General features: G+C 42.4%; 5 protein-coding genes across 7 annotated transcripts; 3 read left to right on the forward strand and 2 right to left on the reverse strand.

Moving 5' to 3' along the window:
• Positions 1-14261: 14261 nt before the first annotated feature.
• Positions 14262-17933, forward strand: baalcb (BAALC binder of MAP3K1 and KLF4 b; the record flags this gene model as incomplete). 2 transcript variants are annotated; one of them, XM_079290478.1, is made up of 5 exons in its annotated part: positions 14262-14399; positions 15220-15400; positions 16051-16253; positions 17367-17566; positions 17769-17933. In XM_079290478.1, the coding sequence occupies exons 3-5, from the start codon at positions 16073-16075 to the stop codon at positions 17931-17933; spliced, it is 546 nt and encodes a 181-aa protein (XP_079146604.1). In that variant the 5' UTR covers positions 14262-14399; positions 15220-15400; positions 16051-16072. The 2 variants fall into 2 exon arrangements, with proteins under 2 accessions (XP_079146604.1, XP_079146605.1); XM_079290479.1 differs by having other exon boundaries at positions 17373-17566.
• Positions 17934-18846: 913 nt separating this feature from the next.
• On the reverse strand, positions 18847-21152 carry nme6 (NME/NM23 nucleoside diphosphate kinase 6). Its single transcript, XM_079290480.1, has 6 exons — positions 20964-21152; positions 20751-20848; positions 20001-20103; positions 19844-19883; positions 19163-19323; positions 18847-19009 (listed from the first exon to the last, which is right to left on the reverse strand). Exons 2-6 carry the CDS (start codon positions 20841-20843, stop codon positions 18864-18866), a joined length of 543 nt encoding a protein of 180 aa, XP_079146606.1. The 5' UTR covers positions 20844-20848; positions 20964-21152; the 3' UTR covers positions 18847-18863.
• A 10207-nt stretch (positions 21153-31359) lies between these two features.
• On the forward strand, positions 31360-36142 carry eif2b4 (eukaryotic translation initiation factor 2B, subunit 4 delta). Its single transcript, XM_079291434.1, has 13 exons — positions 31360-31400; positions 31867-31904; positions 32008-32188; positions 32277-32471; positions 32561-32643; positions 33621-33712; positions 33804-33918; positions 34167-34243; positions 34370-34472; positions 34582-34709; positions 34886-35063; positions 35188-35368; positions 35504-36142. The coding sequence occupies exons 1-13, from the start codon at positions 31379-31381 to the stop codon at positions 35701-35703; spliced, it is 1593 nt and encodes a 530-aa protein (XP_079147560.1). The 5' UTR covers positions 31360-31378; the 3' UTR covers positions 35704-36142.
• Positions 36143-36323: 181 nt separating this feature from the next.
• Positions 36324-38694, reverse strand: atraid (all-trans retinoic acid-induced differentiation factor). Its single transcript, XM_079290876.1, has 7 exons — positions 38588-38694; positions 38312-38445; positions 37965-38033; positions 37765-37836; positions 37550-37671; positions 37365-37465; positions 36324-37259 (listed from the first exon to the last, which is right to left on the reverse strand). Exons 1-7 carry the CDS (start codon positions 38684-38686, stop codon positions 37155-37157), a joined length of 702 nt encoding a protein of 233 aa, XP_079147002.1. The 5' UTR covers positions 38687-38694; the 3' UTR covers positions 36324-37154.
• Positions 38695-39408: 714 nt separating this feature from the next.
• Positions 39409-60653, forward strand: snx17 (sorting nexin 17). Of its 2 annotated transcripts, XM_079290986.1 has the most exons (17): positions 39409-39510; positions 39622-39707; positions 39961-40201; positions 43315-43389; positions 45027-45144; positions 46771-46835; positions 47667-47777; positions 48639-48729; positions 51099-51186; positions 53516-53585; positions 54147-54239; positions 54471-54674; positions 57561-57689; positions 57815-57892; positions 58163-58237; positions 58336-58377; positions 58517-60653. In XM_079290986.1, the coding sequence occupies exons 3-17, from the start codon at positions 40142-40144 to the stop codon at positions 58634-58636; spliced, it is 1419 nt and encodes a 472-aa protein (XP_079147112.1). In that variant the 5' UTR covers positions 39409-39510; positions 39622-39707; positions 39961-40141; the 3' UTR covers positions 58637-60653. The 2 variants fall into 2 exon arrangements, with proteins under 2 accessions (XP_079147112.1, XP_079147113.1); XM_079290987.1 differs by having other exon boundaries at positions 39437-39707.
• The last annotated feature ends 295 nt before the right edge of the window (positions 60654-60948 follow it).

Here is a 60948-nt window from a genome sequence, read left to right on the forward strand (position 1 = left end):
TATGCACAGTCAAGTGCTTTCATTCCAGGTTTCAAGAGCAAGCGTGGCCTTTTCTTCCTGCCCAGTGCTTTAGGTATCATTCCAAAGTGTCTACAGTATGAAGCCGGCGGGGCATCCATCCGTTTAAATATAAGACTCTGGGCAGCAGCTTGTTCGCTATAGCGTTGCTCTGTCCCAATCCATCCACCAGCAAGCTCACTAAATAACTTGTTATATCTTGTTTGTTTAATACGTACAAAAAGCAACGTGTAACAAATGCAATTCGGTACCTTCAAGCAGGTATAAGACAACCAGCTGAGAAATAGTTCCTTTAACCATGAGCATGATCTAACTTCTCTAACTTCTCCCCTGCTCCTGTTCACATGTTACTTGCGGTTTTGCTGTAAGGCACTTTACTGTATATGCTCTGCGTGTGTGTGTGTGTGTGTGTGTGTGTGTGTGTGTGTGTGTGTGTGTGTGTGTGTGTGTGTGTGTGTGTGTGTGTGTGTGTGTGTGTGTGTGTGTGTGTGTGTGGTTGTGTGTGTGCAGTGCTCGAAGTGGAACAAGTCGTGCCAGTATTCCCTTTACTCAGTGGCGGGCCGTGCATTTTATATCTGGGCCTTCAGCAATAAATTCAAACTCCAAAATAGAGGAAAAGTTTATATTTTACTATTTATACTGAAAGATAATCAAAGAGACATTTCTCTCTTCTTTTTTTTTAAGCGCTCCGTCATAAAGGGAAATACCCAAGTGACCTTTCTACAATCTGTGTTTTTCACCAAAGGGAAATGGGATGGCAGTAAAACCTGTAATCCCTTCAAAAGGTCAACGACATATCTCGGAGCAGAGTAGTGCGTATACTTTCCTCAACATCTACTTTTATCTTTCTTAAGGAGAATGACTTATACTGGAATACAGACCCCTTTCTATCCCACATACATTACACACTGTAATGCTCGCCCACGAATGTACAGTAGCCCAGAACGGACAAACCATACACTGGCTCTAGATAGGGACATGTGTGTTTTTGGGTCGGCCGTTTTAGTTCTCCTACACGCTTGGTGCACGGGAGAAATTTCTGTTTTCAGAAATGTTTCACACTGTACCTTTAAGAGAATATCACAGACTCTGTAAAAACGTTATTATGCAATGTGTATTTACTACACAGCCATTTGCTTGCAAGAAATCCAAATTGAAAAAATTGTGTGAAGATATCTTAAGACTTAATCCAAAGAGTTGTGTGTAGTGTTAGTAGTTTATCAACTTTACTGTTAAAAATGTATCCGCTTCGATTGAAGATGGACCTTCCTTGAGATCCATCTTGATGAAAATGACAAAGAAACAGTGCAACAAGTCTGGGACATAATTCAGCCCGATTAGAATCAATAGTTGTGAGGCGTTAAAGTGAATTATCTTCAAAGTCGTCGAAAGCAGCCTCATTAAACCATAACAGGAACATGTCTCCGACATCAGACGATATCTGCTGATCTTAAAGGAGGAAATAAAACATTCATCACACTCTGGAGAAATTAGCATGCTTTAAACTTTCCTTCATAAGTGTCCCACATATGCCTGTTCTCTCAGTTAGCAATATTTCTGCCCCGTTGTATAATTCTGTAATTAGCTGCAAGTTATTCTCTGGCAATATGATGAGATGATGGTTGTCGAATTGCAGCTTCTTTCTCAAGTCGATGCATATTAGGTAGGTTGTGCATAGAAAACACTCTGTGATTAAATGCAATTATATCACAAAACTCAAGGGTGCACTTTGTATCAGCCGTGGCTGTCAAGTGTGTCTATTTCTAGTGTACGTGCAGTGCTGAATCCATACAGACATGATACACTCTTATATTATAAAAGCAGTGTAAATGCTTCCTTTAAGTTACTAATACGAGGCAAACATGGCACACAATTGAGGATCATCAAATGAGGTTGTGTTTGTAGAATTTAAATAATATGCTTACTGTAGACAGAGAGGGATTACAATATGTACATACTGCCTTTTTAAACCTGTTCAATCTAACCAGTGAGTGGACTGCAGAGGGTCCAAAGAAAAACGTCTGCATATACATATTCTATATATATATATATATATATATATATATATATATGTATTACTCCAAGAAATTTCAGAGGGAAACACTTTCTACCCCTCTTTATTTGTCCAACAGCTAGTTACTAGTTTTGGCTTTTTGGTTTGTGAAAAGAAAATGAAAAGCTCGGGAAAAGCCCCAAGTAGTGAATGTACATTTGTGTAGAAGTTAGTTGTCCTCACCCATTAATCATGTCACGTCCTCTCAGATTTATCTTCTGACCCTTTGGAAGGGCCCAACCCCTAAGCTGGGAACCACTGTAGGCCCACTATACTAAGTAACTCTATAAGTCGTCAAAGCGAGACCCTTCTAGACCAGCCACAGCAGTGAAATGCTGCTTACACATTGTTGCATCATTTTAGCATTTTAACGAGTGAACTTTAACAGGCATCAAGGTCTTTTGCAATCAGCCGCTCTTGTTCTCAAGTCTCAGCCACTCTTCGCACAGGCCATGCCGAAAAGCAAGAACTGTCGAAAAAAAAAAGGTGCAGAACAGCTGCTCTATCTCAAGCACAGGAGTGTGCATATCCCTACATTTGCATTGATAAATGCCAAGAAACTATCTCCAAAGATAGTTTATAGATATGAGGTGGCTGAGACTGAGGCCAAGTTAGCTGATTGCAATAGATCCGGATTGAATACGTTTGTTGAATTACCTCATGTCACCCTCTCCTTTATCATATTCACTCTCCCACGTCCTTTCCCTCGACTCTCTCTAATATGCTCTGGTGCTGAAATCTAAACACAATTGAGCATTGCTCCCCATTATAGTTATAGGCTTGCTGCGTGGAAGTGTTATTATGCTTTTGTTTCAAGCTAAGGGAAAGCTTAATTTCGAATACAAATATGCGTATCATGAATATTAGATAAGAGATGTAAAATAGGCTGAAGGTAAAAAATAGATCAGCAATACTTGTATGCTGTCTTAAATAGCATAACACAGCAATTACTGTACCTTAAAAGGAATAGTTTGACACTTTGTGAAATATGCTTATTTGCTTTCTTGCCCAGTTGGATGAGAAGATGCACACCACCCTCGTGTGCAGTACAAATGAAGGGGAAACAGTTAGCCTGGCCCTGTCTGAAGGTACTGTAACAAAATCCAACCACCAGCACCTCTAAAACTTATTTATTATATTATTTGTTTTATCCGTACAAAAACGTAAGTTTCGGCTGCTTTCCTGGCAGCCCCACCGACACTTATTGTTTTTTGTAGGCTAAGATACGCTCGGCTAAATGGCTGCTAGCTGTAGCCTCATTCTGAGCAGACAGTGATGAAATCTCATCCAACTCTCTGCAAGAAAGCGAATAAGCATGTTTTCCAAAATGTCAAACAATTTTTACTATACTTTACCCAGATGTCCCCACATAACATTTACCCTCTTCATAGCAAACCTTTGCTGGCCATCGTTGATACATTTTAGTTGTTTTTTTTATGATACTTTAACAAGCTTTGGCTGAGATCAGGTGGATATACAGAACTGAAGGCATGAGGCAAGTAATGGTGCACCGAGGACCCCTTTAATCTTCGTGATTGATCAGTTTTTTTATGCCTCTGCGCCGGTGACAGCTGTGGCCAGAGGGAATTTCTTCAAATTTGGCACAAAACATCCACTTGCACTCAAGGGTGAACTGATTAAAGGTCACTGTCATGTGTTTATTTTGGCCATAACTCAATAATCCATATGCTAATTATGACAGTTTCACACAAATATCTCATAGGATAAAATGATAAAGTGATGACATTTTGGATGTAAACAGTATGTAACGGTATAGTATGCAGTATCTTCACTTAATTTGCTTCAGATCGGAGATGTGTGTGAAGTAGAGTGTGAATGCGAGGCCTTGTGGTCTGTCACCAGACTTGTGTGCAAACAAGAACAACGAGACTGACCTGACACACTTCACATCTCACTGTGCCACAGTTGCTTGAACTGTGTTTCAGTGTCTCTTGAGGATTTTGACAAAGCAGCATCTTCATTTTAACTCAAAGTGTCCGATAGCAGCACGGAACGTGAAGATCAACAGGATGAAAGAAACATGAACGTAAAAGAGGACATTGAACTCAGACTGAGACCGTAGGAAGAATCTGGTCACCGTGTTTCAACGACTGAGTGTAAATAAATGTCTGACATTTGAGTTGGCAAAATGAAATGATGGTGATGTTCCTGTAAACTGAGCCAGAGAGGTTAAAGCAGAGTATGCATTCATTAAAACAGGGAATAATTGAATTGTTTATATCCACAGGCTGTTCATTTCTCCCTTGTGGGAGTCTGTTGCTCTGATAAGCTCTATTATTAGATTGATGTTATTCTCAGTGTAAACAGTAAGGGTTGAGCAACAGAACATACAATTAGCTCATGCCACTTTTTGGAAATGTCAGAGGTTGTGTTGTATTGCAGTTTTGTGTCCTTCTCATCAGCCGTTTGCCCCAGTTAAGAAGACGTTACTGCAGTTTTAACATTTGACTGAGTTTGAGAGGCAAACAAACTTGTTGTTTCTTGTTATTGTGCAATCAGTGCCAAACACAGATCATTTATTCGTGAAGGCTAATTGGTTCTAAGCCCTCCTTGAAAAACCAACACAGGAAACTGAAAATGGAAAAAAGAATCACCACAAAAACAATGTGTTCTCTCAGTTTAGAACTTTTCAGCACATTTTAGTGTGAGAAGTTACACACACTATTTATATGCTGACCAGAGTAGTGGAAAACTTAAAAACCCCTTCAACTTAACTCTCGTATCTTTGTGGTCCCACTTTCTTACAATGTGCCTGATCGCTGCTGGCCATAGTGTGAATCATGCATGCATGTCGTGTGCTGAATGATGGGACTATAATACAACGGTCTTTCACTGGAGCTGCTGATATGAAATGGTTTCTGGTGCTGTATGTTCTACATGTTCAGCCACCTTTAGGGATAAAACCAGAAGTGATGCATGTTTTTGAATTTTAGGAATTATGATGGGCTGATGTGTCTTGTCTCATTGGTCACTTTATTCAATTCAGTTTGTGAGAAAGTCGACCGTAACAACATGAGACACTGTTGCCACCAAGTGGTCTGAAAAAATACTGTCCAAGATTTGTGCTCAAGATTTGCGAGAGGTGTCAACACAAAAAAACAAATGTGGAGGAGATGGGATAAGCCTGCCAGCTGAAATATCTCTTGTAGATATTTTATGTTGGTCGGGTGAAGGGACATTTTCAAGAACAGGATGATCGAATACAAGGACGGTGTTGTGAGGATGTGTCAGGACTGGTGATATAAAACAAAATCAGAAAAAGGTTCTAATCCCAAACTCCAAAGGTTAACACAAGGTCCGACTTTCCTCCGTGTAAATCTGTTGCATACTGTTAGAGCAGAGAGGAGTAACAATATGCTCTCGAACAGCAGAAAACAAAACTCTTCCATCAGAAGTCAGCAGCTCTCAGCATACTGTAGTACAATTACATTGATAGATCTGAAATGGTGCACTTCTAGCATCTGCTTGCAAAGCGTCACAGTGCAATAAAGCTGGTAAATATTATGGGCAAAGATGAAATACATCTTGAAGCACGAGCTTTTGAGCGTTCAACCTAGAGATGCTTTTTAAACTTTCATGTTACTTAATTCGTCATCAATATTATTCATTGCTTGAGAGAACTACTTGAGTCATTGTTCAGTGATTTTAATACATTCAATTTACAGATTGCTATTGTGCACACAGTTGAATTAGGGCTGTAACTTGTAAGTGACAATATAGTTATTACAAATGTATCTGCCAATATGTTTTTGACAAATCATTTGTTTTATAAAATGTCAGAAAAAAAGTTAAAAACGTACATCCCAGTAATGTCTTATTTCCTCCGTCCAAAACCCAAAGATATTCAGTTTAACGTCACATAGGACAAAGAAAAGCAGAACATCTCCACATTTGAGAAGCTAGAACCAGTCCATTTTAGTTTTTTTTTGACAGATGAATTACTTTGAATTACCTATTTGATAATCAAAATAGCTGCTGGTTATCTTTTTTCTGTTGATCGACGACTTGCTTCAGCTCTAAAATGATTATCATTCATGTAAGAAGCCTCCTCACGGGAGACTTTCGTCAGGGAGCCCTGAGCCACCCGATGACCCCTCACTGAAGTGTTTCCATGGTTTTAGACGTGTGATGGACAGCTGAGTTCGGGGTGAGGTGTGAAGGTCGTCCTCACTGTTCCTCCCCCCCCCCCCACCCCTTTGTTTTCCACGCTCACACTAATCACAGCCTCAGCCTTGACAGATCATCCATCTTTCTCATCCCATGCTGCATGTCGTTCTCCCTCCTCCGCGGCTTCCTCGGCCCTCGGAGAAGAGGTCGTGATCTCACCAGACAAATGGAAACTGCGTCGTGGATCTCTGGTAATTAGCAGCTGAACTTGTGGCTGTTTTTGAGGGACACGTCAGCTTCATTTATCATTTCCTGCATTCGGAGCAGACCTAACCTGTCTTATCAGGCAATCCATAAAAAAGAGTAACAGGTCTGTGTAGTCCCGGTGCATTCAAATTAATCTCCCGTATTATCATGGTTATTATTATTAAAATTGCCATTGGATGCTGTCGCTCATTGAAAATATTGACCGAACACTGGAGATAACCAATTTGAAGTTGGGATGGAGTTTTAATTAAAGCCTATACTCCTTCAGAGCGAGACCTGTTAAAGAAAAACTCTTGTTCTCATCAAAAGACGGTAAAGGCTCCTCGCTATTTGTGACTGAGTATAATTAAAGGTACCTCTCTCATCAACAGACTGCTGGGTCAAATTCAACATCTGCTTTACTGACTCACCTAATATCTCACCCAGAGAGGTTCTTGTGATTGGTCAATAAACCTCCGACTACAAAACAGGCCTGAACGCTTCAGTTGCCAAAATCTTGTCCCGTTGCTACTGATTTTGTACATGTGAATACAGAATCTGTTTACAGAGATTAGTTAAACAGCATCAGCATGTTAGCATTGTCACTGTGAGCGTGTTAGCATGCTGGTGTTAGCATTTCGCTGAAAGCACTGCTGTGAAGCCTCACAGAGCTCCTAGCTTGACTGTCGATTATCTTTCTTGTTTCGTGTTCATGCGTGTTGTCGCTTCTGATCTTTCACTGTCAGGGTTATTCCAACTGTAGTTTAATTACGTCTCAGTTTAATGTCTTTAAATTGATGGTGAGGTTGTAAAGAGCTGTTTATATTCAGTCTATATTCCCTCTTGAATTATCTTGAACAAAATAATAATGTGATTATGCTCCACTTGGGGCACCAGCCATCACGGCTGACTATCACCACCTGCAATTAGCCATTTTTTAAGACTCGAGGCAGTGGTAGTTGACATTGATCTGATGTGTGAAACTTGATTTTGTCAGCAGGGGCAAACTGCTCTGCAGAGAGAGACATGAATCAGCAGTAGCGGCTGCCAAAATGACTGACAAAGTCACTCAATAACACTGCGATAGCAGCTGAAGGTTGACACTTGCAGTATTTCACATCAGATAAATGTCGAGTGTGAACAGCCGAGGAGAATGCCGGCTCAATCAGATGGCTGACGTCACACTTTGGCATCAGGAATAACTGTTGTCACTTTGTTTTTTGATTCATTCAGACCAAAGTAGTGCCCAGAATAGTCAAGACGAGTCCTTTGTTCTCAATGTTTCCATCCTCACACACAGGAAGATGCTGCAATCAACAGTGAAGGAGACTCTCAGATTTGCTGAATAATAAAGTGGAACGCCTTTCAAATCAGACACGGGTGCTTTTAAAAGTTAAAATATGTCACGGTTCATATGGCGGTAATTGCCATTTGAGGCTATTATTCTCACACTAATACACTCATTTGTATTTATTTACATAGTTAGATATCACCAAAACAGTTCAACATATATGCAGCATCAATGTCCCCTGTCACAATACATTCTTTCACTTTCTGCTCTCAGCCACGCACAGTGACGCGTCACTTTTTAATACCTTTACAGTTCACCTCAGCAGTGATGATATGCTGTACAGTCAGAGACATAAGAGCAGGGGACCCGTTCATCTGCCTGCACTTTAAATCATTTTTGACAGTTTCATGATTAGAGGGACATCGGGTCAGACACACTTTCCTGACAAACGTGTCTCCGGCCTCTCCCTCCCTCACAAGCTTATTTCACTCCGATCATTTTGTGCAACAAAACATGCATTTTAGGCCTGTTGTAAATGGATTAAACAATGCAAGACAATAACAAACGCAGGCTTTTGTAGCATATGCCCTTAACCGTAATAGATTGTACTATTAGCTACCCTTATTTTCAGAATTCGTTTCACTTGTAGGCCTTACCTGTCCTGTCGGTTTCAGTTGTGAGGGGCATACATCAGGCTATAAGCTGTGGATGTTCCCTGTTCCCATTACAGTGAATCAGCAGTGTATGAAACAATGCTATCTGCTGCACGGCCTGCACTTTCTTATTGTTACACACACTTCTGCCCCTGTCATGTGGGTTCATTTTGGTATGTATTGATTCTGTATGAGAGAGGGAGCTGTTGTATGGCACTCGCATCTCAGGAGAGAAAGCAGAACGTTTAAATAGATCTCTGACTCAAAAAACTCTGTAATGAAAAATATCTGAAAATCAGCGAGTGTTGCCACCACAGGGATTTAAATAAACAATATCCTAAAATGACTCGGCACACACAAGTGTCCCTGTGGTCCCCTGACACAGCAAGAAATCATCACTGTAACCTAGCGACACCACTTACAGTGTAATTAGAGTTAGAGGGCAGAGTTGGATGGTAATCCCCTTTGGTGCATCGTGGTTGAGGTGTTGTGTCTGTTTCATTTCATGAATAAACATTTTGTGCATCCCCAGTCAATGACACCCGAATATGGAGGGTTTAATTCAGCTCTTATTTAAATGCTTTTTGTCAGGTTTTTGAGTTTTACTCCCCAAACAAATGCTGTTTGTTCCTTATTCTATCATAGTAATGTACATCACTGAACAGATGACCTTTTAAAAACAATTTGAAAAGTCTATTCCCTTTATAGATATTTGTTTTATGACCAGTGACATGTCTTTTTTAATGATTCAATTTTCATATACACGCTTTTTAAGCATATGTCTTCAACTTGCATTCCCTCATGCTGTTAGAAGATCCAAAGCTCATTTGATAACTTTCTGATAAAAATGTCAAAAATGAATCTAAATTCATTCAGTGTACATTATGTGTGTTAATTAAGTGTTTGCCCTATAGTATTCCCATTAAATATAGTCAATGCTATATATATATGCTAACATGCTGATGTTTAGTTGTAAATATTTACATTTTTAGTTTGAATACTCATGCTCCGCTCTCTAAGCCCTCACTAATGCCTTTTCTGGAATACTCCTTGTCTTTGATAGGATTAGAGTTGTGTGTTTAGCACCACAAAACGAATGAAGCACAAAAGTGCAAAGGTTGCATTTATGGGCCAGCCTTCACCAGAATTTAAGAGGGGGAAATGTCAATTGAGGCTAAAGATCGATTTTAGCACTTCCCCAGATAATTTAAATGGAAGTAAGGGAAATTATATAAATCAAACATGACTTTTAATGGACTACAAGTTCTGATACAGACTTGGAACGAGACTTTGCGTTGTCAGTGTAGATTTGTTTTGCAGCCTCTGCTTGTAATTCAAAGAGATAAAAGACTTTCGTCAAGGTGTGATGAAATATATTCATTTATAAATTCTAAAATGAAGGCCATTTAACAGGAATGAAGATTTGTACATACTTAATGATGCTGTGCTATGCGTTTTCTTATACCAGCTTTCATTTCCATTCAGTCCAGAAGACATCCCACGTTTTGAAAAATATATATACCTGCAAGAACATTTGCTAATCATTTCTGTGAATTTTAACATCAAAGCTATTTCAAAGGGGTTATTTAAATCAGCTATCTGCAAGAACAATATAATGTAAAAACAAAGAATGTTCATGTTAACTGAACAGCTGCGTATTTCTGAGCCGCTTTTCTTGTTCCCCAAAAGCTTAATAAACTTGGGAGCAATAAACCTATCCACATGGCATTGCAAGTTTTGCCTTGCAAATTCTGTTATGAGCCCCGCTTGTGTATTTTGGGGCAGTAGTGGTGCCTCTCCTCTGCAGCACTTTGCACTAATGAAAAGGTGTCGAGTTAGCTCAGATCGTGATGGATTGAAAGAACACAACCTCTTGATGGATCTCTGGCACGGCTCTGCATAAGGAGAGACCGCCTCCTCCAGTCGGGGGAGAAGAGGCAGCTCTGCCAAAAAAAAAACTGTCCCAGAGAAGTGATTGATGCCGCTGCACCACAACCTCCTGGCAAAGCTCAATCTGGATAAGCCGCGCGTTGCTGGAAACTCCAATATCAACAATTTGCTGATGGAGTCTGGCCAAGTGAACGTGATAATATCTCAGTATCCTTTACCGAGTGTTTTCTTGTTTTCCAAGGTGCATGCAAGTCTGCAGATTTACATTTTTCTTTAGAATTATATTGTTTTTGTCATTTTTTTGTGGTTTTAATTAATAATTGGGAAAAATGTCAGAACAGATTTAATGACTTCACATCACATATGGTATAACTGCAACAATCATACTATCTGACAATTAAGAAATTCATAGCAAAACAACTTTTTCCCTCTCTAAGGCCAAAGCATCCTGATTAGTTTTCCGCCGCTGTTGCCCACTGGCTGTCTCTCTGAAATCCCAGTGAACGTTTGGATTTGGCTGCCTCACTTTCTGCACATTGGCTCATTCACGCCGCCTCCTGACACAACTTGCCAGAAAAGAGTTTTTCTCTCTCCCACAAAACTTTGCAAATCAGTAGAGAGTGCATATTATTTGCTATCAACCTTGACCAGCTGTCCAAAATTAAGCAGTGGGAGAAGAAAGCTGTGGCCAACTGGAAAACAGAGTTTGGTTTTTACACTTGTGCGGATACATTTTTTTCTAAATATTGTTTTAATTTGTGAGCTTAGATGTGCTGGTATATTGTTACCGTCTCAATGTTTTCATGTACCTCTTACATGAAAACAATTTGGTGTATTGCCTAAAATGTTGAACTATTTCTGAATTTAAAGTTATTGGTCTTGCCTGTAAGAAACACTTTTAACAAAGCTTTGAAAGTAAAAGGTTTAAATGCTATGTCATTGAATGATTATCATTCGGAGACATGCAAGACTTCTTTCTTGACTTGAATTTGCACCAACATTTGTTTTTTTAAATAACCTCTCCTAAATGTATCACAGACTGAAAAGAAGGACCGTGGCATGCATTAAACAATACGTACAGCACATTTTCAATAGAATTGGGTGTCGTGCATCCCTGTTTGCAGCTGAGAGTTCACCCATGATTCACTGCATGTAGCATTTGGCAGCGCGCCACATTAATCGCTCGGGTATAATGGGAAGACAGGCTTATTGACCAGTAGTCCAATAGGACAGAGGGGCAGGACACACAAATCAAAGCTGTCCAGCCTCATATTGACCAGACTGTCCACAGCAAGCGAGATTCATTTGCTGGGTGATGGAGGGAAGGAGACGGGGGCTGAGCGCATGCAGGAAGTCACAGGGATTTGATTCAGCTCAGACCTGCACGAAATAATGCTTGAATATGTATTTTAAGGGCAATACTCCAATTGGTATAGTTTAATCCTGTCAGATAATCCGCCACAGTGAAGCAGAAGCCAGTGTCTGGATAGAAGAGGCGTCTGTGGAGGTTCAGTGGTGCAGCATGAGTGATGAAGGTGTCTTGTGTTGATCTGGTGATGTACTCTTCTGTCTTTCTTGTCACGCTCCACAGCTGTTTGTCCGGTAATGAAGAAAAATGTAATGTAGACGGCGGAGAGTTTACAGACTGATAAAAGCATCAGGAGACCTTCCCAAGAGTTGTTAATCATACTAGTGCACCTGTATTTGAAGTGTTTTGGGCATCAGGTCTGAATTGATCTTCGGTTGGAGCTCCATTCTTCCTCTGTTTTATTTGTAATATGCTTTATTGACAGCTGATACATCATAAATTAATTAATTTCATTCTCAGGAGCAGATCGCTCTTTTAGAGCAGCTGTATTTTTCAAAGGCTGTCACTTCAGTAAAGCAGGACGAGAAGTTGTGTTTACTGTCGCTGCAGTTCATTGTGGGAATCAAAGATCCAAAGCAGAGAGCTGAGATGAATGCGCACTTTGCTGCCAAGTGAGACGTTTCACAAGCAATCTATGAAATGCAGTTGGAGACAAAGAATCAGCCATGTGGTGAACTGTAGACATTTAAAATTAGTACTGTAACACCTGTACTTTTTCTACTATGACAAGTCGAAGTGTTTGCTGAGAAGAAGGCCTGTTTGTGAGTGACTATAGTTCTGTATCTTACACATCATACTTACTTTAAACGATCCAAAGCTAATCAAAGCTAATCAAATCAGATACTGAGGAGCCTTTACGAGCAGGTACTTTTTTCCCATGACGTGGGACTGATTCTCTTTCCTACATGCACATGAAACTTCTCCTTGAAAAGCCTGGATTCAAGAGCACACCCTATTACATCTGAGCTGTATAGATATACCAGCTCTGATCAATGTTTGTTTGACAAAACAACGTTAAATCTGTGTTTCCTATGGAGACAGGAGTGCAGATTTCCATTCACTTTATTTTTGCATCCAGCAGTTCTTGTGGTAAATCTGGAATTGTGGTTGGATTTACATATATACCTACCAGACAACCACCAGAAACAAATATTTACCATATTAACCCTTTAACGCAGTCTTTTCAGTACAGGAGTGGGCCGTGACTGCCCCCTTGTGGGCAGAGTAGTGAACATCTTATTGATGTGTTGCCTGGAAGATTGAAATATTACACATGGAAAAATGTGTTTGTATTTTTAGGTAAGCTCCTGAAGCACTAACACTGTTAACACTAACACTAACGCTAACACTTTAAGTAGACCGATACATTATTGGCTTCTTGCTAATGGTGAGGGCAAAGAGGCAACTCAATTAATGTTTAAGAAGCAGAAAATCCAAGTACCACAGATAACCACAAGATTATTATAAAGTTTACCTAAAAGCAAATAGCCTAAACTTTAAAATGATAGACTACTGAGTGATCACTGAGGTAATAATTAATAATAACCTTTATTTATCTTTAAAAACAGAGTAACTGTGCATCATTTCCTCTAAAATCTAATCTGAAATTAGACAAATTGTCTCATGAATGTGATTTGAAGGGCTTTCATTTTGAAATGCTACATCAGCATGTCCTGGTTGTCTCTGAGTGACACCTTGAGGTGGTCTGCTATTTATGGAAGCCCATTTGCGCAGGGAAACTTTTAAAAAGTCAGGGTTTTTTGTTGTTTTTTTCTGGCGGGAGAAAAGTAAAAAATAAATCAATAAATGCACCAACACTTTTGCTGCATCTATCTGTAACCACATTACAGCCACATTTAAAGTGTAGTCTTCCAATCCATATGTCAAATGTATTAGCGCTGCTTCTACGACTGTTGTGTTAAAGTATCTCATACTTTATACTTTCTATCTCTGAATTTCGTCCGAAAAATTCATAATTCTAAATTCAGTTGTTTTTTGCTTATTTACTTTTTTTTCGGCAGCAAAAAAGAAAAAAAAAACTATGATATATATTTTTTTGTTACTTTGTTTTTCTTGCTGTGGAAATGGGCTTCCATAGCTATTAACCTGTTGTGAAATGATTTTGTAACTATGCATCATTTCCTCTAAAATCGAACCTGAAATTAGACAAATTGTCTCATGAATATATGATTTGAAGTTAGTTTACGAATGAGATTTTGAAGGGCTTTCATTTTGAAATGCTACTTCAGAATGTCCTGGTTCTCTCTGAGAGAAAGGGTCAGCCCAAAAGCTAAGGCAATATGTGACAACAGAAAGCCAAACGGTGAGGCCAAACAAGAGCGCGATAAAACTAAGATAAAAGATAAAACAATACACAATAACATAAATATCTCAACAAAATAAATACATACAATACAGAGAAAAGCAAATAAAAGCAATACAACAATACAAGTCCAGATAAAAGGACAGTAAAAAGCCATCACATAAAAGTCTAAAAGGGATTTTAATAAGTGATTTATTAAAAGTCCTTCTTATCTTCTCGACAAGAGGCTGAATCACGTACCGTCTCTTGGTAAACCCTCCTTTTCTGTGCGTAAGGGGGATTCACGGAAGAGCGGATCGTGCGGACGGACGGACGGACGCAAAGCCGACCGGAGCACTTTAATTGATTGACAACATGTTACGCTTCTGGCAGCAGACGACACGGAGGAGCAACCGGGGCGAGAAGAAACCAGGGAGCCTCCATCACCAGTAAGCCCGAGTCATATTTCACTGTGCGCCGTTTCTTTCCTCTGCGTCAGTCGATTCAAACCGCATCGTTCGCGTTTCTGTCGCGCATATTCGGCACATTGCAGCGTTGTTGTTTTTGTTTTCATCTCACGCCATCGTTGCTTGTTTTCTTTGTAACGGTGACAGAGCTGTATTGCTCGAGAGGCTCATATGGTATTCATTAGTTGCGCCTTTACTATGGCTGTTACCTCATTCCCTTATCTGAGCCTATCGGGGGGATAATTCAATAAGGAGCCTTCACCAGGTGACACAGTGATTTATAGGAGGCCTGTATGTGGACAGCGTATTCAGTGTCAGCGCATCAATAACATTCAGGCTTAAATAGCATCTAATTAAAGTGCAACTCGTTTAACTGGGGCTCAGTAAAGCCGAATACTATTGATCAGTCATGAAACTGTGGTGAGGCTGTAGATCTGGTTGGTCTGTAATTGTTTTACAATACTTATTGATTTGCAGTGGTATCCACAAAAGAACAGGTTATAGATAAATAGATAGTTCTACAGCTTCAGTAGTGGACATGTAATACAATAAACTAGGACACCGATTACAGCAGAACAATACAGCATGTAGGCTACACATCAAGGCCATACACAAAAGTGTTGCTGACTCATCTCCAGGGGACAGTCATTCAGTTATCTTTGTGTATTTGGCAGAACAGAGCTTTAATTATAGAGGGCCAGAGTTGTCAAATGCATTGACTGTGGAACATTTTATAAAAACACGCACCCGAATGCATTTCCCCCACTTCTATAGTCTCCCTCCCTGTCTTCGTTTCTCACAGGTGACTTGCTGGTTTTCATGAGCGTTTGATTAGGAAGATGGTGCTTTCAGGTGCAGGTGGAGAACTGTAAACGAGTTTGAGGGACAAAAGGGACCACTCAACCTACTCTTTGACGGATAGAAGTCACTGGAGCCTGATCTTGAGAGGATGCCAGGTTTTCCCCACAGCTGTGTGCTGTGCTGTAAGTATTCTGTCTTTGTTTGTGTTGTTTGTGTTAGAAATTGTCTGGTCAAATGTACAGAATTGGAACATAGCAGTATTTATTTTAAGCCTGCAACTAATGATTATTTTCATCATTGATTGTTTATCTATTATAAAAGAAGAGAAACTAAATTTCCCAAAGCCCAAGGCGAGATCTTTAGAATGTTTCTTAGAGACCCCAGCTGTGAAACATGGCTAAATACAATGGATATGTATTAACTTCTGTCTCTGTGATTGGTGTGGACGCAGCACTCCAGCTTCCAAACCAAGAATGAGTGTATTTTGTTCTCAAGAGATCTAACTGACCCCAAACATAAGTATCGTCATAACACACTGTGCATTTTTTTCGGTTGTTTTTCCTGAACTAGTGTGTTTGCACATGCATATCCCGTATGACATATAACATGTGAAGTATTTCAATGTCGGCGAAAAACATAGGACAAGTGATTTATGTCGTTCTAATTCATTTATATCACTCAGCGTGTTACGTTAGGTTAGAATGAATAGTTACCATGAATCTTTCTGTCTAGTGGGACAACGTTTGAGTCCACTCAGTCAGTATTTCAGCTTCCAATCGTTAAATTAGAATCAAGTGTAAATCTGTTTTTCCTTTTTTTTTTCCGATCTGAGGAAAAGTCCCCGAGGCAGAGCTATGGGCTGTGGGGGGAGCAGGACGGATGCTCTGGAGCCTCGATACCTGGAGGGCTGGACCAAAGAGACGGAGTCGACGTGGCTGACCAGCACGGACACTGATATCCCCCTGTCGTCCATCCAGAGCATCCCTTCTGATAACTCAGAGGCCGGCTTCGCTTCGGAGAAAACAATCAGCCCCGGTATGAAGAATGAATTACGGCTGAGTGGACGGATGAATGAATACTTAATTGGTTTCCTGACAGGAACGGGCAGCAATTTAACTGCTGAACAAATAAATAATGCATTTATGGTTGTATGAATTAGTACTTAATTAGGCTCCCACCACAGAGCACGGTGTATTTGCAAATTCAATCTTATATTTCCGTTGATATGAAACCCTGCATGTGGAACACAGTTTCCCTTTTGACGTCAAACACTTCAAACAAGAAGCACGGAAAATGTAATTGAAGTTGAAAAAACGGTTGTGGTGAGCCTCATGCGTAGATAATAGTTATGTACGACACAAGGATGCGTGGCAGACCAAACATTTGGAATTTGTTCTTTTAGGGTTCAGTTAGTCATCACTTATAGCCTAGAAACAGATGGATCTGACTGTAATTCTGCTGCTCTTCTGTGCTCCTAATTGCGCGCGTGTTTTCCTTTGAAGCCAAGGGGAAATCAATGTGTAAATGGACATAATAGGCAAACATCAAAAGCCACTGTGCTGAGACGGGGCTTGGCTCTCATGGCAACAGATACAGCGGTTAGCGAAAGCAGAGAGGAGCCTTGATGTGATTGTGAAGACAAATCCTGTCTTCCACTCTGCAGAGATATAACACAGATCCGGAATTGGCCAAATGAATCTGAAAAAAATGGCAGTTTCAGCATTTGAGTTGTTATTTCCAGATTATGTGAATCATCGCCCAAATAGTTCACCGAATATCGTCAACATAATTCATATTGTATCCTCTCATGTGCTGTCTGGTTTTTAGGTCATTCATGAGAATTGTTGTACAATACGGTGTCTAGATAACTCCATGTAACGTTTTCAACATTTCATCTGTTTTTCTGCTCAAATCATTTATTCTGATTGGGTTGATTAGAATGTTGTCTGGATGTCCCTACCTTTGTTTACAGCTGCTTTATATAAAAAATACATTTTAAAACCATCTCAGCTCAAACATCTATGAGCTTCATTCACCTCTAAGTGATGGAGCCTTGCTTAAAAACACTTTCAGGAAGTCCATGCTGAAGGTTCGTTGCACCTTTAATATCCAGGATATTGACAAAGCTGAGGTTTTGTTTTGTTCCAGTTCCAGATTTCTTTGAGGACGGCCTCCCTCTCCCGGCTCAGGCTTACCTCACGGTGTGTTCGGCCGTGTCTGAAGTCAGTCTGAACGACGTGAAGCCCAGCAGCCCCCCTGCAATACTGGGCTCTCCGCCCAGTGAGGCGGTGTCGCCGTCATCAGGCACCACGGTGCAGCGCAGGAGTGTTCTACACACTGAAGAGATTGTGAGACTCCTGTTGTTGCACATTCAGTAATTAGTAGTGGGAGACCTGTTGTAGCTCTGAGATGTGGCGGATCAAATCATTCGTTTTTATGTTCTGCTCATATGTTAGTTAGAGCTGAAACTATTTGTGAAATAAATTGTCGATTGTCAGAAAAGTAAACAGCAACTGTTTTCCCTTCCCTTCTTTCATTCCTCCTCATCAGACGAAATGGCAGGACAATCGGATGTCGACCAAGCAAGTGACCATCACGGTGACGCAGAGCATCCATCAGGTGGACAAGAACGGGAAGGTGAAGAAGTCCCTCACCACCTACGAGGTTATGAAACCCGTGGAAAGCCTCAAACAGGCGGCCGCACACAACACTTGAGTGCAGGAGAGACTGCAGGAAGACGACTGTGAAACAAGGGAACTGACAAAAGCACAAGGGACTCTACACGTTTGATCGTCATATTGAAAACATGGCTCATTCTCTAAAAACTAAAAAACAATGTATCTAGTTCTTAATACAGTCAAATGTACTTCTATGGTGCCTGTTGCAACAATGTCTTGCTGTACTGTAGAACATACTAAAACTGTGGATTAGTCAGAGAAAATACAAAACCTGCCATTTGACAGTGCATACAGCATCAGACCAAAAACAAATGAAGAATTCGTAGTTCATCACAGAAGACATGAAATCACTTCTTAGCACGTTTCAAATTTCTCAAGTGACCTAGAATCTAAAAAGCCTTCTCATTGCTATTTCACGATGCTTTTGAGGATTAAATATGTAAACGTGTAAAGCTATTATTACAGTATTATTTCACATGAGTGAAAATTCACACGCTACGCGTATAGTTCTGTTCTTTGACACGGAGACATAACATGTAGTTGCTGCTGTGCTACAATCTAAATGGCTCAGGAAACTGAAATTGATCGTGACGATTGCACTATTTACAGTGAAGCCTGGAACAGGGTTTGTGAAGACAATGTAAAGCTACGTCTTTCTACGTCGTGTCGTTTTGTACAATACGGTGTTGCATTTTCTGATATGGTCGTTCGTGTTTTCTAATGACAATAAAATTGAACAAAAACACGTATGGTCCTTGTAAATGACTTCATATGTTTTACTGACATAAACATGGGATGAACAAATTGGCACAAATAACAAGCACTTTCTGGGATCATCAGACATTCGACATATCTGTACAGCATGTCGAATTGTGGCATCGTCTCTGGGAGCTTGCGTGTGTGTCCGATAGTTTCCGAGCGGTCCTCTGGGGATCAGAGACTGTAGACGGCAGGTCTGGGGTCAGCTTTACGTTGGAAGTGTGTGAATCTGTTTTTTAAGGTCGTAATGTATCCGTCCCGATCGAAACGACGGCTCCTCCTTCTCCATCCACTCCTCCGCGCAGAAGTTCGGGTAGAAAAAACGTATTTCTCTTTGTGCCGACTCAACAGAATCTGGAGGGGGGAAAAAAAAAAAGGGAAATTTGAAAACCTGTGAACCTGTATGTGACGGGACAGCCCATCTGATAAAGCACGGCTGTAGAACATGCTGTAAACGTGTCACATACTCACATTATGTAGACACGCGACACTCAACATACTTCCTACCTGAGCCGTGAGTTGTGTTTCGTGTGTCCGTGAGTCCAAACTGAGCCCTGATGGTAGCGGGCGAGGTGTATCTGGCTCGGAACACTTTGGTCGGTCCCATCAGTGCTCTCCAGTGATGGATGGCGTCCTCTCTGGCTAAAACGTAAGCACGCATAGGACCACTGCGGCGGGGAGAAGAACAAAGTCATTGCAAAACCATACACTGCTCTGTGTGGCTGTTACAGACCCCCATGAATACACAGCAGTTTATCGGTTTTAGCTGAACAATCCTCGACTGGCTGACACGCTGAGCATGTCTCCAGTAACTCTGAATGCATCCGGAGAAAAGGCTGTTGTGGAAACTACCGATTGACTGCTGCGAGGACACGAAAATGACAACGTGCTTACGAGCCCCTTTTTGCAATCCAGAGATCCGTGTGAGCGGGCTACGCGGTTATTTCCAGACAAAATTGCTCGAGGGGCTGTTGTCTGCTGATAATTGAAACTCCTGTTGTGAAGTTTCAGAAAATGATTCATTGGTGTCTTGCTGAGCGTGAAATTGGAGCACCGTCAGTCACTTGACGTCACCCCTGCGGGTTGTGTGGTACGAGTATATTTCTCACATCAGACAGAACACATTTGTCCGAAGCAATTCATTCATTCGTCAAGGTTTGGGAAACGTACAAGTATATGGTAGCTTACCTTGACATGAATTCAACCAGTCTTTGGTAGAAGAATTGCCCTGAGAAGCAAATAAAAGAGAGTTAAAAAAAAGAGCTTTTACCCTTTTTCATATCATGTGTGGAATCACTTTGTTCTTTTAAATACATTATTACAGAAACGAGTTGTCTCCACACACCTGAATGTTCAGCATAAAATCTCTCAGAGTCCTGTCTCCTCCACACAACATCTTTAGATCTGACAATCACAAAATTGTTGTCCAGGATTCTCTGGTGAAGAGCCTGAAAGAAAAAAGAAAAGTTGTTTTGCTGCACTGCAGCTAATGATCACTAAACTATACAAAATATGTTTGGATTAAAACTACATGCAGGGTACTGTGTGCAGATTCCTTCCAAAATACAAAAGGTAATTGTCCTCTCTATTAAGATGACAACAGGCTTTAAAAAGGGACCTTTCACTGATGGAATATTTGAATATTAGACCCAGCTTTCTTTCTTCTTCACGGTTTAGATTGAAGTTAGAGTACAGCTGGTTTACACCATGTCAATGAACAGGCCAAGCTAAAATAATGCATGAATAAAAAGAGAAAGACACTTGGTTTAGCAATCTAAAAATCTAAAAAGAGTCTGAACTTAAAACTATTCACTTTATTTCAGTTTGTGAAGTCAAATTGTGGAATTGTATGGGAAATGACTTTAAAATAATTGAAAATTCAGTTCAAATTCATCAAATAATTGAACATGGGTCATGTTTATATTAAGTGTTTTGTTGTGTTTATTTGTTTTGTTTATGCTGTGTCCATATTTAGTTCACTTGACAACGTGACATCAACAGCCCTTTTAAAGTAGAGAATATGGATAAAACTGCTAAAGTAGTGGACCTCACTAAGTCAGGAGACAGTCTATAAGAGAGGATGACGTGAGCTCACCTCTAAGATGACAGGATGAGCTACAGCATCTGGTTTGATGACCGCCAGGGTGAGCTGCAGCACTTTGGAGAGGCGGCGAGCTGAAAGCAACATCGTCTCTACGGCAAAGACAGAACGACAATATAATATATTATTCACCTCAATAAAACGGAACTGTTCAAGCTCATAAATATGTCCGTCATTAAATGTTAGCTAGACGTTAACGTTACCAACCTCTGTCCAAAACACTGGTCAGTTTGAAGACGAGAGCACAGCTACGGGTGCCGCCATGTTGTAGCAAATACAAACTCGATACTTTGATAAACTAAGTCTCTAGTCGGCGTCTTCAAGCACACGTGATTTTAATTACGTTTATGTAACTGCGTACTGTAATATAAACGTGATTTTAACGAATGGCGAATATTCCGCGGTCAGTCCGTCCGATCATATCGTCCCCAGAAACTCAGCCAGCACACAATGGTTCCACTGCGAGAGCGACCCTAAATACAAACTCTAAAATATGCATTATGAGTTCATTTGTAAAGAGTGACATTTCAATTAAACGATCAATAGTTAGAAGAATTGACCATGTGACAACCAGGAGTATTTTTTACTTGAGCTTCTGTGATTAAATTAACCAGTATGTGCATCTCTATGTTCATTGTGATTGATTAAGATATTCTGGTGGAACAGGTTGACACACATGAACTTTTCTTAAATTCTGTCATAAACTAGGCCAGTAAACGTGGGGAGTTTGGTCGAACATATTCTCTTTACTGTGAAATAAAGGAAATGGAGCAGAGTGGGATTAAGTGCCTTGCACAACGGCACCGCAGCAAAGTAGATTCCCTCCATATGCTTGACTGTGTCCCACTTCACTGCACTGACCTGCCACCCACCTTCCTGTCACTGTTCAAGAATACCAAATAAGAAAAAGGAGAAATTACTTAATCATCTGTCAAAAAGACTGACGATTGTGGTTCTTTATTTTTACTATCCCTGTAAAATACAACACTCAACAGACTCAAGATTTAAAATATATTTTAAAAATAGAAAAAACGCCTTCCTTTTCTATGTTGTATCCCATTGATTCACCCTTTTACTTAAAAAATAAGCATCTTGGTTAATGAACTATGAATCTTAAAAAGAAGTGAATGGAATTGTTATTTTTGTAATATTTTCTAATTTCCCTTTCAATATAAAATACAATACAATTCCAGAATCCCAAGGTCTTCAAATTGACTCATTGGGACTTTAAGTTGAAATTGTCTCAGAGCTTCATAATGGTACCCCGTACAATGCAAGCAGGCCGCCCTGACAACAAAGTCACAGTTCACAATTTAAAACATAGAACTGTTAGTGTTATAAAGTGTAAGTGTAGATTACGGTTGGACCATTGACGATGAGAGACAGCGACATGACAGCTACAAGCAGGGACTGGAAAGAGGAGATATTTGAATGTGGAATGTCATCAATGTGGGAGATCAGAAATACAGTATGAGTTACAAACATGAAGCACATTCCAGCAATGAAAAATGGCCACACCCTTGAAAAGAGGAGGTTGTGTGTGTGTGTGTGTGTGTGTTTGTGGGTGTGTGTGTGTATGTGTGTGAGGGGTCGTTTGACATTCGCAGAGAATAGGAGGGAAGACAAGGGGGGGGGACCGATGTCCCACATAGGTTTCTCCCACCTGCCCATGTCATGTGACACCACAGCTGTTATCACCCATGAGGGGGATGGAGAAGACGAGAGGAGGCGTTGGTTGGGTGAGGAGTTGAATGAATATAGCATAAAAACCTATATACTGTACTTAAATACAAACGTTGTACTCAGTGTTGTGTTATTATTCATTGTACAATGATTATCACTGTTGGAGGCACTCAGATCTTTAAGTAAAATAATCACTACCACTTCTGTCATAATCCTACTTACGTTAAAGTATTATCAGCTACATTTATGTAAAATATTAAAAGTAAGAATACTTGCTTGGTAGAAAATAGGTCCTTGGGATTAACTTTCTTTCATAAATTACATATGAATACTGATGCATGCATGTGTAAGCAGCAGTATTGTACTGCTGTAGCTGGTCAAGGGCTAGTTTTCATGACTTCACGGGTTGTTTAGTCTACTGTTTACCAGACAAGGGTCGGGCCCCTCCAGGGGTCACAAGGTAAATAGAGAGGAAAGAAGATTTTTTCATGTTTTGGTTTTGGATAAATGTCTGATAAGCCCTCATCTATCACTGAAGAAGGCAACACAAAGGTGATTCAGCCTATGACACACTTATGACAGTCTGGGGTTCTCTGGCAACGTTCACAGAAAAAAACTGCAGAATTACAGTTTTTCTCGATTGTATCCACACAGAAATAAATCACAATTTTGAGAACTTGAAGGTCTCACACCAGATTGTTTTCACTCCAGTAGAAATTCTAAATCAAGCAGGACCGAAATCTTAAGGTTTGCCACTTGAAGGATAGTAAATTATTAGCAAAGAGACGAAAAGCATGCTCTTTTTTTCAGGGTGAACAGGTTTGAGGATGGAACAGAGACTACCGTTGATCACTGCTGACACTTGCTTCAAACATCCTCAGCTGGGTGGCTGATTCAACTGACCCCCCCCCTGCCCAACATAAACCCCATCTCTTGTTTTATCGTGGTGTCGCTGCTGCTGCTGCTGCTGCTGCCTCTCCTGCAGTTGTCGTTTCTTTTTGGTGGGAGTCGGGCAGCTGACTGACGACCCCCACGGGCACTTGGGTGTCCATAGGCTGCTCCACATCCATTCGTTCAGCAGGAGCCACAGTAAAGGATCATGTGTACACTATGTTCAATGTAGTACAAAGGAGAACTTGTAGAAAAGTTGGAGTTATATGATGTATATGTTGATAATGTATAAGAGATATATGTTTCTCACAAACTGGCCTGAAGTAGGTACGAACGGTTCAAACATGGGTTTTAATGTTGATCTAAAAATGTACTGACATGCCCATTACTGTTGACACTGTATGTTCAGTAACACTTACTTTTACCGCTCCCATAGTTTTCTATGACATCCTAAAACTGTATTGATGCAGAGCAAAGTCATCGGGAGGTGGTTGGAAAGGAATGTGTACTTCGGTCCTCATTGTAGGAAACATAAACATTTGGTTCGTACTCTTCCAATAGATTGACGCCTGACTGTTGTCGTCAGCGCACAGCAGGTCAGATCACATTTTGTCAACAGGCAAACAAAGAAATCAATAAACACAAAGAAAAAAGTTTTCAACAATAAATGAATATTGACATGTTTTTTTAATGGATCGTCTTCATCAAGGAAAGTCATCTGGAAATCCACAACTTCTCTTAAAGTCAACACACCGAACACAACTTTGACTGTGTTTTTTCCTTAAATGTTCCTTTACTTTCCAAATGCGAGGAAATTATGAGACAATTACAGACCTGTCAGTAAAAAATCATGATCATGGAAATATTCAGTTTACCACACGTGTGTTTCTTCTTTGTACATATCACTTATTGACTAGAGACTTCAGTTCCCACTAGTGTGAAAGACAGTTCTAAACAAATGACCAGTATTTTAGATATGTTTCATCTTATTACTTTAAACTGATGTTATAAATGTTGTCCTTGTTTGTTGGCCTGTGGAGCCTTTTGGAAATGTCATTGCTTTATGAATAAACTTTATTCAATACATTCGCTCTCATATACCTTTAAAAAAGAAGTTTACCGTATATGTGTGAGAAAACAACACGTGCTCTTGTTTGACACGTTTACTCTGGTGTACACACTGATCCACCACATTGCATCTCACCTGTCACCCGGTCACTCAGAGGCCGCCTCACCATTACAACAGGGCCATTTAAAGGGGGACACGGGCCCCAGGGTGACACCCAGAATCCCTTTATCTCCTAATTGTTTGACTGGTGAGAAAAGTTCGGGATGTGTTTCCTGTCATAACATCGTTTGGGTCTTCTGTAACAGATCACAGCCTAATTAGGAGGAAATCTACACGAACAAACCTCTAATGTATTAACTACATGGCCAATGTGGAGATGTGTTTTAGATTGTAACCAAACAGCTTAATTCCCTTCGATAGAATAAGTTCTTTCTCCAGTCCTTCATTCTGAAATCTAAACTCCGTCTAAATCTGTCCCCTCTATGAATCATGGGAGGGAGTTGCCTTCACCTCTCCATCACCTGTTCTCTCGTTTAGCCTAAATGCTGGTGACCTTTGACCGTTCTGCGCCGTTGCTTTACCACACGGGACCAGGCTCCCTGCAACAGCTGTGTCAACCTCAGCCCTGGCAACTGTTGTGCCCAGGGAAGGACAGAGAGTGGCATTAAATGTCAGACCACGTAATGAGTCAGCAGCATGAGATCAAGCAGTTCACTTTTACATGTTGGTTTGTCATTGGAGCATTGTTCTCCTTTACCAGTTTTAAATTTGAGGTTTGAGGTTGAGTTTTTCCCCCCCTTACGCCTTACATGCAGTATATTTTGCTCTTTTCTCAAGTTATCGCTCACATAATAAAAACCTACTTTGCAAATGGAGACATAATTTGTGAACATAACCACACTCTCTAACATCTCAAAACATATTATCCAGACTTTTGCCAAACAATCTCGACAGAAGAAAACATTGAGTCAGACAGGAGATGTTGTGTAATCGGTGATTTAAGTCAAATTGTCAAACTGTCCACCTCCCACGGGGGAGTTTCCTCCAAAATACAGGGGTTAATCTGCCAGGTTGTCCCATCTTGTGCATGTGCAGGACCTGATCTGGTGTCAGCTGCCAGTTTATTTCTACCAATAGAAACCCTTTATCCACTGTTGAAGAAACTCCTCTGGGGTTCGTTAGTCTAACTCCGACCATGCTGTCCTGAGGGAAATGATTTCCTCCTGTGTTGTGACCTCCCCAGAAGCAGTGGGACATTGGCAGCGGGGTAGATGGACATGACAGAGGGGAAAAAAGTGATTAGCAAACGGGGGCCCCGGGTATGTGAACACGGGTTAAAAATAACCTCCTGACCCAATTTGTAGATAACATGCAGCCCAACCGCTGAGCCCCCCCGTGTTGTCTTCTTCCCATTTTGGCTTGATTGTTCTTAAAAATGAACGGTGAACTTTTAAAGGAGTGAAACCTCAACGTTGAATCTCATTCGAACATTTATATGATCACGTTTTGTGAGAGTTTTCACGGGATACATAACATCGATATCATCAGGCTGATGATTGGAATTCAAATAAATTAAACCGAAGAGGGGTTGACAGATGGAAAAAAAAATAGATCACAGAGTAAGATGAGATCTTATGCGTGATGCATGACACATGATGAAAGAGGAGCAGATGATTAGATGAGAGACTTTGGCTGAACTGTTTGCCGGCTGGTACGTGACAGCGATCAGCTGTTGCATTAAGAGGAACAGCAGGATTATGATTTGTGTCTCAACCATTGTGTCCGGTGTGAGCCATCAAGAATCCACTCAACAGCAGAAGTAAGATATAGCACCCAGATATATCTGGCAAGGCCTTGGTGCATAGCTGGCATCAGTGGAAATGTTGCATTCGTGATACACCCTGGCTTTGGGCCATGGGAAATATTGAACAACTGTCGAAGTTAGACAACATCCTGTGGCGGAGGAAAAACAGGAGCCACAAAGATGCGATGGGGTAGCTATTTGCGGACGGCGAGTGCCTCGAAAATAGCGAGCGTTTTAAGTTTCAATATAAGCCTCCCTCTCTTAGCTCGAGCTTTCTGTGAATGAGGCCCGGGTTCCTATCGCACCCAACCCCGGCGCTGATTTTAGAACACAGGTGTTGACCTTAGCGGAGCGGCTTGTGCTTGCAGCAGAGGAAAATGAACCCCTGAGCTCCGGCCGGTTGCCTCTGCAGTAATGGTAATCACACTGTATGGTCACACGGACGCTTCTAAACAGTCTCATAAGGAACTGCGGGCTCCATACGATCACTGAGAAGAACACATCTAAAACTTCTACATTTTTACCAATTCTTTTCCCCCCCTTCCTGCTTATATTACATTCAGTGTTGTTTTGTAAGCGTCATGGCGGCAGGATGGTCACCTTGTGGCCGCCAGAGAATTTATTGCTTGTATTTATGGTGCCACGAGGGCACCCACTGAGTCGCACTCCTCACATATGATTGGCTGCACTTCTTTAACGGCGGTTTACGTGACACTTTATCAAAGGGTTTACCACATGTGGTTGACTGTGAGGCAGATTGATTTGTCTTGTTGCTACCTCTCACAAAAGGTCATCATCTCAAGACATCATGGCATCAAATAAAAGTTGTGAGGGGCCACTAAATACTTTGACAGTCACTTTGTCCTGTACTGTAAATGATACAATGAAACTAGAGGGAAGCGCGGAAACCAGACTGGGATGAAACTCAACCTCGGCTTCAGCTGTGACTTGTGGTCTCCTGTAACTGCTGTTCTGACTGTACCCCCGAAACGAATAAAACACGCCCATTGTACAGTTGCTTCCTTGTTTCTCTGTATCCCTCTCTTTCTCTTTTTTTTCTCTCCAAAAAGGAGCCATTGACATTGGGTGTAACATAGAGGGGGTGGGGGGGGGGGCTGAACAGAGGAACGGCAGGGGTGTAGGGTGTCTCGAGCCCAATGCGAACAGCTGAGAGGTGTGATTTCACAGGCTGGCTCCCCCCTGTCAGGGCCCTGATTGGGCCGGACAGGAGGCGCAGGAGAGGCCCGGGCTTCTAAAGGACACCAACAGGTGGGAGGCCGCTTTGGAGGGGGGCGCTCCTGGTGGGATAGAAAAGGCCGATCTGCAAGGCCTGTTGTGGACACAATCCACCGGGCCAGATATGGAGGAGGATGGTTGATCGCAGGATAGCTGAGGCGAAGAGAGCAGAAGGGCAGGAGGAAGTGGGGGGGGGGAATGGTTCTCAGGGAGCAGAGGGAGAGTCTGAGATGAGCTTTGAAGGGTGTAAAGGGCAGCAGGATAAGGTTGGTCTGAGAGGTTGGTCTTTTCTGTGCGTTTTTTGGTCACAAACTTGTTGCAGGTTTTGTTCTGTATTAGCGAATGTAAAAGGTTAATATTTGACATCAACAAATGGGCAATACAGTGACATGTTTTTTTGTTGACTCATAACTCATTTGCAGCACCATGTGAGTAAAATCAGGCGTCAAACCAGTTGTCAGATGTGTTCTGTAGGTTTTACGACAGATGCAACACACAGAGCCTGACACCTTTGTCAGGTGAGGGGAAGCTGAAGTGCAATACAGGAAATTCGCATCACAGTCTAAATCAAAGAAAAAGGGCAAGTCTCTCCAATGGCCATTTGGTTTGGAGCTGGTTGCCATAGCAGTGGTTCGTTTATCAAGGACGTCACCACAAGACAGCGTAGGAGAAGCTTATTGAACCCAATGTGGACTCAAGCCGCTCAGCACGGAGAACCACGAGAGGAGACGCAACAGAACTCAGTTAAGGTGAGTAAAAAACATTTTCAATTCCTTTCAAATGTGATTCCTTTTAACATTGATTTCTTGTTGTTTTCTGCTCTTTAAAAAGGGACATGATCGCACAGTTGTTGGGATCAACATGACTTGGCATGGCACAATGCTTAGGAAATAGTACGGATTGTGACCTTTGTGTGCTGGAAGTCAGAATTCGCCTCGCCCTCCAGAGTTATTTATCACAAGGGATTTAAGCATCATTACATTGGCATTACCCATCAAAGAGCTGCACGGGCTGGAATTTAGCAGTATTCATACTTACTGTCAGGGACAAACAATGTAGTTCATCTTTTTCTATTTTAGTATCAGAGGGCCCTGCTTTTTGCTTGTATTAGACAACAACAACGAATCTCAAATAAGCCACACTTTCAACAGCTATTCAACTTGACATTTCCCCTTCTGTCAAACTGAACTTTGGACTTTTGTGGCGCAGATGCTCGTGTCTCTTGAGCCCCATCCTTCCTGCGCGCTCTGTCACAGTTAACCATTCTTAAGCCGGTTGTTCCTGCTACTCTGCAACTGCGACTATGAAAGGGTGCTTTGTGTCCGAGGAGCGGTGAATCCATTTGTTGCCCCTTGCGAGGACATGCTTCCTTATATCGCCATATTAATACACCACTTATGGAATGTAAGGAAGTGTGTGGTTTCAAGGGGTTTTGAGCACCAACCACACTGGGAAGAAGAGACACACTGGTCCTGTTTTTTACTGAACGTCTATTTTTTAAATTGAATGTTACAAAAGATGTAGCTTCGTTCAGCATGATTCATGATTGCCTGAGTGCTCCTTTGTCTGTTTTATGAGCTGGGAGGGGGATGTCAGGGTTCATGAGCATGTGTGGCAGGACACAACAGGTGAAAGGTCTGTTCCCTCTCCTCCAGCTCAGGCACAGTTAGTATTACCCTCAGCGCCGATGATCGGGTCTCAGGGACTTCTTGAAAGAATTCCTGCCCTTCCCCAACGGCTGACAGTCATGGAGGATTGACAGACCACAGCTGTCACCCATTATAGCAACCGCAGGACTCTGAAAAAAGGAAGAGGGGGAGGGAGGGCAGAGATGTGGAGCTGTCACTGAGGGTGAAGGTTTGCTCCTGCAGGCTGGATTTGGAAGGAAATAGGGCGATGTCACCGGCTGTCAGGGTTCCCAACCCTCTAAATAGGAACTATCTGCTTGGTCCCATGGTGACACTTGTTTCTGTGTTGTAACTACGCAGGATGTGTCAATAAAGACTCTGGGATGATGTTGTTTTTCTCTCTCTGTGTTTCATCAGGTAAGGCTGAAGAGGACATGACCGCCCGATCGCTCGCAGATGACATCCACCCTTTATTTTCACTCCTTCTCCTCCCTCATTTCCTTCTTTTTCTATGTCCTCTACCCTCTACCCTCTCCTCCCTCCTCACTGCATGCCCCGTCCTGCTCTCATTCGCTCTGCCTCTTGCAGCTGAAGCAACACACCTTGCTGTGGCTGGTCAAACGGAACCAAGTCAGGTGTTTCTGTGAGGTTTGGTCCCCTTCAACCAGCTACTGCGTCGTGAATTCAGTCAGCGCAGAATCAAAGACACAGTGGCGTTGCGGTGTGTGCTGCATACTTTAGAGGTGGTGGTCTACTGACATTGATCGATTATTTTCTTCAGGAATTTGGTGTTGTTTGTTTTTCCTGTATGGCAATGGATGTTTGAAAAAAAGCAAATAAAAGATTGATGACAACATATACAGTGGTGAATTAAAATTCTTCTCAATGTCTGAAGTCTCACAAACATTTAATGGATGTAAAATACAGATTCATAGAGTCAGTTTTCTTTATTCCATTTTAAATTGTATGTGTTTATGAGTTGTTGTTTTTTGAGAGTGATATAACAAGTGTGAATTCCCTCCAAATATGTAGAATTAAAGTCTGATGAAAACATATATTGCACTACCAAAAACTTAATTAATAGGTGAATTATACAAAATGCGCAATACATTATTCAGCAAAAAATACCTCCACCAAAAGTCAAACTTGACCTGTTTAAAAGGAAATGAGACACAGTGAGACTCCGTGAGACTAGGTGATTGTAATAATGATAATAATAATAATGTTATGATGCTTTTGTCCACCCTCTTTTCCATTCTTTCATAATTCCAGGATTATTTTGTGAGATGATTTGATTTTCCTTCAGTATATTCAAAAAGAGCAGCAGAAAACAATTGATTTGAGAGTGCTGTAAATGAAATTGCTCAATTTGGTACAAGTAAACAAACAAACAAACAAAAGTATAAATACTCGCTTTTCTGATAAATGCCGTGCTATCGCAGTACATGAAGCCTTTTAGATACTCTCCTCATGGCATATGTGATATAGGGATTTAGACAACAAATGCACATACTAACATGTCATTTATCTGTCTTGAATCTCAGAACAAATGTTTCATCCCATTTCATTTATTTGTGTGATTCTTAAAAATGTATTTCAATCTCTTATTAAGTCCAACTACATATCAGTTCAGAGTCTGACGATGCACCCTGAGTTTATACCAGATGATTCAGAACCACGGACTGCCTCCATGATTCCCACAATGATAAGAATCATGTTCAGTGATGTTTTGTGTATTTGCTGATAATGCTGCAGGAATTGTGGAAGGCCAATAAAACAGAAGTTACAGTATATGTTTAAAGGTGCAACATCTACCAACTGAATTAAAAATGCAACACAACTTTCATGTTTTTAGGTATTAAATCATGGCTTATACCCCTGTAGACATTCCTGTATTTTGTCAATCAATCAACAATCAGAATCACGGGGATTTAGGGGAAATTAAAAAATTATAATAATTCATAGGCTAATTCATAGTTTATAAAAGAAATGCCATGTAGTGCAGTGAGATTTACTGATGAATGAATAAAGATTATGAGTTGTAGGTTGCAAACAACAATAAATGATGAGTAAAATGAGGATAAAGAATCTATCAATATATTAATAATAAATATAAGTAACTGTAACAAGGTGGTCTGGTCATTGTGAGCAGAAAGTTAGTACAAAAATGTGTAACATACAACTAAAGACATGACATTTTACAGGAAACCGCCTCTAAGAATTAAAGTGATTGTGGCCACAAGGGGGCGATATACGTTTTCTGGGTCGGTAGTTTCTGCAGCAGCAGAGGAAGTTGAGCAGCATCGTAAACATGGCTGACAGTGGAGTGACAGGTGAGTTCGGGAGTGTGTAAAAGCTGGACTTTGTAACGGTTTACAGGTATTTTGATACCTTAATGGTGTGCGCAGCGACGAAATGTCTCGCGCTTGTTTTGCGGTCTTTGGGTTTGTCTTGAAGCAAAGTTAATTTCCCCTTATGCTAGTGCTGCTAACGTTAGCATTGCAAGCGGTACCATTGCGCGAGACAGGAGGCAGTCGTGTTATTGCATCATTTTTTCGATTGTTTATTTTAAACGAACAGAACAACTAAACCTGTCTGTTTTAAATTGTCCCTGTTATGTGCAGATGATAGTTGCCGACCAGTCATGTGACTGTTTTCGTTAGCATGCTGCAAACCTAGCAAGTTAAATGGCATGACTGTATAGTCAGCTAACAGCAGAACTGCAGGACTGGAAGGAAGGCTGCTCCTGTCATTACAGCCTAATGCATTCATTTAACCATTCATTGGTTGTTTTTACAGATGGACTTTGCAATACAGATGACATTGCACAAGCAAAGGTTGGTATGTTCATGAGTTTTGCAACACTCGTGTAAGGCTGCCTATTTGGCACGATTGTAACGTCTTCGTTGAACCCACTCTCTGACATGTGTGCCTGAACAGACTGAAGGCAAAGAGCTGACCAAAGAGGAGAAGCAGCGGCTGAGGAAAGAGAAGAAACAGCAGAGGAAAGGCAAAGAGAAAAAAGATGACAAGGCTTCACATGAAGGGGAAAAGAAGAAGAAGAAAGAAGAGAAGCCCGTCAGTTCAGCTCCCCAGCCTCTAACACAGCCCTCACAGAAAGGTGCATATCATTCAGACAGCACCAATGATTGCATCTGTGATATTTGCAGGAAAGGAAATGTTCTTTCTAACTGATCCTCACTCTGTAGTGCCTGCTCCTGCACCGGTTCCCGTGCCTGCCTCAGAAACAGAAACTGCTGCACCGGCAGACAAGCCAGTGAAGAGTAAAGCAGACATGAAAGCGGAGAGGAGAGCTCGGCAAGAGGCCGAGAGGGCCTCAAAACAGGGCAAGAAGGGAGACGTGGGGCAGCCGGCTAGGCAGCCGCCGAGTGAGCTGCAGCCAGGTACTGTAGTGGCCAGCAGGCCAGCATAAGAAGTGATTTATACATGATGTAGTGGGGAGAAAGTCACACTTTTTTTAACGTGTTTCCAGTGGTGAAGAGGCTCCCAGAACATGTCCAAATGGACAACCCGGACGTTTTAAAGAAACTGGCAAAGAAATTGGAAAGACAACAGGTTAGCGACTTCATGTGTCATCTCTAAAAAAAAAAAACTTTAATCTTGAAAAAGCATGCTTTGTCTGGTTGAGCTCAGTTTGCCTTGATGGCATACACTGCCAGTCACTACAAATTATGAGAGCCCTTTGTGTTCGCATGTTTGGTTAAATCTCGGGCACGAAACTTCCTTTATGAATTCATCGTAAATATCTTGAAAAGAGAAAATAAGGCGGAAGATACTAAATGAGTTGGGGCGTGTTGGTGACTCTTAACGATCTCATTGAAAAGGACTTACATACCCTTTATGTTGGTTGTTTTAATCAAACACCTGTTGGAAATAACATAATATATCATGTGTTTTATTTACTATATAATGTGTGGGAGCAGCATATTTCTCTGACTCTTACAAGCGTACGTTTATACTACTAACTAACTTCTGAATCCTGCTCATTCTGAATTTCCTGTTTCGTTACCGATTCTCTAATTTGAGGGTATTTACAACAAGGACAGTTCACGAAACGTCAGCAACAATCCTAAAATGTGCTCAGATAACGAGTTCTAACTGCATGTGATCATACCTAACATTTCTTTCAGACACCAGGGTGCAATGCTGCTACAAATGTCAAGGTCTGACCTTCCTGAATCTAAATGTGTGCCATTGACATTCGTCTAGTTTTGTTTGCTAACCTGTAATTGTTGTCGTACTCCAGCGCCGCTCAGTAAATTGGAGAAGTTGAGGATGTTGTTTGGTCCATTGAGACAGAGGCGGTGTGTCGGTGGTTTGTGTTCGTTTGAGGAGCTGAAAACGTGTTAAATGTATCGTTTTGTTGTTTGTTGTGCAGGTCTGTGGTTGCACTTCATGCTGCTCTGTTTGTACTTTGATTGTATTGACAACAAAATCGGACATCATAAAAAGGTTTCCTGTGTCGTCAAAGTTAAAGATGAACAAGTCTCACAACATTTGTCTTTTTTCGGCTCTAATCTGCTTTATTTCAGATCCCACTCCGGTTGGACTACGGCTACAAAGTCAGCCTGTTTTCTCATCTCCACCAGTACAGTCGCAAACTCCCTCTAACACAGCAACTCGGGTAAACTGACCGTATAGTACAGTAGGATGTTTGGCCAATAAGATTATCTTAAATCTCCCTTCTTGCTATTGACTGTTTTTGTCTGCTGCAGCATTCCCTCCACAGTGATTCATCCTGCTATAGTTCGCCTGGGCCTCCAGTATTCACAGGGCATCGTGGCAGGATCCAACGCTCGCTCTGTGGCGCTGCTGCACGCCTTCAAACAGGTACGAAGCACTAATTGGTCTCACTGCATTACCATCCCATTGTGCTTTTTAGACTGCGACAAAAAAATACAAGGTCCCATTTGCGATGCAGTTTAGCTCCTGGCTGTCCATCCAAGCAATGCAGCTCAGCGCCAGATTTTTTAGCAGCCAGCAACATTCTCTAATATTCGGTTAAAACACGTGATTTTTTGTTGTGGTTTGATTTCAAGTCAACAAAGTAAAGCAATGTTCTTTTCCCCCCCTTTCAGGTAATAAGAGACTATACTACGCCTCCAAATGAGGAGCTATCTAGAGACTTGGTCAACAAGCTGAAACCTTATATCAGGTACAAGCAAGAGTTCCAAAGAGAGTCCTACCCAGCACTTTTATTACAGTTCTCTGAATGTGTCAAAAAATTACATTTGACTGTTTAACACATACGATTGTTGCTTCTGTCTTATTTTCCTCGCAGTTTTTTGAATCAGTGTCGCCCTCTGTCAGCCAGCATGGGTAATGCAATCAAATACATCAAGAAAGAGATCTCCAACATTCCGAGTCAATACAAAGAAGAAGAGGTTCTTGTCACACTTGATACACTCATACAACGTGACTTAATGTTACCGATGCACAGTTTCCATCTCCCCCCCCCCCCCCCCCTCATGATTTCTCTCTTCCTCTGTTCAGGCAAAGAGCAAACTGCTGCACTGTATCGAGTGCTACATTGACGAGAAGATCATCCTCGCTGCTAAAGCTATTGCCAAGTACTCCATAGAAAAGATCAGCGACGGAGACGTCATCCTAGTTTATGGATGGTAAGACTCTTAAAGCTGACATGCAAGGAAAAACATTTAGTTTAAATGTCATTCGTGTCTCCAGACCGTTCTTAAACACTTTCTCTTCCCTTTTCTTGCCTCGCCTGTAAAGCTCCCCTCTTCCTTCCACATTCTCGAATGTAAACCCGCCATCTCTTCTTCCATGTCTGCCTCAGCTCGTCGCTGGTCAACCACATCTTGTGCGAGGCCTTTGACAAGAACAGGAAGTTCCGCGTGATCGTGGTGGACAGCCGGCCCCGACTGGAGGGCCGGGAGGCCCTGAGGCGCCTCGTCCAGAGAGGCATCAGCTGCACCTACGTCCTCATCTCGGCCGTCTCCTACATCCTTCCAGAGGTACATTCGCACGTTCCAGAAAGGTGTTCATATTTACCCAAAGAGTAGCCAAAGCAAATACAAATATTTTCTCTTTTTTTGTGTGTTTATGTCGTAATAAAGCTTTGATCTTGGACCTCCACAGGTATCCAAGGTGTTCCTTGGTGCTCACGCTCTGCTGGCCAACGGGTACGTCATGTCCCGCGTGGGGACGTCACAGATAGCTCTGGTGGCCCGAGCCTTTAATGTGCCTGTGCTGGTGTGTTGTGAGACCTACAAGTTTTGTGAGAGGGTGCAGACGGATTCCTTCGTGTCCAATGAACTAGGTATGGGAGAAAAAATTGTCGGCGGCTGGTTGGGTTTGTTGAATTGTTTGCGTAAATATGTCACGTCGAGTGCTGCTCTCTGCTCAGTTCTACCCGTGTGGCATTAGAGAGTGAATCTCCATCTGTGCGTTCCAGATGATCCCGATGACCTCATTGTGACGCGTAAAGGGAAGACCCAGCTGGAGCACTGGCAGCAGGTGCCCTCGCTTGGCCTACTCAACCTGGTGTATGACGTGACGCCGCCGGACTTCGTGGACTTAGTCATCACAGATCTTGGAATGATCCCGTGCACCTCGGTCCCTGTGGTGCTCCGAGTCAAAAACGTGGACCAGTGAACAACCTGCTGCTCAGACTCCGGTTCTCTGTGTTTATTCTTCTTTTGATGGGGGAAGTTTGTGAGCTTGAACGCTTGCACACAACACAAAATATCATGCTTTGAGCATGCAATAAATATATATCTGAAATGGCAAAGGCTTCTTTTAAACAGAGTCCATGTGTGTTTTTATGGGATTGGATAATTACAGATTCGTTCCCTCGGGGTGAGGAGGGGAGTTCTGTCTTTTTTTTTTTAAATATCGGGTAAAGGCTAGATGTTTTATTAGATCTTTGTTGTGAATGTTTCTTTACAACTGCACATTTAATTGCCTGTATTTAGAGCAGAACAATTCACTGTGATTCACAGCACGCACTCATTGCAATTTAAACGAGCCAGAAATGGTTTCCTAATCACTCCGAGCTGCAGTACATTATCTCTGAAGAACTTATGAGAGCCAAAACATTCCTCTGGCTAGTTTTTAGGGACCGGCTCAATTGAACAAGATAACGTGAGACATAAACCCGGGAGTAAACATTTTTTTTTTTGGCAAAGGATGTCTGACTGTTTATTGTTGTGTCGTCAAAGTCAACACATGGTGCTCGCACGCTTCAAAGCTCATATTGGCGCACATCAAGTTATCCACAGATACAGTTTCCTTGAAAGTAGCCGTTTATTAGTTAATGCACTAGTTGATATTCTGTTATCTAATGAGCATACCAGGACTGCTTATGACAATGTACGTCTTAACTAATTAGGCGACATTTCCAAAAACGAGTCCACACAGGATGTTCAAATTTACAAATGCTTGTATTTGCATGTTCTCATGGCGGTAACTCAAGCAAAGCAATATATATTTATTATTAATATATTTAGAACCCTGAATGAAAAAGTGAAACTAACTTGCTTCATCTCGAAGTCGAAACACACAAGATGTGGTAACAGCATAACAACAAACCGACAACCTACTGAAGTCCTTCAGTTAAACTCAATGTCTCACGGTTTTTTAATAACTTCATACAGAAAATCTTACTTTTGATGATTCACATCACGATTCATCGAGGGAACCTGACTTGGTTTTTTTGCTCTGAGTGAAGTACATGTTCAACATGAAGTAAACAATTTGCCAAATTCTACAGATGTCCTCTAATGTGCATGTGGACATGTAGCTCCATCGTGTAAACTCGCACATTCACTGCTTGTTTGGCACAATTAACAGCAAATTCTCAGAATTTTCTTACACATTTCGTTAATGTCGCGTGTCGGTCAACTACATTTAAAAATATAATTATAATGGTAACAGTGGTATTATTGCCAAAAATGTAAAAACTATTTAAAACAGATAAAAATAAAGTTAAATTAAACAATGTTTAAAAGAAGTCTGGGGTCATCTCAGACTCCGTGTCAGCATCTTCCCTTTCAGTTTCAGCTCAGTAGATCATTGCAGGTAAAGAAGTCGATTGCAGTTCAGCCTCACTGTGACTTGACCTTCCGTCTCTGCGTGGCCCACAGCAGGAAAGAGACCACAACCGTAAACGCCCCGAGAGGCCCAAACACCAGGCGATTCGGGAACTCCCCCTATTGACAAATGACAACAAAGACACAAGCAAAAGATCCAGCAATGTTAAACCAGTGAAACACACAACATGAATGATTAACACGAAGCTGCTCGCAGGAACTGACCTCTCGGAGACACTTGTATCCGTGAAAGTTCACCGCACAGCTGCACTCAAAGAAGCTGGGGCCGTAGGGGGCGCAGAGGGAGTTCTCCGGGCAGTTAATGGCTGAGGATTGTTAATAATTATGAGACGAACGCTTGTGTTTAGATCCCCTGTGTCACAATGGAAGAGTGTGAGATGGGAACTTACACAGCTGTCCAGTCTGGTTGCACATATCTTTCTGGCCTTCACAAAGGCGGTTCGGCTTTTCGATCTCCACCTTTTCCCACGAAGTGTTGCCCCCTGGGCAAACTATGTGTTGCGGCAAAATCCTACAGACACACAAAAACATTGACTTTTAAAGAGATAATGCTTCATACTCAGGAGCAGCTGTCACAGTTCAGTGTTTACGACAGAATACTTACAACACATTTAACTCAGTAAATCCTTGAAATGCCGTGTCGCTGATGTTGACAATAGGATTGAGTGAGAGGTCTCTGAAAAGAGAGTTTTTAAAGTTAAAAAGGGCAACAACTAAACGGTTCCATATGGATACTGATAATAAATAACAAATAAGACATGTACACGTTACTGAGTGTTATGAAACTGTGGTAACTGTACATACATCATTAATGCTTTTGATGCTCCATGAAGAGCCTCCACGTGAGTTAGTGAACAATTAGACAGATCCAACCTGATACAAACAACAACAAAAAACCTGATTATGAAGATTTCGATTTAAGTTACACCCGATGTCATTGGTATTACACTCAGACAAAGAGTACATCATTAGCAGCCTACCTCCTAATTATCATATTGACAAAGATAAACAAATACAAACAAGTACAGCTAACTTAAAATTGAGGTTGTTTTACTTTTACCCCATCTGGTTATCCACACGCCATTTATTAAGGTGTACTCAAATGTAACCTCTGTTTTCGACAGACCGTGAAGGCGTCATTGAAGTCCTACCCGATGATGTGTTCAGGGTCGCCCGTGTTGTCATGTCTCAAGCAGCAGCGCCCGTCTATCCGACCAGCAGACAAGGAGCAAAACTGGCCCACTGCGGTGCCGTTCAGGACCGCGCCGCTGCAGAGCTCACATACCTGCGATTACAAACCATTACGAAGGGGAGAAAGAGGTTGTAAACAACAATCTTTCAGATCATCCCCTTGAACATCCACCAAAACTCGCTGTTGGTGTCATTTACTGATTCTAGTAGAAACCATTGCCAAATCCAAGTCTTACCTGCAGCTCGTTCAGCTGATAACATGCGTAAAAACATAAATTCAAGATCAAAACAAGCACTACAGGTTTAAGCTGGCTGCATCCAGCTATCATTTTCATCGACTGAAGTCATATGACTCTACTGTAACAGACATGTGACAGGAAGCAGGTCCACGATCTACAAGTCTAACTCTATTTTGCGCTGCAATTACGCATACACTCAATTTAAAGCATAGTATACGATTATGTAGTTAATAACAAACTGCAGCGCATGAATACATATTGTAAGCATCTAGCTTGTTCATTGCTGCAGAACAAAATACAACATTTCTATATAATTAATTCAGCAGTGAATCAAAAAGCCTTAATTTAATGTTTTAATGCGATCAATGGATGCAACACCTTCAATGCATTCGGACATTTTTTCCATTTATAATCTATGTATGACATAAGTCCATCAGCCAAAGTAGATTGCAAAATTACAGTCCTATTTCATTACATTTCTAGAATTGTTGACAAAATCTAGACGCATTTTATTTCAGACTGTAATGAATTTTGACTGCGCTTTCACTGTCACTTTGGGTTGCACCAAATAAAGTGTGTAATTTAAGTTAGATGATCTTATGAGATTCAAAATACATTTAAAAAACATGTCAGTGACAAATGTATGTTATTTTATTAAAGGGTTATGTGTTATGCCTGTACATTACGTACATTATGCCTGTTTTGCCTTTTTCTCCTACCCGCGAAGAGTGAACCACCCCCCGCGGCTGAAAATGAGATGGTTTCGCCCAGAGGGATTGTTGCAATGCCTCTTGATGGGCCACCAGATACACTGAGCACAGAATTGGCTTAAACGGCGATGGTACATCTTCATACTCTGCGATTTCTATCACGTTTTACCTATGATTTTCCTCCGTCGTCTATATTTTTCTTCCGCAAATGTAGGAGACAAGCCAAATCAATCAAACCACAGAAAGTGTAACTGTCTCCCTTCATATTTCGAAAGGTTTGCCAACAACAGGCTCTGCGACGCTGTGTTTTTCTTTTTGCAGGAAGCAACTGCACCTTTTACGGCGAAACTTCATCTGGTTACGCTAATGAATACAGGCACCTGTGCACGTTGCAACTCAACATCACAGTAGGTGGTTTTCAAGTTATCACGAATTATTAAAAAGTGTGTTAAAAGGGATTTTTTTTTAACGCCAACACTGAAGGTGTAACTTAATTACTTAACACTTGCAACATGGCTGCTGCGGGAACGGCAGTGATAAAAGTTTGACACTGACGTGGGAGAAGTTTTATGCGAATGCTAGTTGGTGCACGAGTTGTTGGCCAGAGATTAGAGTCGTCAGCGGTCTCTCTCTCTTCCCCCCCCCCCCCCCCCCCCCCAGCCTGGCAGCGCTTTACTCGGACTACAAACCAGCGAACCAGCGGATAGACCGTGTGAGAGCCGCCTCCTCCTCCGTAGTCACCGCCGACAGTCACCGCAGTGGACTTATCGTGGTGTCTTCCTCTCCATCGTAAAGCTGTGGTGGCGTTAAAGAGAAGAGGACTGGTCGTCTGACGCTAAAAATGCATTTTTCCATACCCGAAACGGAGGTTCGTTCGGGAGAAAATGGATCAACCTATGTGGTGAGCAATGATAATTTGTGTTTTTACCACGCTTTCACTGGCTTCATCTGCCCACAGGTCGGGCTAATGTCAATGCAGCAAGAGTTCCTGTTATAAAAGATCTGATCGCATGAACGGTGGTGCATCACCATGGGCCACACTGCTGCCTAATGCAATACAGATAAACAATCAGCTGCAGCCTCAGTCAGACTACAACAAATACCCAGTTGTATCTCAAATGCAATCTGCATACAGATACAATCTAGATAGGCGTGAGTAAGATGAGTCAAAGTCATCCTGCATAGACTGACTGTGACTGTGTGAGGCCATTGAACGCACCAGTAGGAAAGGTAAACAGCCCTCTGGGAGTCACTTTGCTTTTACAGGTTTGGATTGCTGTCTGATAAATGGGGTTTGCCGCCATGATGTCACCCTCCTTGTTGTTTACAGCCAACGTTGCTTTCACTTTGTTGTCAAGTCCCTCGACTAACAGCAATATAGCAACCTTGACAGCAATAATCTGTGGCTCCATCATCTCGCCGTGCAGCAACTTTCCCATTTCCTAACTGTGTGTTACTTTACTTGTCGCATTGTCTTTAATGACTTAAAAAAACACGTTTCTGCATCTGGAGGTTTCATAGAAGAATGCAAGTGTTCTGATATTCACCAGATGCTGTGAAATAACATCTGATTTTCATGTGACATCACGCTGGCTCTTGTCAGTGTCACACACCTGTGAATGACTATCCTCCATCTTGACTCCATGTGCTCCAAAGAGGGGGAAAATAACATCTTGGAATGAGCTCATTCATTTTGAACATGTTTGTGTCCCTGATACAAAGTCAGCTTTAGATGTAAACTTAAATATACTTTTTTTTTCTGTAGTGGTAATGAACACTGTAGTAGATTTATTTATGTTCTGTAATCACCTACTCTTGCTGCTGAAAGTAAATAGTTCCTAAATTGAGCATTTCAGGTGCCCCCTCTGGCTTGTTTCTACCTGGCTGAGCACACATTTAGCTACCCTGCAACACAGCGACTGCCCCCCCCCCCCCTCCCCCCTCGGCTGACGGGCCTGTCGCTGTGACCTTCCTGTATCTATCCCACAGGAAGGGACTTTGCTTGATTATAATGCTGGGCGATGGGATGTGTACCTTGGAACCAGTAGGCCACAGAAACTGCAGAGTTTGCAAACAGCCTTTTAGAATCACAAGGGCTGCAGTTTTTTTTTTTTTTTTTTAATATGGTGCAAGCAGACATGTCTTTTTATTTTGAGTGCTCACACTTCCTCTTGTCTGTTGGACTGTTGGTCTTCCTCTGTGGTTCAAGTCGTATTCTGTTTGAGGGTGCGTAAAAGAGAGGTGGTGCCACTAAGTGATGGTGACTCATTTACTTTGGGTGAGGAACAGGTTGGGACTAAAATGAACAAGTTAGTTTTGTATTGTCTTGCGTCTGCCAGCGAGCAATATCTATAAACTTAAAATGTGTTTAAAAAAAAAAAAGAAGCCGCTATCTTAGAATTCCTCAGACTGAATTCGATTTCTTCCTCCACCCACTTCATACCAGTGAGAGGATGTTTGTGGAGGTGCCAGGCTGTTAAAAAGAGTAATGCCTGCAAACTGACTCCAAAGTACAAATGTATTTAAATACACAATGTTTGGTCAGGTCAACAACAGTATCATCGAGTCTAAATGCATTTTTGTGTGCATAAACTGCAATAGATCATCGTGTTTGTGTTGTTGTCCCCGAGTTGAACTGCCTGCTGTACAAAAAAGCCAAAGGGTTGTGTGTGTGTGTGTGTGTTATCAAACAGAGCCAATACATTCTGCATACTCGTTCTTCTTTCCGGCCTGGATTCTGCCGACATGCACATCTTTCAGTCACTTCGGTGGCCTTCCTCCAAACTCGTTCTCCTTCCTCGTTGACTCTGGACGCGTTGGTGTGTTGTTACTCTGTCTTGCTTATTGATTGGTTGATTGGTTGTAGGTCAGCAACGGTACGTGCACCAGTGGGGTCAAGCGTCTTTCAGCCTTTTTTTTAATGTTTTGACAGATGACCCACCATGTTGATTATAAATATTCATTTGAAAGGAAAGATCATCTTCATCTTCGTCATCTTTATGTATTATAATGATTTAGTGTTTTTGGAAGTGAAAGCACCCGCTGGTTATCTATGACCACAATATTTGCCAAACCTTTGGCAGTCTTTGACCATGACTTATTGTCAGTGTGGTGGGGAAAAAGTTCCTATGTCATGCTTTTTTGAGCTATTTAAAATAGAAAAGATGGACAGACTTAAATAAACAAACTTGTGGTACCTTACGAGAGACACACTTCTGCTCCAGTCCAAGAGAGCTGTTTTGTAAGTGAGCCAGTATTTGGGCAAACTGAAATATATTTTTCTTTTCCCGAGTGCGTAGCTAAAGTATCACTCTGTTATTCTTGTGGTTTCGTCCCATTCCCAATGCTTAATGAGGCACAGGACATGGAAAATAGATTGGCTCTAAACATGATGGCTACCAGATATTTGGACTGCTGATCCCGTATGGTGGTCTTGCAGATAAATATTCAGCGATATCTCCTCGTCTATGTGTCAAAACACACCGGTGGTGTCTCAGGGATAGAATAAAAGATGTGATCTTTGCACCTTTTCTATTGTTTAGAGCCTGCATTGTGCGTTATGCAAGCTGTTTTGATTGGAAATATAAATTTGCTTTGATTGAGTCCAATTCACACTTCATTTATTTGGTCGTCCTTATGAAAACGGAGAGGGAGGAAACCCACGGTGCTGTGATGAGACTGGGCGGAAGAGATTGAGGTTGTTTTGAGGCGGTGTGAGGGGGAAACTTACTGTATGTTCAGGCCACAGGATGGTAACTTGTTTTAAACATGTGCATCTGAAGAAAGGCGACTCAGCTTTGGTCTCCGTGGGAAAGTATCATGTTAACTTTATACTCAAAGAAAGGCCATTATTTTATACGTATCTATTTTCCTTCTTATATTCCTACTGTTTGATGTCCACCCACAAGTGTTTCAGACGGATGCATACAAGCTTCTGATGATGTGTTGCTCTGCACCATGTCAGACCTTCACGCGGTCTTTCACATTTTCATTCGGCCCCTCTCTTTCCCACAGGCCTACAACATCCACGTCAACGGCGTGCTGCACTGCCGGGTGCGCTACAGTCAACTCCTTGGCCTCCACGAACAGGTAAGGCTTCAGCCGTCACAATGAAAACCCCCATTGCTGCTTTGGACCAGAAGTGACTGGTCTGCTATGCGAGGTGAAGCCGGACTCTGTTTAAATGGCACCGCGGGGGGGTGACCTTTTCCACTCCCATCACTTTGAATACCACGGCCACGGTGGCTTGAAGTCGTGTGCTGTTATTCCTCCCAGAGTCCAAACTGTTGCATGTAAACGGGGCAGTATTGTGGAAGAGGTTGGGTGGGGGACGGGGACGTGGAAGGAATGTTCTTGGCCTTTCTTTCACTTCACCTGCTTGGAAAAAGCATCTTAATCTGAACGAGAAGTGTCGAGTTGCCTGCATTACACAGACACAGCTATTTTTTTGGGCAGTTTTTTAGGCAATTAGTTTATTTGGCGTCTACTTGTTTTTTCTGCAGCGCTGCGGTTAAAAGTTGACTTACTTGTGGAAGTGCGTACTGTACATTTATTTTTTGGGAAACGAGTGCCGTTGCAGAGGTCGATGCATCGTCTATAAGACACATATTTGCTGTGTTCCTGGCTGACAGCCTGTAAGCTATGAATGTGTACATATACTGTAACACAGCCCTTATAAAAGTGGCCATCGTGTGTGTGTGTTTTTTCACAAGCAAAGCGAGGCCTAAACTTTTCCGTCTCCGTCCTCACGTCTGGAGTCTTGACAGTTGCTGTTGCCTGGCAACAGGGTTTGGGGAAGACGCACTGGGCTCTTTAAAGAACCTTCAGAGAGGGCTTTGTGTGGCGCACGCATGACCCCAAAACACTCCTGTGATTGCAGGGCACACACACACACACACACACACACACACTCACACACACTCTCCCCAGTTATTGCTGAGAAATTAGAATGTTAATTGTTTTCTTCTCTACAGATTTGTAACGCGGTCACACGTCTGTTAGAGCCAGAGCTTATTTAAAACCAACAGTGGAAGCTCATTTATTTCAGATTTTTTTTGGGGGGGGGGCTCTCTGATGCGTCTGTAACCTTTGCTTAGTGTCTGTGGCTACGAGAGCTGATTTGTATGTGGAACCAGTGCGGCGCTGATGTAGTGAAAATACCAAAGGGCAGTGTGCTGAGGTGAGAATCCCCTCTCTCTTCCTCAAGCACCCGCCGGGGCCCAACCTTCATCATGCCATATGTGCAGGACCTGAGCGTTTTACAGCGAGAAAGAAACGTCCTTATGATGAGTGTGATGTACAGCGTTACTAAGCCACATGATGTGATTTTTAGATCTGTGAGGGCTTAGTTTAAGACTTCCACGGTTCAAAGCTACCAGGAAGAAATGAGTCAAGAAGCTGGAAGACAAAGTAAAGTTGCAATGACTAGACGGTCAGGGTTCCAGATGTGTGTGTGAGTGTGTTATGCACGGAAACTCCAGCAGCTAGTCATTGAAATGGGGCTTAAAATAAACCTGTGATTCATCTCCAGCAGCATGAATATACCTCCTGTAGAAAAATGAATCCAGGACTCTTTGATTTAAGATGCTGCTACTTCTGTTCTGTACTGAAGTTAATTGGTTTGTAAATCAGTTTTCATTGATTTTCTAAATTTAAATAGAAAAAGGTTGAATAGCTTGTGATCCTGCAACCTCACCCTTCTCACAACGTGTGCTTTGTACCAACAGATAAAGAAGGAATATGGCAGCAACGTGGTGCCTGCATTCCCTCCGAAGAAGATCTTCACTTTGACTCCTGCTGAGGTCGAACAGAGACGAGAACAGCTGGAGAAATACATGCAGGCCGGTAAGTTATTCATGCCGAATGGAGTTTTTTTTAAATTTTTTTTTACAGATGGCTTGTATTGTGTTTCACTCTGTTTCTGGCTGAATTTAGATTCCAGCTACAATGTGGTTGTTTTGGTCAGTTTCTAAACGAGCCTGCTATCCTTCTCTGACTTGCAGCGCATGCCTCCCTGAGGGATGTTGTGATGGAACAAAACAAAAAAAAGTTGTTTTTGTAGCAGTATAGCTTTACAGCAGAAACACAATTTCCTTTAAATATTTGCTTTTTTTTTACACAACAATCACAAGAGTGAGTTGGCTCTGTGTCTGCAGGGAGTCCAGCCATACACTGGTCTATTCATGCCACATAAAAGTGTTTCACTAAAGAGCTGATGATCTGAGCCGGGACACTGAGCCAACACTAGACAGAGTTCTGCTGACACACCTGATGGAAAAAACGAAAAAGTCCCTGCTCAGGATTTCACACCTGGTAGGGCTTTTAAAAAGTTTTATGGGTTTGGCTTCTCTTGTGATGATGAGAGACGCATACTCTTCTTCTCTGAAATGAAAACGGAATGCTATAAAGTACAATTCATATTTCTGTGCTGTCAGGAAGAGAAACTAGTTATTTTTGGGGTAAAAAAATGCCTGCATGTGACGGGTTTAAAAGCTTTGTAGTGTTCAATCCAATTGGAGTTGTTCTTATCCTAATTTGGCAGGTTTTCACCATATTGCCCCAAATGTTGTAAACAGGCCGAGGGTGAACATACACACACACACACACACACACACACACGGGCTCAAATAAGTGGAACTGGCAGCAATGCGGAGGGTTTGTTTTAATCCTCTCAAGCACTGGCAGTTACAGCAGAACAAGGAAGCGTTGTTCAAGTGTGTGTTTGCTCATAGTCTGGGAGCATACGCGCACAGGGTGTTCTTGGCTACTAGTTCACTCGGTTACATCATGGCTTTTTACATAGTTATGGAAAATGACCTGCCACAAACACAATCTGCTCTGACGCAGATGGCTCAGAGCTTTGACATTTTGTCAAAAGTGTTGGACTCATTTGTAAAAGGACAATAGTGCACACACACACACACACCCACACACACCCACCCACACACACACACACACACACACACACACACACACACACACACACACTTAGTCATACAGGGTTATCATGCAGATAATTGAATGCGCTACACTGCAACTAAAAACTGCCTCAATAGAAAGCCAAAGACGTGATGTTAAGAGTTAGTTCTTTTGTTTACCAGTTCAGAGGACTACCGGTACATTACGATGAAACTGGCTTGTAATAATTTACAGTCAATTGAACCGATGCCAGAAAACACTTGCTTTCCATTTTCAGCTGAATTGCCTCGCGGCGTGTCGTGAAAGCTGAAAACCCATTCCACAGGACCAAAATGAAATGCTGTGATAAGAGGGAGAATTAAGAACAATTGGGAAATGGCTTCCCCCCTGAGGTTTATGTGTTTACATAACGTCCACTTCAGGAGCCTTCGCTAATTGTTAGGTTATCAGTTCAAAACTCTCCTTGACGTCCTCTGCGCCTCCCTCAGTGAGATGTGACTCATTTTGTACTCGAGTTGCTTATTTCTCTGCGCTTTCTTTGCTTTTCCACAGTGCGTCAGGATCCCTTGCTTGGAGCCAGTGAGATGTTCAACAGCTTCTTAAGGAAAGCCCAGCAGGTTGGTCGTCTGTGTCTGCTTCAATCCATCAGCGCGTTTGTTTCTCTGTTTGCGTCGCAAAAGGCCGACGCGGCCGTTTCTTCCCGCCTAGTAATTGCTTTTGGTAATGCGGACAGGTGAGGTAGCTGCGCTCTCACCATTTGTCGCAGTTTGCGGCAGCGTGCGCTCTTACATCTCAGGTTTGAGTTTGCCTCGCAAGCAGAAAACGGGTGAAATGATCACGTCGGACACATAACCGAGGGGAAAGCAGCCTCTTAACAAACAGAGGAACATCGTTGCATCGTGTCTTTTTAAACGATTTTATTAGAAAAAAAAAGATCGAAGTCAGCTCATCAGTCATCTCACCAGATCTGCAGTACTAAACATGCAAACGGATATTAGCTGAAGTGGATGATGCTGTAAACAAACAAAAAAACAACACTACAAACTCCATGGTGTGTTTTTGCTGCCTGAGAGAAACAAATGTAGCGTCAGTGACTCATTCAGAGCAGGTAGCGAGAGGTTGTTCGTCAGCATTCGAGGAGGGCTGTAAATCCAATAACCTTCATGGACCGATTAATCCGTCTGCTGCCACGTCACGCACCCGTTCTGCTTCTCCTCCTCTCTCTCATTAGAGTCTGTTTGTGGACATTTTCACCTTCCTTGACACGATAGACCTGTGGGTAGCTCGTCTGTTGTGTTTTTAATGCCTCCTCTTTGACCAGCCCATATTTCCTTTCTGCCCCTGAGACTCGGGTTTGATTTTGTTGTTGACCGACAGGAATGAAAACACGTCGCTGACCCACGAAGCTGAAGGAAAGCCTGCTATGTTTTTGTGTGTGCTTCCCACAGGAGACGCAGCAGATTCCCACAGAAGAAGTCTCTCTAGACATCTGCCTCTCCAACGGTCAGAAGGTTACCGGCAACATCCTGACTTCAGATCAGACGGAGGACGTCCTTGATGTAAGTGTGCGCTGTGAAAGAGTTCATCAATGTTTCACAGGCACTACTGACTGTATAGTAAATCAAATGAAGTCGGTATAGACCCTCTTTATTACAGCAGCCATGACAAGACTTCATGAAGTCAGAGCTGCTTCGATTAAACTCTCCAAAGAAAATAAGAGAGTACACATGGAACGAACTCGGACGCCTTGACCAATTGATTTCAACATGTGGGTTTCTATGGTTCAGATTGTGACTGTGACCAAACGTACTTCACCTCTGCTTGTCCTTTCGTTGCTCTTGCCTGTGAATCTCGTGCGGTTGAACTTTCACAAGTTTAACCACAGTTGACCTCTGTTCATCACAGCGAGTCTCAGGGCACAGTACTCTCACTCACAACAAAGAGTTTCTGTGTGTGTGTGTATTTCAGTGATCAGAAATACCTCATTTTTGCTGTGTATTGACTCAAAAATTACACTTCACGTTTGCAACGTTTGTGTCCGTCTGCGGTTGAACTGCTGGAGTTGACAGATAAGAATAAGTAGTACTACGAGCACAAGTCAGCAAAAATAGTTGTTGATAATGTTATGTCAGCGAGCGCCATCGCTTCATGCGAGTGTGATAATTATGCCTCGTGAAGGACTGGAAATAGATATTAAGAAACTATCTTCTGATAAAAATATTTGTTTTTGTCTCTAATCAGAAAACATTGAAGTTTCTTATCGAGGTAGCTGCTTGGATGGATTTTATATTATTTTATGATGTTTTGCAAAGCCATCCTTCAACCACGTCTCTGCATTTATTATAACTGACTGACGAATTAGAAGAAGGAATGAATGAAATTCAATGATTGTGAAAACTAACTCCCTCATATTTCTGCAGGCTGTTGCAACAAAGCTCGACCTGCCAGACGACCTGGTCGGTTACTTCAGCCTCTTCCTCGTCCGTGAAGGCGTGGATGGAGGTTTAACATGTAAGTCCAAACATCAGTTCTAATATTTAGCTTTCATTGCTAATAGAAAGTATTCTCTGTGTATCATTATTACTGCTGAGTATTTAGAGGCAACCTGGAATGTACTTTCAGGCTTGAAGTTTATCTTTGAAACGTTACAGCTGGAAACCATCAGATAACCAGCAAACAAAATGTGCCGTACACGAAACGCTTTGATAAAATAATGTAAATAAACCGACTTCATCAGCCAGCCAAGGACTATTCTCAGAAGACACGCGGAACTGATCGGACAGCATCTGTTATGTTGCACCGAGGAATAACTTCCTGGGTAACCAAAGAGAATGCTGTAATGTGACGCTCTTGATTTACATTCGCTTCCTCTCTAAATTCCCCACAATTTGGCATCATGTTGGCAACCGTCATCCGTTTATCTCTCTCACCGTTTGGAGATGTACTGCAGTTAATTAAAAACACGAAGAGCCGCATTCCCTCGTGAGAGATGCCTCTTGTGTCGGAGTTCCTGCCGTATCTCTGGCGAGAGTGCATCATCTATTTATTAGCTGCTCGGAAGCTCAGTGAGAAGCCCGGCTCTTTGTGTGTGTGTGTGTGTGTGTTGGCCGGTTCCAGCAGAAACAGTTGTGCTGTGTTTCAAGTCGCATGAGCGCGCTCGCCAGGCTGTGTGCAGTGTTTTCAGGTTGAGAATGTATTTGTTGTGCTCGAAAGTATTTTCTTGGCAAAATGGCATTTGATTCACTGGCTTACTTCTGATGAGTCAGGCCTTTATTCAGACAACTGCAAGTGGATTCTACCATTTAGATATGAGACTATTTCTTTATGATTTATTTCCAACACTGTGTGTCATGGTCCTTCCCTGTTAATAAGGGATGTTTTAGAAGTCAGTTCACAGGAGGATAATAGGTAGTTTGATACTTTATTAATCCCGTTGGGTAACTTCCGTGTTACAGCAGCAGCACGGCAAACGAACCGCCCAAACAAAAGAGAAGAAATACGTAATATAGACATTTAGAATGAAGACGTACTGCCTGTTAATATTCTATTCATGGTTTGCTCAAGTCTGCGGTATATTGTCATGTATTGATACGACAAGGTGCTTCACTGGGATTGCAAACATGGTCTCAAAAGTGAGTTGGTTTCATGTCAGTCAGTCGTATTTGTTAACCCTTTAAATGCATGAAAATGCATTAAAAATGACTAAAGAAATCTTAGTTCCTCACCTTCCTGACTTAATATAAATCTGAGCAGGTTTCTGATTACTGCCCCAACAATTTAGGTTCACCTTATTTGCCGTCGTTCAAGCCACATTGTCTCAAGTTTCTTTGAAAAAACATTTATTTAGTTTGTAATTGTCATTAAGTCACTTAGTTTTCAAACTTTTATCATGTTCTCACATTGTCTTCTGTGCCCGTTTACTCCCTTCACACCAGTACTCACAGGGCGCCCACATATTTGTTTGCACTCACTTGTTTATAAGTAACTGTGTGAACGCAAATCACAGCAGAATATTTACATTTCACAAGGCCTACCACGGTGGCACAGACACAACACTTTCCACACCAAGATATTTACATTTCACGATCCCTTTCTTTTCCAACTCGTCACAGCCCTGTCGGGTCAGATCACCTCTCGGTCCCAAAAAGGTTCTCTTCTCTCGCCGTCCACCTGCCCAATGCTCCCTCACGCCGAGTCCATTCCAGGCTGGAAAAGGTTCCCGGTGAACTCGGAGGAGCCTGTAAATATTGCAGGCATGTTGTATGTACAGACGGTTTAAATCTGAATCTCTTGAGTGCTATGAAAGAGAAGGGCCATGTGTTGACTGCGACCCGACTACCAGAATAAATCCGGCGCAAACAAAACTGCTGGTGGGTCGAACCAAAAACATTTGAAGCATTCAGTTTGTTTTTGTTTATTCCTGCAGACATTTCCATCAGCAAACCAACCGCCATGTGTTTCTGCTTCCTGTGCACAGCCTCTCTGCCCATAAAGTACTAAACACACTTTACAAAACCTAAAGGCAAACAAGGCGCCGTTTAGTCATCAGACGTGTGGCGTTGTGCACATTTATAGCACTAAGCACCTGAGACCTCCTTCACGCTCCTCGGGGAACGGTCAGCAGTGAAACAGCTGCAGATTAGGGACACACACACACACACACGTACGTAGAGCCCATTGTCTTTTTTTCACATTTAAATACTCTCTCACACACACGCAAAGTTTTACCCTGCCTGCTGGGACCTGTCCAGATGGAGTTCTCCCATCCCTCGTTGTTTGGTTTTACCATCATTATCCAAATGTCCTTGGGACTTACTTTACTGGAGCTTCCCTTGTTCCCTACTCTCTGTTTTTATTGTCTCTCTCTCTTTCTCTCTCAGTTGTGCGGAAGCTGCAGGAGTTTGAGCTGCCTTATGTATCCATTACCAGCTTGCGGAGCTCTGAGTTTCACATACTCCTACGGAAAAGGTACCCACCCACCACCTGCTCGCATCATGACGTTGGATTTTGATCACGTTCTTCCCAAAGTGCTCTCCACCACGTGTAATTATTGCCGTGATTCATTGTCCAGCATGTGCTCTTTATCAAATCGTGTCAAGAAGCAGGTCAGATACCTTCGGCTTGGTGAGCAGTACATTAACTACATGCGCTGCGCTTGATGTCGTTCTAATGAGTCAACCAGTCGCTGTTTTCTTTCTTCGTTCTGGGTGTTTCTCATTCCGTTCCTTATCTACAGAGCAGCGCTTTGCCTAACCACAGGCATTATTTTTTTTGCCAAGGACAACAGTTAACACCCAACCAAAGAGCGAACAGCCCATAATATTTAACCTGTCAGACCGTACTTTAACAGGAAGCAGAACTGAGCCGACACGATAAAGGAAGTACATGCCCATTTATTAAATAAATATGATCATTTATCTTGCTATAGATGTTAGGTCTCATCATCCAGCCCTTCTGCTCTTTGTAAGTAACATCCTCCTCAGCTGTGGCCACTGAGAACCGGCCACCCTTCAACCAGACTCATTATATTCAAACACCTGACAGAGAAGCTAGCTGGACAGCTTGAAGCCGCAACAATTCCCATGAAACTCAACCACCACGTCTCTGATATCGTCTCCCAACAACATTTGAACATCAGTTTAAAAAAAGGCTGTTTTTCTTGAGCACTGTATTGGATCGCGTGGCTGCTCGGTGTTGCTCATTTAACCAACGAGAGCACATGTGGTGGAGTTGAACAATGTCTCCTTTGGCTTTAGAGAAAAACACTCTGGTTCTGGTCCATTTCTGGCTCATTTATCCTTTCTGAAAACAGTTCAAAGTTACAGATGCGACTGTCTGCAATGAAAAGGTCTGTAATGCTCCTGGCTGGGAGCAAACCTCTGTGGGTGGGTGTGCATGGAAAACACTGGCGCCGCTTCCCCACCAAGCCTGAAGTTTTAGTGACTGCTTCCCCTCTTCAGCGCAACATTTTTCTACTTCCTCACATGTCTGTTTCTTTCGTCACCCTGCCTCCCGCTAACTGAGATACACAGGATGTTTACTTTCTCTCTCTCTCTCTCTCTCTCTCTGCCTCAAGGAAAGTCTAAGTACTCCTGACCTAGTTTCTCCGTGGAGTTTGGAGCAGCGAGGAAAGAATGAATGTAGAACTAACAAGTGGAGGTGGAGGAAAAACAGACAGGGGGGGGGGGGGATCAGGTCAAAATGAATAGAAAAGCTCTTTCTGGCCAAAAGTACAAGATGGAGGAGATTTAGTCTGAATTAACATCATTTCAACCTTTTTGTGTTCGAGTGGTCATGAAATAAAAATGGGAATTTGAGCAGTAGTGGAGGTTTTTCGTAGGTCAGCACCAATATGCTCTTATACATGTATAATGTAAAATTTTGGCTCATGGCCTGTATATGCGTTCAGGGACTTCAGGGACCATATGTCTCAGCAGGGGCTTTCAATGCACTTTTAATTGAAACTAAAGCAGCAAAATAAGAGCACCCCCCCCCACTCTTCTTCCCTTCCTTCCCAGATCCTTTCTCCGTGTCTCCCATCTTCTTTCTCCCTTGTTACCTGCTTTGAATTGCAGATGTGGCCAGGCGGCGTGCTTCATGTCTGCTTGAACAACTTTTTCCGTCCGCTAACACCCGTTGTGTCATTTGCAATTACTAGATGTTGAATTCCACGCCTGCTGTAAAGTGTTCAGAGACCATGAATGCAATGAGATGTGGAGAAACAGAACTCAGTGCTCCGCTGACTCCGACAAGCCTAAAACTGCTAAAACCCCCAGTGTTAAATAAAGACGTTTCACATCCAGAGGCTAAAATATAAAAACACTTGAAAATACAGTATCTTAAATTGCGCACTAACTGCACAATATAGCCTTTTTTTTTTTTTAATGCCACGCTGGACTCCTCAGGCTGCCCTCTGGCACCCACACATCTCCATGAAGTACGAGCAACAGCGTCTCATACAAGTGTAGCGCTGCCTTTAGAAACTCTGTACCGCCTCACAGCTGTGCTTCCACCTCGAGAGGAGACGCTCCTTTGAATGAATTCTCTTCCGCTGCTACCTCCCTGACGTGGAGAGATTTAGTCTCCAAGTCGCTCGCATTTCACAGTTTGTGTTTATTTGATGTAATCTGATAAAACGCATGACAGCAACGCTGTGTGGCGTTGCTTGGTATGCAGACAGTCTGAGGAGATGATGTTCTTGGTGGCAAACGTCTCGCTGCTGTTGTGCCACTTTGTTCATTTTGATTTATGTTTGCATATAGATGTGTAATCTGCCCCTTTTGTCTTCTTTCTGCAGCTACTGGGACATGGCGTACGACGGGGACGTCATGGACAACAGAGTTGGCCTGAATTTGCTATACGCCCAGGTAAGAGCTTTCATTACGACGGGAAACCACGTGTGGTCGTTTATTCTCAGCCACAGCAGTGGTCTTTAACAAAAAAAGATAATCCATATTCGACGTGATTGGGTTTGTGCTTCATCGAGCTTGCCTGGCGCCAGCTTCACACCAAGAAAACAGAATCAAGCACTGCTTCATCCCAGGGCTGCCGAATGCTTCCGTCCATCCCCTGGGTCTCCATTATCGTATTGTGACGTCGGCTTGCTTCCTGTACCTCTTTGTGTTTCCTCTCTGGTCCTATTAACAGCGGATCCCTTCGCTGCGACAACTGTGATCTGTTTGTATTAAGCAATTCTTCGGGCTCCACGTTTTGATTAAAATCTGGAAACTGCTGAGTGTGTTGCCTCTGAGGAAACTAAATGGTGTTTCTGTGTAATTGTTTGCTGACCTGCACTGTTTCACTGAAGGGCTTAGGGCGTGATTTCTCCCACAATGCACTGAAGGAAACTACAACAAAAAAAAAAAACTGCTTTGTTTTGTGCATCTGTGCAGAAAGATGAACTTCAGTTCTTGTTTTTGCTTCACCAGACAGTGTCTGACATTGAGCGAGGCTGGATACTCGTCAACAAAGACCAGCACAGGCAGCTCAAGTCACTTCAGGAGAAAGGCTCCAAGAAAGAAGTAAGCAAAGGGCATCTCCTCCAGATGAGTCCACAAATGTCTTTGTCCAAGGATGAATGTGTAGGCCGAGGAGAATACTGCCTCTAATGCTTTCTATGATGCAATTAGCCTAGTTTTCCCCCTGATATGAATGTTTAATTACACCGATCCAGTCGAGAATTCAAAGTTATTTCCCCCAGGGATCAGAGACAAAGATGGAATTTCCCAAAATCGTTTTCCCCCTCCCTCCAGTTCATCCACCTGGGTCAGACTCTCAAATATTATGGCTATATCAAGTTCGACCCTTGTATCACCGACTTCCCCGAGAAGGGCTGCCAAGTCATCGTCAGCGCCGGCAACAACGAGCTCAACTTCCACGTCAAGCTGCCCAACGAGCAGATCAAGGAGGGAAGCTTCAAGGTGACTCGCATGCGGTGTTGGCGAGTCACGTCCTCCGTAAGTACAAGTGTGTGTGTGTGTGTGTTCGCCTGTGACAGACCGAGGATGAGGGACTTCACCTTCAAGTGTGCTTGTAGCTGTGAAAAGATCAAATTGGAATGGCTCCATATTAGTAGGAGACGATGAGCTGGCAGAGAGACGCAGCGGCTTTGGCTCGAGGCCATCGCGAACCAACAAGGGCTCCTGTGCTTCCAAAGTCTTCTTTCTAAAAAGCTCATCTCACCACTGCACCAGAAAACAAGGCTTGTTGTTTTTTTTGCTCTGTTAAAGTGCTGACCTCCACACCATTCATCTTCATCTTTCCAATTACCCAAGCCCGCACAAGGATAGCGCTGTATTGATCCTCCAGCCTCACATATAGAGCGGCGTCCTTTATTCCAACTGACAATCGTCTGTCGGCGAGAAGGGAATCTGAGGGTATGCAGTACGAGGAAGCTCCTGCACAGCCCACTCTGTCTACAGCCGTACATGAGAAAATATTACACTCTTTAGTATAAAACCGTAGACTTTAGGGAAGAAGAAAGAAAGAGCAAAGATGCTGTTTTCACACAACAGCGGCCATGTTTAATGCACGAGGCTGCTGTTTAGACTGTCGCCTGGTAATTGTATTAATTAGTAAAGTAAACACGAGGTGCTGTTGGGATCCGTCAGACTTGGCAGACGACAGTGATTGATTGAACGGCTACACATCGCAGGTTCGATTTTCACGAATGAATCAATACAGAGGGGGTTGTACTGTCTGTGAACATAAAAACATTTGTTTTTGAGGAAAATGTTGGATGCAAAAGACTCGATTAGTCACAGTCAGCCAGGCATTTGAGGAAAACACAGCTTGCCACACAGATTTGAAATTAATGGAAAAACAACATAAAAAATAAATGACTATTGTGACATTTCACAAATTTCGGACATTTTTAGATCCGTTTACAGCGTCATCAAGTGAGAAAGGCGGGATCACAAGATGGCACGAAGACCCATCTGGTCAGTGCGTGTCTAACCCACAGTGGTTCGGACCAATCGGGGTCCTGTGAGGATCCGCTGACGGCTACCGATGTTTTATGTGCGTGTGAAAAGACACGGAGAGGCAATTCAAAACAACAATGGCGGTGCCTGAAGAGGTTCACGTGGATGCTGCAAAGGAACATGTTGTATCAGAACTAGAGTGTTTTATTCATTGAAAGAAGAGCAAAGAGCGGCACTGAAGGCTTTTCTCCAAGGAAAAGACGGTTTTCGTTTTTTTCTCTCTCCCGACCGGCTGTGCTAAGAGTTTGATCGACTCAAACTTTTTTTGAAAGTGCCTGCCCTTCTCCAAATAGTGTCTAATGACTGCTTCTCAGATGCTTCTGTGTAACAAACCATCTGGCGTGTCAGTTTAGGGGAGGACTAGCCTGTTAAAAGTGTTTTATTATGCCGTCTGTGGTCCTGGAGGAGCTCTCTAAAGTCTGAGGAAATATTATGTCATCGGGGAATCTCAGCTTGACCTTTAAACCTTTGCTAAAATGATCATTTGCTAGAACGATCATTTATTCTTTAAAAATCATAAAGCGTGATTTTTTTTTTAAAGAGGTGTACATTTAGGATGCTGGGTAGGTCTAATGAAGATTTAGATCCAGTGGCATTATGGGAAATGTAGTATCCAGTGGATTGTCAGCTTGACCAACACTTGAGACGACAATCCGGATTTCTCTGCTTCTCCTGCACCAATTATAGTTGAATATGTTCCTCTAGCTGGAGAAACTGTAGCTGGCAAGAAATCTGGAACAAAATCCTTGTTTAGAATTTTTTAAATCCACAAGTGTCCCCCCCAGTATCAGCATCAATGTAAACCACCATGCTCCTATCATTGTTGTCAAGCTCGAAGGATCAATTTCCACTTCTGTGAGTAGCTGAAACGAGCTTTACATGCGGCTCTACACACATCAACACTTGCAGACCCAAGACCTCATTTAAATGGAGATGGGGGAAAAAACGGTCCACTTTTTGTATTGCATTCGTGTTCGTGCAGCTTTTTATGATTCTCCAAAAGGTTAATTTGCACAGAGATCTGTACACATGGCAACACTTCTCAAATTAAAATGCACCTCGGCTCGTCTGATTACAGGCTGAACCCCTGCGCTGTCCACCGGGGGGGGGGGTGTAATTCCTGAGCCTCATTCTCAGAGGTCAGAGTCATTTTAATGAGCCCTTTCCTTTCTGAACAAACTATTCAAAACATCTCCTTTGGTGCTGCGCTGCAACCCCCGTCGTCGTCACGTCTCAAAAATTGCATCCGGGAGAGAATGTATAAACAGTCAGCGCGTGTGTGTGTGTGTGTCAGCCCTTTGTTTTTGTCTGCGTTTTATCTGTATGTTGTGTGGGGGGGGGGGTTCGGTATGTGGGAGGTACAGCTCGTTTCTGGCCCAGAGGGAATCGTCTCAGTGAAGAGCACAGGCTCCATGAATGAGGAACGAGGGCTCGTCTCCAGGGGCAGCTGTGTCTCTTTGAGCGTCGCATATATTTCTCGAGGGGATTTTTGATATTCTGTATTTGTACATATTTCTTTCCACCAGTGTTAATCTGTTAGCACAGGTCTTCTTAAGAGTTGGCTGCCTGTCGTCGGTGATGCCGTAGCTTTAGAAAGGCAGCTTAACAAGCGGAGATGTACTGTTGGATAGGAGATGTGATTAAGCTGCTTACGCGACGCTCTCTAGACATGGAGTAGAATACCAAGCTTATCCTCTGCTTAACAAGGCAAGTTGGATGTCGGAACGGAAATGCACTCTAAACACAAGATGTGTTTAACTTGAAGGAGGGAAAAAGTCCACGATAGAATAAACATAAAGCATACGCGTTTGTTGATAACGGTTCATAGGAATGACGATTCAACCCCCTTGACTCTTGCAGCAAGTCCCGATCGCCAACGGCACCACCAATCCCTGCGGCGCGTCCAAATGCGACGTCAAACTGGAGCTGGCCTTTGAGTATCTGATGAGCAAGGACCGCCTCCAGTGGGTCACCATCACGAGTCAACAGGTGGGGACTGACGGGGGGGGGGGGGGGGCTCGAAGCGTGAGAGAAAGAAAGATGTTGAGTTGAAAGTGTACTTTATACTGTTCAACGTTCCAAGATTGTATTGACTTTCAAGTTTGTGCTTCCAGGCTATCATGATGAGTATCTGCCTTCAGTCTATGGTGGACGAATTAATGGTGAAGAAGTCAGGCGGCAGCATTAAGAAGGTTTGTGTTGAATTTGTTTTTATTTAATACACAGATTTGCAGAGGATGTGAACTTACGTTACACACACTGTACAGCATCTTTTTTAAACATTAGGTAGTTTAATAAAAGTATTTGGTTTTTTATTGGGGAGGTTGTGGAGATAATAGGTCCGAGGAATGCAGTGCTGAAGTCACAACACATGCAAAGCAAAGCTGATAATTCACAGGACATCCTCTCAATGATATTTCTCGCCTTGTTGACTTCTGCTGCTGTCCTCCGTCTCCTTCTAGATGCTGAGGAAACGACACAACGGCTCCATCCACCGGTCAGACAGTCAGCAAGCTGTGAAATCTCCCCCTCTACTGGTGAGGAACGGGACAACGTGCCCCGCGTTTGATGCTTTGAATCTGATTTGGACTTTTTGTGTTGATTTCAGGATCATTTGTTGTTGTTTTGTCTGCAGGACTCTCCTGACCCAAACCGTGAGCAAATCGTCAAACTCTCAGTGAGTATACTTTAGACTTTATAAAACATGCAGCTGAATGATAGTGATGATGTATCCCCAGAACTTTCAACATATTCTAAGGAATCAATGTCCGTCGGGTGTTAAGTGTACTAATTAATGATATAATTATTCCATTTAGACCAAGCTGAGCTCGGTGTCCCTCCGAGGGATCAGCGCCTCCAACTCGGCAAATGATATCAGCGGCAATGATTTCCATGGCAACTACGCTTTCGAGGGAATCGGGGATGACGACCTGTAACCCCCCCCCCCCCCCCCGACTCGCCCTCCCCCACACACACACACCCTCTCTTCATTCCACTGTCAGCAACCGGGACGACAAAGATTACAAGCTGAGCCGAGCGGGCCACACACACACACACACACACACACACACACACGCGCACACCTCCGATTCTGCAAGATTGTAGCTTCTTCCTGGAGAAACCGCTGCCTTAAGCTCTCACTTAATCTTTGGCTGAGTTCCTTTTTCTTTCAGTTCCAATCATCATATCCAACGACCGCTTTGTCCCGATGTCATTAAACGCGTGGCAGCGTACAGTAAACAGCATGTAAAGCTACAGGTACGCAGATAGGGATGCTTTATCGTTTGTTCCTGACAAATTCCTCCTTCAGTTTCACCGACCGTAGGTACAAAGTAAATTAATATATTATAAACCCGGCTAGATCCTGGATTCTTCCCCTGCCGGCTGCATGTTCCCCACCAAACGCGAGAGCCAAACGTTTAGTTCGACCCGGCACGAGTGACGCTGGACACGGGACAGTTCTCGACACGACCCAGAGTCCAGCGAATGTGTTGAAGTCTGATCTCAAAACTGTAGACTATTCAGAGCAACCGCTTACTTGTGTGGATGATGAATGTTTGGCTTGGCTATAAACCAAAATGTCATGTTTTTTTTATACTGTTAGTGATCCTCTGTGTGTCATGCTACTCATGTGCCAAGTCAGCGAATAGCTCAGCAGGATACCAGTGGTGTGTTCAGCTCACGTCAAGTCATACCGCCTTCAGAAATAGTCTGACGCCTTAACTTTTTACTTTCTTTGCCTTCGCCGGTTAACTCGTCATCGAACAAGACGTCGGGTTGAAGCTTCGAATACTCGGCAGTGTCGGCCGGTGTTGCCTAGAATCTTGCAGAACTTGGTAGACGGTTGCACTTGCTGAACCCATCGTTTTTGCACAGTATTACAGGTGGAGATGAGCGTTTGAGTGGAAGCTCGAGCGTGACTTAAAGCATTGTGTGGAGATTTATTTTTCCATCTGTAAAATCCATCAATGATTTTTTTATTTTTTTTTTCAAACTATTTTTTAAAGGTTTCTCATCAATGCCAAATTATAGTTTACTAAAGCATTTTGCACAAAATAGACATAAAAATTATGACAATGTCACTTTTTATATTATGTACATGCAATTAAGTATTCTGAACATTTACTAATATCTTTATCACATCAAAAGCTTCTTGTAATCAAATAGATCAAATGTAATCTAAGCTGTATAGGACAACAAGTTTAACGTATCATTGTTTACATCATGTTTAGGGGACTTTATTCGTTTTAAATGTAAAGTGTTTACAAATTTTGCATCCGATTTTTCTTTTGTCTCGTTTCTTTATGAAGGCTGTGAGCGATGGTTGTTGGGAGCTTTCGGTTCATTGTAATTTGTATGTACATTGTGCCAATCATCTCAGAGGATTCAACTGAACAGGTGCTTTGGTGAAAGTGGCTCATGTGATCTCAATTTGCTGGAGTGAACTAAGTTCATGAGGGAGCAGGCAACAAAATGAACACATCCCGCTGTTTTATAAGACACTTCATAACATATTTTCTATCGCTGTGGCGTCTGTTGCGCTGCGTCTCGGGCTCGCTTTCGAAGCCTCTAAATGTAAATCGATGCGGACCTGTCGACAGCTTTACTCTCACTGGTAGCCAGAACTGTAGAACAAATATTTTCTCAATCTACTAATTGTCTTGTTCCTTCACTGCCGTGCGTCGTCTTCTTCTTCAGTTACATTTACAGTGTGGATGCCACTATTCATTTTTATTTTCATGATTCCCGTGCACGTACGTGGAACCTGCGAGTTCCTGGGTGTTCATAAATGTGTAGGTGCCAAATTTAAAGTGCATTTATCATCAGCATCGCTTTCCCAGAAAATGTCAAATTTCATAATGATTGTATTGTCTAGATTCGGTCCACTTTTCATTTTAGTGGTGAGGTCAGTGACCGCTGTCATGATGCTGAAATAAACTCAAATGTAGGTGATCTTGTGGTTCTCAGTTGTCTGTTCATGGTCCACTGCATTCGTGTTGTCATGTAATATGCCGAAAATCCTTCTCGGTATAGAGAGCAACCAAGTGATATGATTCGGAACTTCACAACAAATTTAACAATTTTAAGGTAAGAGAACTTTCATGTCCCTCTCACCCCTCCGTCAACATGTCACTTCCCACAATTCAACACTGGTCAGGTGTTCTGTTCCCACAGGTGTAAAGGGGCGTGGCCCGCTGAACAAAGGGGGAAGAGAATAGTTAGTGAGGGGACATGATGGAGTAAGGTC

This window comes from Melanostigma gelatinosum (assembly GCF_949748355.1).
Source record: "Melanostigma gelatinosum genome assembly, chromosome: 19".
In the NCBI taxonomy this organism is placed as follows: domain Eukaryota; kingdom Metazoa; phylum Chordata; class Actinopteri; order Perciformes; family Zoarcidae; genus Melanostigma; species Melanostigma gelatinosum.

Bases quoted from the DNA above. Each gene is read 5' to 3' on its own strand.
- atraid (XM_079290876.1), bottom strand. From the start codon at position 38,686: ATGAAAATGATAGCTGGATGCAGCCAGCTTAAACCTGTAGTGCTTGTT. The intron at 37,837-37,964 runs GTATGTACAGTT...CTCTCTTTTCAG, and splicing joins GCATCAAAAGCATTAATGAT to AGACCTCTCACTCAATCCTA. The intron at 37,466-37,549 runs GTAAGTTCCCAT...AACAATCCTCAG, and splicing joins CAACCAGACTGGACAGCTGT to CCATTAACTGCCCGGAGAAC.
- eif2b4 (XM_079291434.1), top strand. From the start codon at position 31,379: ATGGCTGACAGTGGAGTGACAG. The intron at 33,919-34,166 runs GTACGAAGCACT...CCCCCCTTTCAG, and splicing joins TGCTGCACGCCTTCAAACAG to GTAATAAGAGACTATACTAC. The intron at 34,473-34,581 runs GTTCTTGTCACA...TCCTCTGTTCAG, and splicing joins GTCAATACAAAGAAGAAGAG to GCAAAGAGCAAACTGCTGCA.
- snx17 (XM_079290986.1), top strand. From the start codon at position 40,142: ATGCATTTTTCCATACCCGAAACGGAGGTTCGTTCGGGAGAAAATGGA. The intron at 48,730-51,098 runs GTAAGTCCAAAC...TTTCTCTCTCAG, and splicing joins CGTGGATGGAGGTTTAACAT to TTGTGCGGAAGCTGCAGGAG. The intron at 57,893-58,162 runs GTTTGTGTTGAA...GTCTCCTTCTAG, and splicing joins CAGGCGGCAGCATTAAGAAG to ATGCTGAGGAAACGACACAA.
- nme6 (XM_079290480.1), bottom strand. From the start codon at position 20,843: ATGTTGCTTTCAGCTCGCCGCCTCTCCAAAGTGCTGCAGCTCACCCTG. The intron at 20,104-20,750 runs GTGAGCTCACGT...TTTTTCTTTCAG, and splicing joins CTCATCCTGTCATCTTAGAG to GCTCTTCACCAGAGAATCCT. The intron at 19,884-20,000 runs GTGTGTGGAGAC...TTTGCTTCTCAG, and splicing joins ATTTTATGCTGAACATTCAG to GGCAATTCTTCTACCAAAGA.